The sequence below is a fragment of the Aegilops tauschii genome, chromosome 7, assembly GCF_002575655.3.
Source record: "Aegilops tauschii subsp. strangulata cultivar AL8/78 chromosome 7, Aet v6.0, whole genome shotgun sequence".
NCBI lineage: Eukaryota > Viridiplantae > Streptophyta > Magnoliopsida > Poales > Poaceae > Aegilops > Aegilops tauschii.
Genome location: NC_053041.3, coordinates 118,328,100 through 118,400,188, shown reverse-complemented (window position 1 = coordinate 118,400,188; position 72,089 = coordinate 118,328,100). Strand labels below are relative to the sequence as shown.

General features: G+C 51.4%; 1 protein-coding gene and 1 long non-coding RNA gene across 2 annotated transcripts; both read right to left on the bottom strand.

Annotated features, from left to right (window-relative positions):
* Window positions 1-24,706: 24,706 nt before the first annotated feature.
* Window positions 24,707-31,418, bottom strand: LOC141026579 (uncharacterized). The gene is made up of 4 exons (XR_012188905.1): window positions 31,117-31,418; window positions 30,036-30,067; window positions 29,702-29,774; window positions 24,707-25,044 (listed from the first exon to the last, which is right to left on the bottom strand). It is a non-coding gene; the product is annotated as an uncharacterized lncRNA (long non-coding RNA).
* On the bottom strand, window positions 26,515-29,695 carry LOC141026578 (uncharacterized). The gene is made up of 2 exons (XM_073503344.1): window positions 27,956-29,695; window positions 26,515-27,864 (listed from the first exon to the last, which is right to left on the bottom strand). Exons 1-2 carry the CDS (start codon window positions 28,871-28,873, stop codon window positions 27,292-27,294), a joined length of 1,491 nt encoding a protein of 496 aa, XP_073359445.1. The 5' UTR covers window positions 28,874-29,695; the 3' UTR covers window positions 26,515-27,291.
* Window positions 31,419-72,089: the final 40,671 nt, after the last annotated feature.

The following is a 72,089-nucleotide window of genomic DNA, read 5'->3' as shown; positions in this document are numbered from 1 at the left end:
GATGTCAACCAAATGACATCTCTTTTCCAATCCCTACTCATAGGAACTAAGATACTCCATGTCATCTCTTTCCCTACAACTTCCATGTATACATCTTCTATTCTTAAATAGCTAGTACAACCCACTAGTAGCTTTTTTCCAAGACATGCAACTATGGCACAAGAACTATATAGTGTGCGAATAACTTGAAAGATGGTTGCTGGATGAAGCTAATCCGACAGTGCAGAGATGGCAAATCCGAGCACTACTGGCCGTTGGATATCATCAACATTCCACCAGATCTGCCACATGTACAATTTAGAAGACTCCATGGTTGAACTTAAGCATAATGCACAAACCTCAAAACACATGCACTTCTCCTTTGTTCTAGAATCTTCCGTATCATAATTGATTTTTTTTCTAAATGAATTGCCATTATTTATTTTTTACTTTATGCTTTACAATGCATAACCCCGTGAATCTTAACATTTTTATAAAACTAATTGATTTCGAATGAGATGAACTATAAGAACTAAACAAACATATACATCATGCATATATGACTCAAAGCTTTACATGCTATAGTGTGTATTTATTCATAATTTGGTTTCGAAATCTCATGCGTTCAATGCATGTGTACCTTACTAGTTTTGAGTAGCGTAGCAAATTTCACGCGGCCCCGGGTATATCAAAATGCAGGGCCCATGCATCATTGCCTTTCGGTCGAACCTACGTCCACAATGTTTTGTACGTACTATATCTCCACTGGTCCCCGAACCCAAAATGCTGCCTCGTTCCCCTAAAACCAAGCGACCCACACATATTTAAGGCATCGACTCGAACTCAATCCCTCTCCTGTTTACTACGACGTGGCCCCACACGCCCTAGTAGTACTCCTACAAACCCTACCGTCGCAGGCATCATCGGTTTTCTTCAAGAGGACGAGGGAGAAGCCGATTTGTAGTGGAGGCGCTTTCAAAAAAAATGATCTGTAGTGGAGACCCCTACCCTAGGGTGCCTTAGGTAGCTGCCGCACGCATCATTGGTTTTCTCTTTACTTTATGCTCTTGCGCCCTAGAGTGAAATGATGGTTGCTTCGTCCGTCCAGCTTAATGCAGGAAAGGTGGGGCTTTGTGATTTGACCCCTCATCGCTCATTTTCTACTACTGCGGCGCTACGACCGGGGTGCCTCCAATTCCAACCACTGCTCCGAACTGTAATTTGATGCATCGCACGTGGAACAAGACGGTGGATGAGCCACATGTCGGCCAAAGGGGTCCTGTTAAGTGTGTCGCCATTTCGTGTGCAGACTCACCCAGCTTGAGTCGCTACGCCAACATGACAGGTGCAGCCTACCACTTGGTTTTGCTCCTTGGTGAATCCCGACTATATTGATCTAAAAAGATACGTACTGAACTACCCTCTCCGTCTCGTTTTTTTAGACGTCACGGTTTATAGGGCGTGCACGTAGTTCTAGGTCATCCATTTGACTAACTAAATCTTAGTTACTATGTCACAAAAAGTATATCACTGGATTATTAAGCGGATGTAGTTTCTAAACATATACTGTTCATCACATATATAGCCAGTTAAATTCTCAACCTAGAACGACGTGCATGCCATGTAAACCGATACGGAGGAAGTATAGTAGTAAAAATGAGGTGATTTTACCGAGTGATCGGCGGGGGAGCATGGCCTGTCATGCGGTCCCACGTGTCATGATGTACCAAGGCGATGCGCGTGTCCCTCTTGAGGCAGAACCGAAGTGTGAAATAATGGTTACTTCGTCCGTCTGGGAAGGTGCGGCATTGTGATTTGATGTCTCATTGCTCATTACTACTACTGGGGTGGTACGACTAGGGTGCGTCCCCCCTGCTGTTCTGCACTGTTATGTGGTGCTTGACACGTCGACCCGGTTGCTATATGTCCCACATGTCGGCGACAGGAAGTACATAATTCATGAAAGCTAGCGTCGATGGAGGAGTACAAGACACGACTTGGGTTTTTGCTGCTTCGCGTGATCCATCGATACAAACCCGGACTAAAAAAGGCGAGGGCGGGTCTTTTCCCGCGCGGCAGGCAGGGGAGTTTGGCATAGTCTGTTCGAGGCAAGGAGGCAGGAAGGGAAACAAGCAAATAAAGGTTGAACGACTTAGTTTTGGGAAAATCTTATTTTACGGAGTACGTACGCACTAGGGTTTATAGGGCTCATCTAAAAAACATTTGTTTTTCCATTTTATAAGTCTCAATTCTACTACTAGTAGTAGTACCATCACATGTTGGATTTCGAGGTGCGTTAGATCACCCGATGCAAGCAGTGTTAGGAGAAAACTCACCAATGCATGTAGAAGTTCATGGAAATTTAGTGGTCATTCATGCATTAGTTATAATTAATGCCTCGGTAAACATAACTTGTTGAGAAAAACGAGCGTACTAATTACTGGTGCAAACTAGGAGTACGAAATTAATTCGACCACTCACCGTCTACCTTGGTTGGAGAGATTTTGAAATTGAGCCATAAACTAGAAATGAGGGAGTAGTAACTTTTGTCTCGATTACTATTTGTGGCCTTGTATAGATGCAAAATGTATTTTTTATAGTAGCCTTGTATAAGTAAATGGAGGGAGTACTAAAGGACATATATATTCCAAACAATATGATAATCTCTCTAACCAAGGTAGTAGGGACGAGGAGTAAACGGAGGGAGTAGTAAAAATTTCTCCTCATCCTGCGAGCCACCGCGCGCGTGGGCGATGGAGCGGGCGTAAGCGTACAGTACTACTACTAGTAAGCAAGCTTCACCTCATCCTGCGAGCCACCACGCCCGTGGGCGAGGGAGACGGTGTACTAAGCAAGCTTCTCCTCGTTCTGTGATTTGACGGGACACATCAAAAGTACTCCAGAGTATAGAGCCTTGCCTCTAAGGTAGGCCCCACATGGTTTGCCTCATTTTAACATAACGCGTCAGGTCGCAATTTGTTTGTTCACCCGTGGTAGACGATCCTCCCTCCACCAAGTGGACAACGAATACATGGTCAAATTACCACGTGGGCTGCCTTTTCGTACAGAAATGAGCTCCACCGTGTACCCGCGCGGGTGTGGTTGGGAAAGAGACGGGAGTACGTGCGCCGTGCGTGCACCTCTTCTCTTCGTGCACGTCCCCCACCTACGTGGGTGTGTGTAAGAGATACAAACCTAGACAAATGGCTTGTGCGGAATAACTACTCTTCGTAAGCCACTGTAAGAGTGGACAAAATGGTGAAGGAGGAGATAGGGGAGCGGCGGAGGTGTGCGATTCTTGGCCGGCGTTTGGCCTCATTTAAATAGGAGATTAAATAGACGGCGGACGGGAGGAGCTCAGCCGGCGTTGCGCTTAATGCCGATCCGGTCATGAACGGACGTGTGTCCAGAGTGGATTTCTCGGCTTCCACACGGGCGGGTTTCATGGAGGCGTTTGAATGCGGCAAGGAGGCATGTTCAGTCGGGCGTGCAGCGAGTTGCGCCCTCGACTCTGACGTAGGACACCGTGCCGTTCTTCCAGTGACGTGTGGGCTCTTTGGGTACGTGGCCTGCATGTCAGTGACCCAACGCAGGCAGCGCACAGCAGAGGAACCTTTGGTGGGCCAGGGCGGTCAGAAGCGGGCATTTCATAAACCCATGATTGTTCATTGAGTGTGACGTCATCCTTTTCATGTAGATAAGCCTACTATGTTTATAGCCCGTTCGATACGTTGTGATTCATAAAGACCGCTGCAAACATCAATGTTCTGCTTATCACAGATAAGATTGATTAATATCCGTAACAATCCAAGTCCTTAACAAAGGGTGCATGCACGTATAGGTTGAGCGTGTGTCTTGCGTCGTGTGTTGTGTGCATGCAGGCGTGCGAGTGTTGCGTGCGTGCAAGGGTACATTTCAGTGTTGCATGCATGTGTGCGTACGTGCGTGTGTTCGTGAGTGCATGTGTACGTGTCGGTGTTGCACGCCTGCATGCATGTGTGTGTTCGTTATGTGTACGTGTCAGTGTTGCACGCCTGCATGCATGCGTGTCTTGCATGCGTGCATGTGTACGTGCGGGGTGAGGCTACACGTCAGTCGACTGACTTTTTCATCTCTGGTCATTGGATTTTCCAGCTTGGATATGAAATAAAGGGCCTGTAGTTTATCATCAAACTCCACCCCCCTGAGCCGCCAGCCACCACCGGCCGAACCGCCGGCCCCCGCCGCCCGCGGCCGGCCCGCGCTGCGACGCCGCCCCGCCCGCCCCAAAACCACTCCCCACCGCCGGTCTGCCGCCGCACCGGCCATCCCTCTTGGCCCCCCCGCGCCGAGATTTTTCTCCGGCGATCCCCACCCCACCGCCCAATCAACGCGCCCTCCACCGCCGGTGACTGCCAACCAGAGGTCTCACAACTTCGAGTACCCACCGACCACTAATTTATTACCATTTCTGTCCTTCATATACGCGCTGACGGTGGGCCCTATGGTAATGTGCGCTGCTGAATGTGGACCGTTTGACGGGCCAATTGATGGTGTCATCAACAAATTACGGAGCTGTATGGTGAGCCAGTGACCGTATGATCACCCTAAAATGTATTTTATTAACATAGTACAGACTCAAACTACCATTTTTTTCTTTCATATACGGGCTGACAGGTGGGCCCCACGGTTACGCGCCCCGATGGTGCAACACTAGTTGCGCCACGTGGAACGTTTGACTGGTCAATTAATTGTGTCATCAACAAAGTACAGAGTTGTACGGGTGAGCCAGTGACCGTATAATCATGACATGTATTTTTTTTAACACGGTACAGACGCAAGGGCTCATATATATGCGCAAGCACTCACCGCTATAAGCGCAGACACGCAGACCCTAACCCTATGAGCACCTTCGAGAGAGTGAGCCATCATATGATCTTGACATTTTACGATGTCACCGTAGGTGCCTCGTAGTCGAGTGGAACGTCTCCTCCCACTGAACACACATCGCCGGAAATTACTGAAATTAACCCAGCATAAATGTGAGCACCGGGACTTTAACCCTGGTGGGCTCGAGAAACCACTGTCCTCCTAACCATCCAACCACATGTTGGTTAGCACGACAAAATGTATGTGGTGACAATGATGAGCTTATTCTGAAGTCTAGTGACCATATCGTGCTTTCTCTTCAAATACAATGACCGTAAGTGTCGTCAACAAAATACGGAGCACGCAACAAATGCAAAGTCCGTCAGTGTCATCAAGAAAATACGAAGATGTATCGTGAGCTAGATACCGTATGATCACCACGAGAATGTATACAGTGACCGTAATGAGCATATTCTGAACTCCAGTGACCGTATAGTGCTTTAGCTTGAAATACAGTGACCGTCATGCGTGAATGTGTCGTGGGCATGCATACTTTTAGAGGGCCGAGAGATAGTTTGTGTGCATATGTCAAAGTGGTGTATAAAGAGGGGATGTCTGGTGGAGACAAGGAGAGATATGCCCTTCGTTTCTCTTTCACGTGACTAATATTTTAGGAGAATATATAAACACTCACAATGCAGAACAAATATTTTTGGATGCACCATGCAATTAACTTTCATGTATAACATTGTACTATTGTATATGCTTACTTTCTTAGTGGCCGATTGCGTGTGTGGTGTGGTGGGCACATCATTTCTAGTTGTGCTGGGTCAACTTGAGGACTCATGGGTCGGTTCCATCCTACGCCACATAGGTTGGATCGAGACGCGTTATACGAAGACCCATGTGGAGGACTCGGTGTACAACACGAAGCTAGCTACCAGAGTCGCGGAGGAATCTATCCCCACTGGTGATAAGCCGACTATATATGATTTGTAACCGTAGGCCCCCAGTATGTTATAGAAGCTTGGGGGCTAGTTCGTCGATAGTATATACACACGCACAATGCCTTGTATTCACGTGTACTTTGTACACACCCCTATCACTAATATACAGTACTAGGAGTAGGCTTTTTCCTCAACTGCAAGGGTCCGAACTAGGGTAAAACTTTGCCTCGTATTACCATCCAGCCTAACAGTCAGGGATATCCTACCGAATGATATGATGGAATCATATCTGCCAACTATTAAGAGAGAGGTGTGTCTGGGCGGGCAATGTGTGCGAGAGAGGCCTAAAGATAATGTGCGTGCGGGAGACACGTAGGCACATATATGTGCGTATAGAGGGCTAGTAGAGACCGTGCGTGTGTATATATGCATGTGAGAGAAATAGTGTTTTCCAACTGAGATTAGTGAAAAGAGTGGTACATAGTAGTCAGAAAGAGAGAGAGAGATACAGAGAGAGCATGTGCGTGAGACTCCCCGACACCCCGAAAGAGATTGTGAGCATGTGTGAAAGAGAAATGCCGATGCATATAAAGTGTGTGCACTTATGCGGTAGATAGAGAGAGATATAGCGCGTTTGTGAGAACGGGCCGAGGCATAGTGCATCTACGTGTAAAAGGCGGTTCTACGCATTAAATTAAAATATAAATGGCATTATTATTTTTGGATGAGATCATGAATTTTGCAAATTGCGTATGGACGAAAATCGGTCTATCAGACACCCATACTCTATTGAATTCTAGCATGTGCATGTGTTTATTTCATATTATCGATCAATAGAGTGAGAGCGGTTTGAAATACAGGCAATGGATGCTTTTGCAATTCATATATAAACATTAATTAGTGCACTCCATATTGTTAGTGTGAAGCACTTTATACATTTGTCACTTGCATGGATACATTCCAAACTGCTAGCTATGAAATAGAATACATGTCGAATTCAACATAAAGGGGGTTTCGAAGATTCGAATTCATAGGAAGTGCATTCATCTCTTTGAACCCGAGATAATGGCATTTGTAAATCAGATGTAAAAGGGGGCATCAATCTTTGTTGTGCGTTTGAACATGCTATATATATTCATACGCATGTCTAACTTCTTTTTTGCAACCAAGGAGATTATATCTGGAAGCATGCATGAACTGAGGTAAGTTGCATATTTTTTAATATATACTCGTGTACAATGTATATTCAAATGTACCACCTCCATTCAAAAATAATCGTAGCTTTAGGATTTTCAAGAGTAAAGATTTGTGAAGTTTGACAAATCCTGAATGTTCAATTCAAGATAACCGAAAACGTTAATGCTTCTGCTCCCAAATATTGAACGAAGCGCCAAATAGGCCTCTGGTCACCCGAAACCGCGCGAGACTAATGTTTGGTGGTAGGAAATTACTGTCCTGACTCTGGCCCCTGTAGCCTATTGGCCCGATGTCCAAAGGTCTAAACCTTGGTAGGTTTGTAACTTCACCAAGACGCCAGTCTCAACCGCCTCCGAGAGGCATTCATACGCCGTGGGCGCCTAAACACCCATGCGCTCGGCCGAAATCTATCCCGCCCACATTTGGGACACCTGAGATTACTGTCCTACCCCCAACCCGCAATATGTCTGAAATTTTAGATGGGGGCAAAGTTTGTAACTTTCCCCAAATTTCAAACAAGCGCGTCCCAAACCGAAACATTGTTCCCCCTTAGTTCCCTGCCTCCCTCCGTTTCCCCATTCATACTCCATGGGCGCCAAAACGCCCTCTCCACCAGCCGCGACACCCCAGCCTCCTCCGTGGTCCACCCCAGAGCGCCCAATACACCGCCGCCCTCCTCCATCACGCCGGAGCCGGTACCCCGACGTCGTCGTCCAATGCAACCGCAACCGCAACGCCCTCAAGGACTTAGCAGTTGAAGCCGAGGTAGAGTTGCCTCCATGACGCCGACGCCGATGTGCGCCGTACCAGAACTACTCCGACCACGCCGTCCTGCGCCTCACTGATGCCGCTCCACTGTCGCAACCGTCCACCGAATCGGAGCTGTTCCCGCTACGCCGTCATTCGCCGCCTCGGATCTGCTTCCCTGCCGCCGACAGATGGCCACCGCACCACACTCAACAACTTGGCCATGGGTTCGTCCAAGGCTGCACCGTCCTCCACAACTTCTTGTTTCCAGCGAACCACAAGAAGATCGTTGGAAAAACAGAAGGAGGACACGACACTGCCAGCAGAAAGAGGTACTCCTCTTCCCTTATTCGTGCAAACCTTACGTCTCTGCTCACACCGTATTCATCCCACGAAAGAAACTAGTTGAGCGCTTCTTACTGCATCTTCTCCGTGATACCAAATGCACAAGGTTTCCTCCCTTTACTATTTCACCTTTGCTAGAGATCAGTAGCCCGCCTGGATTTCAATTCAGGGTCAGTCGAACCGCAATTAAAAGAAGCAGCACCCGCTTAGGCGTGCGTAGCACCTAGTCTGCCTGTTCGTTGGGGAAGCGGCGCATCGGTGTCTATCATAGAGGTGTGGGGCGCAGGAGCTACTTACGCCCGATCTGGACGTCGGCGGGGCTTGAATGGATGGCCGGGGGGCAGTGCCAAGCACGGCGGTGTGGTGAGGTCGAGGGGAGGGCTCGGGCAGGGGACTGGGCCGGTGGTCGTTGCCGTTTCGAGGAAGATCGTCAACACTGACTGGCTGGAGGTAGATGAAGGCGATCCGCCCGTTCTTTGTACATCGAACGGTGTAGAAAAAATGGACTGGCCTATTTGTTTTCATTCGAATTTTATTTTCATAGAATCCTGTAGTAATTTAGTGTGCCATGCATGTTGTAGAGCTATCATATGTCTCCCGTCATTTATTTCTCACCGACCTGCTATCTGCTACCTTTACACTGTACTAATTGTGCACACACTTCACCCATACTCACACTATTATTTTTTTATGCATGGGTATTTCACCCTCTGATGCAGTGTTGATGAATGCTGAAAAGAAAAGACAGAAGTCGCTCCAGTGTAATTTGAAGATAAGCACTAAGCTTTTCAGCGCTCTAAAGGATGCAGTGTCAGCAGTTGGGGACAGTAAACATAGCTCTGCAGTTGATGATCTCAATTGCCACACACAACCATCCTAGGTTCTTGCTTTAACTTCGCGCTGTCAAATGTGGTTGCATATTGCGTATGGTGTCTAGCTTGTATTGCTTCCAATTTGGTTAAATTGCATCTGCTTACTTTACGCATTATACCTTTGATAATGACATGCCTTCCTGTTTTTTATACATACTACATATGTCTATTAACCATGTCCGTACATCAAACTAATGCTCTTTTGTATCCCTTGTCAATCACTTATGATGAGACAGTCACCCGAGTGGGTTACGGTGAGACGCCATACTCATTTAAAGACTGCAGCGTCATCCTCCCCACATGATTCTCAAGAAACAGCAAGACTAAATGAAGATAGTCAACTTAGCTCTCTAGTTGATGACCGCAATTCCCCCAAATCACCATCACAGGTGCTTGCTTTAACTTCGCAGTGTGATATGTAGTTGCATGTTGCATACGGTGTCTAGCTTGTAATGCTTCTAATTAGGATAAATTGCATCTGCTTAGTTTACACATTATACATGTGAATATGACATGCCTTCCTATTTCTGGTACACACTACATCTATGTGTTAACCTTGTTCTTACATGAAACTACCTCTCTTCTGTATCCTGCATCAATCACTTACGATGAGTCACCTTTATTCGTTGCATATTGCATATTATTTCTAGCCTGTTGCCATGTATTGCTTCTAATTTGGTCAAATACAGTTGTCAGGGCACCCTTTTTGCAGAGTAATATTGGTTTCATCTTTCATACGGTTTCTAGCTTGCATTGATTCTAACAAGTTCAAGCACCTTGTGCTTAGTTTACACTTTATACATCATACATGTCAATATGTTACGCCGTCCTGTTTTTCATACATATTCCATCCTCCTATCATGCGGCTGCCTTACATGAAAGTACTGTTCGTCGGTATCATGCATCAATGAGTTCTGAAGAGCAAATTTTATTCCTTTTTCTTGTGGGTTTGACTTGACAAGGCAAAGTCAAGAAAGAGGAAGGAAGAGAGTAAGGAAGGCGATGATGGTGGTCCTCTGCAGCAACGTAAACGGAGCATCTGTACCGATTCTCCTTGTACTGATAGTGCATTACAAGGTCCAAGTCTTCGCTCCCCTACTCCATCATCCAAGGTGCTTCCTCTAACTTGGCAGTGTGATATTTTGTTGCATGTTGCATGTGGTGTCTAGCTTGTATTGCTCCTAATTAGTGTAAACTGCATCTGCTTAGCTTACACATGATACGTGCGAATATGACACGCTTTCCTGTTTTTGGTACATACTATATCTGTCTATCACACCATGTTCTTACATGAAACTACTCTTCTTGTGTATCTTGCATCAGTCACTTATGATGGAACACCTTTAAGTTGATAGTGTGATATTGGTTTGCGTCTTGAATATGATTTCTGGCATGTATTGCTTCTAGTTTGATGAACGCCACCTATGACGAGACAGTTTTAACTTGGCAGAGTGATATTGATTGCACCTTTCATATGGTGTCTAGTTTGCAGTGCTTCTAATTTGTTGAAGTACCTTCTGCTTAGTTACCACATCATAGATGAGAATATGTCAAGCAGTCCATGTTTTCGTACATATTCCATCCTCGTATCATGACTTTGCCTTTCATCAGAGTAGTGTTCGTCATTATCATGCATGAATGAGTTCTGAAGAGCAAATTATATTCCTTTTTCTTGTCGGTTCGACCTCACAATGCAAAATCAATAAAGCTGAAGGAAATTGGCAAGGCATTGGATGATGGTGGTCCTTCCGAGCAACTGAAACGGAGGTTCTCTACAGATTCTACTCCGCCATCCTCCCAACAAGATTCGCAAGACAAAGCAAGGCTAGACAGTCAACGTAGCTGTGTAGATGATGAGCACATCTCCCCTACTCCACCATCACAGGTGCTTACTTTAATTTGGCACTATTATATGTGGTTGCATGTTGCGTATGATGTCTAGCTTGTATTGTTTCTAACTTTGTTGAATTGCATCTGCTTACTTTACACATAATGCCTGTGCATATGACACGTCACTACTAGAAAAAAGGCTATTAGTGGCCCACTATAGGTGCGCCACTATTAACACGCCACTAGTAAAACAAATAGTAATGGCGCACCTTTGGTGCGCCATTAGTATCCCAGATAATATTGACGCACCACATAGTGCGCCATTACTATGTCCAACAGTGCGCCATTACTATGCCTCCTAGGGGGCCATATTTACCTCCACGTATGCCCCCAAGTGCGCCATTACTATGCCCCATAATGTGCCACTGCTATTTAGCCTTGATGCGCCACTAATGCTCAATATGGTGCGCCACTACTGGGGGCCATATTTGCCTTCACCTATGCCCCAAGTGTGCCATTACTATGCCCGATAATGCGCCACTGGTATTTATCTTGGTGCGGCCACTAATTCTCAATATTGTGCGCCACTACTATGAATATTAGTAATTATAATTTTTTGCTTTTCTGGTATTTGCACAGGTTACGAAATACGTTACAGCACAGAATATAAACATCACACAATAGAATTCATCATATTAGTCTCCAAATTCAAAATAGCAAACAAAGTTCAAACATTATCAAAGTGTTTGACGTACTTTTGTACGTGGTTTAGCAAGAAAATATATTCTTAGAAATGAATGAATTTTCTAAGTACGCAATCTCCTCGGGTGTGCGTTTAGATGATCACTTACGTGCATGACCTTAGTGCATGTGCAAATACTAGTAACCAGTGCAAGAACGTGCATGGCCCATGCATTGGATGGGCACGTACATCGGTACACACGTATGCATGAAAAAGACATGGGCGTACTAGTACGCATAAACTGCATGCAGCTATGAAGGAACGTGTACGTGCGTTCAATCCAGGTATGACCATTCGAGCGTACTGACCGGGTTGTACGCAGCAAAATGCACGTATTCGCTCGATTGCCCGCGTATGTGTACGTACCCAAATACATGTGTATCGGCCAGTAAGGAGGCGTATCGTACTCAAATACGCGCTGGCATCCGGTGCCCAGCGGGGAGGCGGGCCCACTGGCAGCCACATTGCGCCATGTACGTACCGGCCAACAAGAACGTCCCTTGTACCCAAAGATCGGAACGACGGGGCGGTGGTGCAGCGCCCTCGCTCTTTCCACCCCCTCTATAAATACCACCACATCCATCCATCCCAGGAGGGGGCAGGGCCAGGAGGGAAGGGACGGCCAGACGGAGACGAACACGCCCCTCCGGCATCAGGCAACACATCCATCCATCTACCCACCAGCAGATCCATCAGGGAGAGGAGCCCAAGGCTACTCCCGACGCACGCGCGCCATACGGGAGTGCTCGCACAGGCGGCCGAGACTCCCGTACACAGCCGGGCAAGGCTCATCGAGCCGCCGACGAAGATCGACATCATGCCGGTCGTCTTTTCCCAAGGTGAGTACATATACTAATCTCTTTTATCCCTTCTCTCTACATCCCGATGATGGCGGTTGGAGCTGCGGCCGCACGGTCGGAGATGGAGCCGGCAACCGACGTTGGCTCTCGATGCTCTTGAAGACGACACGCCGGGGTTGCCCTTCATGTGCAGCCCCCGGCGATCCCATCACGCCGGACTCACTACCAGCGACGACGCGCCGGGCTGCCCTTCATGTGCAACCCCCCGCGAACACTTCATGCCGGACTCATGACTGGCGATAACGCGTCGGGGTTGCCTTTCGCGTGCAGCCCCCGGTGACCCCCTCACGTCAGACTCATCACTGGCGACAACACGTTGGGGTTGTCTTTCATATGCAGCCCCCGGCGACCCCTTCATGCCGGACTCACCACCGGCGACGACGCACCGGCGTTGCCCTTCGTGTGCAGCCCCCGGCGGTCCTTCCATGCTGGACACACCATCAGCGACGACATGCCGGGGGTGGGCGCCCTCGACGCACTCTCCGCGTAAGACGACAACTACCGCGAAGATGGCGACAACGTGTCGGGGCTGCCGCCCACGCGCGCCCCCGGCGCACTCTCCGCACATGAGGACGACGTACCGGGGCCGTCGACCATGCGCGGTCTCCCGCACACCCTCCATCGCCGTGTCTGCCAGCAACACCATCGTGCCGGGACTCGGAGGCACACATCGTTCGACTCGGCGCACTCTAGTGCGCCCCCTTCTACTTACACCATCGGCGACGCCTGGGCGAGGCACCGCCGCATCGCGAGGCCTTACGCGCCCCGTCTCACCGGTCCATGGAGGCGCCATGGGCTGGTCGGGACTTGTCGACATGCATCTCGACTGGGCGCCATCTAGTGCGCCACCCCTTCTACCTACACCCATTCGCGGCGCCTGGGCGAGGCTTCGCCGCGTCGCGAGGTTTCCTTCGCCGCTGCCTCGCCGGTCCATGGAGGCGCCATGGGCTGGCCGGGACTCGGCGACATGGAATGTTCAACGCGCTGGCGGTGGCGTGACGCTTGCCGAGTCACGATGACTCATCGTAACCATGGAGGCGGCGCGGCGCTCGACGAGTCACGATGACTCGTCGTAACTATGGCGGTGGAGACATCGTCCGCTTGGGGTCAGGACACGCTTAGGCGTATCTCGCAGCCTCCCTCTTCGTCGGCACGAACACGTGTCACACGTGCCGGGTCCGCTCATGTCTAGTCTAGCGGCTCCCGGTTCAGACGCATCCATCATGGAGATGGGCTCGGCGTCACCGTCGGCACTCCGTGTCGGTGCCACGCTCATTGGCGTGCGGCCCATCTACCGCCGCCGGCCACGTCGAACGGCACCAGGTGGCGACTTCCTCCGCTATTTGGCGGCGGTGTAGGCGGTCATCGACGGGTGTGCGCACTCCATGTGTTGCACGTCCATCCATTCCTTCTTTTCCGTTCAAGATCTACTCCCGCGGGGCATACCCCTCGCACTCCCGCCGAATCTACAACGTCATGGACGACGTCCAAGCCAAGCCCAACCATGCATGCTACTTCAACAACCACATCGACGCCGCTCAAGGCCGACGAGGCAAGACGGCGTAGGCGGGCGTGGCCGGAGCAAAGGCCACGTTTTCGAGGGCGCGTGTACCACTCCGTACACGGACTCTGCCGCCGCCATACACACACCACCACCATGCATGTGGAACGCGAAGCGAAGACCGAAGAACGACGACTGCGCAGCTTAATCGGAGGTGTCCTGCGGTGCTATCTACGGGAGTAATTAACCGGGGGCTTTCCGAGGCCCTTGGGAACCAGGAGACCATGATCGCTTGATCCCTTGGCCGCGCCAGTAGACCTCACTTTTTCTTTTCCTCTTTTTATATTTGTGTACTTTGTACACTGGCACGCCCGCAACACTTTGTACCCTTAGGTCAAGGGAGACGCTTATACAAAACCCTCTATTCTTTTTGTATGAGCGCAGTCTATCCTTTTTCGTGTCAAACAAATTGGCACGCCCGGTGGGAGTGGTTCTCCTCCCATCTTTGCTGCGCCGTTGTCACGGCTTCATCTTCGCTCATTCCTCCAACCTCGCAGCATGCTGCATGAAGATCGTCAGCGTGGAACTCCGCTGATTGATACCCATCTTCCTGCAGGTGGTGTTTCCGGCGCCAACGATGACTTTGTGCCGGAAGTGATCCAGTTTGGGTCACTCCCGCCGATGGTCAGCTTCAAGCATGGCGCAAAGGTGTATGTGCATGAGGCGCATGAGCCGTCTCAATTCCAGGCTATGGAGTCGAAGAAGGCTCAAAAGAGAGCCGTCGCCAAGGCCAAGAAGGCGCGCCGTGAGCTCATGCTCGAGGCGCGCACCCTCTTGAAGGACTCCGTGATCGCGGAGATGAAGGGCGACATTGAGGTTGCCCAAAAGCTACGTGTCCAGGCCACCAGCAGGCGGGTTGGCGATGCTTCGGTCCGTGCACCGATGCCGAGTGCTGAGCCGAAGCTGCCTACAACGACCACTCGGCGCACGGAGGTCGAGCTACTGGAGGCTCTCGAGGCCGTCTACTTCGAGCTTCGGATTCTTATGGCAAACGATCGTTTGTCACATAGATCCCATCGGCTACGCCACAACAGGAGGAAGTACTAGAAGGTACAAAAGCTCCACCGATAAATCAGCTCACGCATAGCTCAGAACTCGGTCCCCGAAGAGGACTGGTCGATGGGCGCGTTGGAGCTTGCACACAAGGTGTTCACCTTCCCTAGCACCTTGACCCCTCCGTATGACTTGTTCCCCGACCAATGGGCGAATGAGCCATCGAAGGTCAAGGAGCAGGTAAGGCGGGCGATCATGCGGGAGTTCTGGAAGCGACGATCCCGCAAGCAGCCCATGCTACCAGGCCGCAAAACCGCCTTTGACCTCGACAACCACTCTGTCTGCTCGCCGAGCATGTGGGCGCCATGCCTACACATGTCGGCCGCTCACATGTCGGCAGGCGATGGGCGGTCCTTCCCCAACAACAAGTACTCTGTTCTTCGGAACGAGGCGCCTACACCTTGTGAAGAGGATTTGCGGCAAGAGCTCTGCCAACACCAAGACCAGATGGGCCACCTTCAAAGGCGGCTTGAAGGTCATGAAGATCGTGCGGAGTCATCCGCACAGGAGGCAAGCAGGACCGGCGACTACCCCAGAATCATCGCCTCCAACACGAGCGCCAAACTTTGGCGCCCCGTCGATGGACTTCTCTAACACCAGCCGTCTTGCGGGGGGCTAAAGTAGTTCCGCTGCGCGGAAATAGGTGGCCGTGGCACTGAGGCGATTCCTCGGGCCGCGACCAAGCAACACAAGGGCGAGCGCGGAGCCCTCCTAGGGCTTCGGCCCCTATACGGGTCCCATCTCCTCCCAGGCAGGCGAACCAAGTGCAGGTGCGACCACCAAGGAACAACGTGGCTCCCCCTGTCACGGGGCCAACATCTACGGCATCGGCGGCTCGGCGGGGTGCGCCGCCCCTTCTTCCTACACCTCCGATCTCACTAAGGGCACACGGTGCTCTCACAGAGCTCGAGGAGCTTGTGCTTCGACACACTAAAGTCCATGTTCGGGCTGATGGCGAGGTTGTTCAGGAGAACAATCAAATCTCATTTTGCATCTCGCCCGACTTGGAGCGGCATGAGAGGTATAACTGCCTTCTCAGCCGCTTAACCCCGAAGCCACGAAGGGCAGAATCTAGTGCGCGGAGCAAGGAGGCGGGGCCGTTCCACCGCTTCGCCCCCTAACCATCCTCAAGCGGGAAAGCCAGGCGAATGCTTCTCCAACTCCTACGCCCCAACATCATGGGGCACCCTCGAATCTGCCTCTCCTATGGAGGGAGTCAAGGATGCGTCTGAGTTGCAGGCCAGTGCCGCACTCAAGGAAACCTCAACCCTCCAGGTAGGGTCTCTTGAGTTGCATTCTAATGCTTCTCTCGATCTCGATGCAACGATCGCCCAGGTGCCTACCCTCGGTACCCCCGACCAAGGGGACCAAGGGGCTAGGCCTACCGCACCGCAGGGGGCGGGAGCCAAGAAGGGCGACGAGAAGAACATGGCCTCATGCGGCACTCTAGGAGTGCGTACTAGGCTTGAAGAAGATGGCGCGTGGCAACCGCCGCACATCACCCATGATTTCTCCTACCCATCCAACGAGGAGATTGTGCCAAATCCAAGGGCCAATTTCCGTGCGACATTACTTCCACGCCTAGGACATGTTCGATCATGGTTCAAAGGCGTCGAGACGAAGCCCGAATCGGGCTCATCCACCTCTGAAAAAGGTGCAAGTTCAACTGCCCCATGTCTTCCCATCACAGCGGAGGGAGGATCGACGTCCGATGGTGATGTCGCACATCACCTGGACATATCCCCGCGCCACTACACCGACATCACGACGCACCTTCCCGAAGATCCGGAGGAACTACACCAAGTTGCAAGTCGGCCCGGGGCCAACACGCGACTAAAGTCCATGGAACGCGAAAGCGTGACGCGTGGGAATGACGACGACGGCGAGCCGCTGGAGGACCACGACGGCGAGGAGAGCTCCTCCGACACATCCTCCTCGCCTTCATTGAAAATGCACTCAAGCGCGCCGCCCTACCATGAGCTCGCTCAGTCTATTCTATCCCACTATGAAGGCGGCTTTGAAGATCTTCACACGACGCCCGTACATGTGGCCACCGATGGTGACGCCGACCAGGAGGCGGCGAAAGCAGCAGAGACGGAGGCATTGAGAGCCTCCAACGCTAACCCATCCCGTCTTGCAGGAAATGGAGCACCGCTCGAAGCGAACCTTGCCGATCAGGTGCGCGAGCAAGGCCGTACAATCGATCAACTAACCGCAAAAGTTGATCGGTTTATCGAGCTCATCATGAACAACAACCTCGGGGCGCTGGGGACACCAAGGCGACTGGTGGACCCGCAAGAAGAGGAGCTTCAAGCCATGGCGCTAGCAAGTGCGCCGCCCAATGGTGAGCGTCAACAGCAAGACCCAGGCGTACGGGGGCGACCATTGGTGACGCCGACCGGTGTGGCCGATGGGGCATCACACCCGATCATGCTAAAGAACTACCACGACATCGTCAAAGACATGGTGACGAAGAAGCTCAAGCAGATGTCAATTGAGCAAGCACCCCGCACCTTGGAAAGCGAGCTCGAGAAGCCCTACGAAGCATGTCACGACCTAGTGTCGTTCCCTGCTGGTTGGCATCCGCCGAAGTTCGGCCAGTTTGACAGGACTGGGGATGCACGGGAGCATCTAGCGTACTTCGAGGCGGCTGGCGGTGACACCGCTAATACCTCTTCGCTTCTACTTTGGCAATTCTCGGGGTCATTGACGGGCCCCGCCTTCCACTGGTATAGTCGCTTACCGGTGGGCTCCATCAGCAGCTAGGCAGGCATGAAGGAAGTCTTCAAGAGGCACTTCGTCGCCATGAAGAAAGATTTCTCTGTTGTCGAACTAGCACAAGTTCGGCAGCGGCGAGACGAGTCCATCGATGACTACATCATTCGCTTCCGCAACAGCTACGTGTGTCTCGCCAGGGAGATGCATCTCGAGGATGCCATTGAAATGTGCGTCCATGGCATGCAGCAGCACTGATCGCTTGAGGTTTCTCGGCGTGAGCCAAGAAACTTTAGCGCTCTCAGCTCAGCTGTTGCAGCCACCAAGCTGGAGTTCGACAAGTCTCCATAGATCATGGAGCTCTACAAGAACGCAAGCGCCTTCGACCCTGCCAAGCGCTTTGCCTCAACGTGTAAGCTCCCTAACAGTGGGGGCAAGACAAATGTGGCGGCAGAGGCGAACGCCACCAGGATGCTCACCTCAGCACCACGAAGTACCGTGCCCATCTTGGGTGCACGGACCGAGCAAGCTAGGGGAAGGCGATGTGCGGCCATGCAGGATCTTCTCAACAAGTCGTACATCTTTCGCCGCGAGTTGCTGAAAGATATGTTCAACAAACTGATGGAGCATCGGGCCCTGAATCTACCTGAACCTCAAAGACCTGACCAGGTAAATATGGATGACAATCCTTTGTATTGCCCATATCACAGGTACGTAGGCCACGCAATCGAGGATTGCATCGCCTTCAAGGAATGGCTCCAACGAGCCATTAATGAGAAAAGGGTCACCCAAGACCCAGAAGCCATCAATCCAGACTACCACACCGTGGACATGGTGAGCGTGGAATCATTGACCTCATCGGGACAAGGCCAAGCAGGCGAGCCATCACGGGTTCCGATCTCTTAGGTGGAGCATCGGCTATCCGACCTTGTTCCCTCCACCACCACGACACCTCTCATTTCTCGGGAGGTTGCCCTTGCCACTCGCAAGGAGCAACCTTCGAACACGATCCGTCATCGTCCACATGCGAGGGGCTTGCCTCCGCGAGCTCCTCGCAGAGCATCTTCGACGAAAGTACCGCCGCCAGCTCGACGGTGGGCTGATCCAAGCCATCCAAGCCAACACCACCCTCTGCCAAGGTTCGTCCCCAAGTCAGAGGGGGGTGAGTCATTCCCTCGACAGGGGAGGATAGTCCCCGCTTTGGTGCCATTCCGGCCCCTGCGGTGGGGGCAGGCGCCAGTGAAGGAGATGGGAGAAATCCAGGAACCTAGCTCCTCTCAATCATCAGACATTGAGAGTTGTGGTGTTGTTCCCAACTACATCGAGCCAACAATGAACGCCATCAACACCGCGTTCAAAACATCGAAAGGCAACTTCTACCACAACATGATGCCTTTCGGGTTGAAGAACGCCGGTGCCGCCTACCGGCATGCCATGACACATGTCCTCGGAGGTGCGTGTCAGCTGGTTGATTCGCAAGGAGCCCGGCCGATGCCACAGATCAACGGTAGGTTTTTGAAAAAAAATACTTTGCGTAAAAAAAACCCTTTCTTTTCTCTTGTTTTTTTCTCTCTTGGCTTGTTTCCATCTTCTTTCGCTTTTTAAGAAGGGGAGTTTTCGGTGGCTTATCAGAGTCCGCATTGCACTCACTATTGCATGAAGCGGACTTGCTCGTGTTTCTTCTGTTTTCCCCTTCTTATGGATTGCAAAATCCTAAAAAACATGGCTTTTTCCGAACCACACTCAGCTGTGACGGACGATTTGGCTGCCTTGGGACTTATCTAGTGGAGCGGCTCTCATACCCACAAAACACGACACACACACACCATATGCTCCCAGAGGCAGTGGAGAAGACTACTTGGGTTGCTTCTAAACAATGAAGCCCCATACCCCCATGCTCCTGGATGTGTCTCAGGTTCCTAGAGACTCCACACGCTCCAGGGAAGACTCTAGGCAAAAGATCAGGAAAGGGCTGCCCGATCCAACACAAGTTGGGTTAGGTGCGTAACCGCTTGACAACCCTGGGGCGTGCCAACAAAGCTCCAGATAAAATGCCTGAGGGTTTTAGTCCACATAGGTGGATGACTGTCTTCCAAGTTCTCAAGGTGGTCCCCGAAGAAATATGAAGCAAACCTTCAAGCGCGTGCAAACGCGCTTCGAAAGATGAAACAATCTTCTGAAGCCCACGGCCACCAAGGCCGTCAATGAAGCAATCCTTCCAAGGGGAGACGATCCCCAGAAGTTCGCGGCCACCAAGGTCGTCCATGACGCTATTCTCTCCAAGGAGAGATGATCCTCTAAAGTTCGCGGCCACCAAGGGCGCCCATGAAGCTATTCTCTCCAAGGGGAGACGATCCTCGAAAGCTCGCGGCCACCAAGGCCGTCCATGAAGCAAACCTCAAGATTCCTGAAGCAAGTCCCGACGTGCAAGCAGTAAGGGAACCACTGGAAAGAAGGCAGGAGGTAGTCATCCACCACCCCTCAACAAAAGGCATGAACATACGTTTTTCAGCCGCTGTCCCAAAACCACATACCCTAAATACACCTTACCCAAGTTTCTGAGTTCTTGAGGCCCGGAAGGGAGAATGGTGGAGCTGTGGGGTTACTCTTTGCCATGATGGGCTAGGGTACGATTCCCTGCTGCCTCTCGGAAGCATTCCAATCACGTCATCGTGATACACACATATTCACACACAAACAAACACAGAAGGCAATAAGCTATTGAGTTGCGATCGTCATGGCTTTTCGACGATTCCTGATGACTAAGTCCTTCGGCAGCCTTTTCCGACGTCACACTCATAGCTAGTGTCAAGTGGAAAATCCAACATTTTAAACCCAAAAAAACGCTATTTTTTTTTCTTTTTCTCACTTCCTCTTCGTGAGTTGGTTTTCATTTGGTCTTTCCAGTCGCTTGGTTCCTCTAACTTTGTGCAGAAGCGACTAAGTTTCTATGCGGATGAGAGACGATGCCCACATATATGTGTGCTAGCGATGCACCTTTGGCTCGACACCACTACGAGCGCCGAGGGGCATCACCGTCCTTCAAACGTTCGCTTCACCGACAACCTCTACAACGCCCATGGCGGGAGGGCCAGGGGCCGAGTTCCCCATTGCCAAACGGCCTCCTCACATGGCGCCAAGCCATGTCGCCCAGATGTTGGCAACCAAGCTACTTCAACCAACGTCGCTAACATCGAGGGTGGCGTCGTCCCTCAGTGTTAGCACTACGTTGCTTCTACAACAACAACAACACCAGGGGCGACGCTAGGGCCTCGATCATTGGCGTCAACGGGGTCGTCCCCGATGACGTCGTCTTCAACACCGCAAGCCGTAGTCATCGTCAACAACGGCAACACCAATCCACGAGTCAGGCTGCTGACATTGTAGGCGGCCACGCCCCTCAGTCGTCGGTATTACGGCGACTCTACAACAACACCACCGGGGGCAACGCTATGCCCTCAAACATCTTCGGCGACAACAGCTGGCGTGCACAATGTTGTCGTCGCTACACTCGGCGATAGGGCAAGACATCGATGACATCCCGATGTCCCGTCCGCATGTCCACGCTGAGCTTAAATGTGGGAACAGTGTAGCGCGCCAGTGCGGCTAGCGTGAAGCTGTGAAACCCTTCAGTCTTGTCGGGCTGGCACCGTGCAGCTAAACGGTCCCGACTTGTCTGATAAAACCTTCAGCATGTGGCATGGTGTTTCACCGCGAGCTGAGGATGATGCGAGAAAGCTTTGTTGACAGGCGTCGTGGCAGCAATACGACACAACAAGGTACCTCAACCACTCTTGGCTTCGGCATTGGCCAGAACGGCCAGTGCGTAGCTGTGAAACCCTTCCCTCTTGTCGGGTGGCACCGTGCAGCTAAACGGTTCTGATTTGTCTGATAAAACCTTCAGCACGCGGCATGGCGTTTCGCCGTGCACTGAAGAAGATCCGAGTTTACTTTGTTGTCAGGCGCCAGCAGCAATGTGGCCCAACAAGGTATCCCCTGTATATATTTGTCCATTCTTCTTTCTCTCGTGCTTCTCTTTTCTCTGCCAATCGAACGGTGATCCGCGGCCAAGTGTATTTGCCGAGCCGGTTCCCATTGCGTATATACACAAAAAAGACGGTGCAGAGGTGCCCATCCCATGTTCTATTTTCTCGGCCATTGGGGCTGCTGAAAATAACCCGCCTCCCACCAATGGCACCATGGCGCAAAGCTGGCGCTAACGTACGGCGTGGGCGGGCAAGTCCCGGTGTACAGCCGAGTCTTCGCACGGCGTGCCATCACTTGGGCATGCACACATACACATCCGTGGTCGCTGCCCTATGTTGCTCACGTGGGCTTTCTCCATGTATTGCCCACTAATGCTAGGTGAAGGGCAGAAATAAGAACCTCCATGTCTAGCTTTCATGCAAAGTGCCAACCCAAAAAAAATGATGACGGGCAGCAGCCGGATGAGTTGCGTCCAGTTTCCCGTCGAAGAAGACTTATGCGTCGAGTCAAGCCCGACTTGCTCCGCACTCAAGCTCGACTCGACGGGGGGCATTTGTTTGACGTACTTTTGTACGTGGTTTAGCAAGAAAATATATTCTTAGAAATGAATGAATTTTCTAAGTACACAATCTCTCCTCGGGTGTGCGTTTAGATGATCACTTACGTGCATGACCTTAGTGCATGTGCAAATACTAGTAACCAGTGCAAGAACGTGCATGGCCCATGCATTGTATGGGCACGTACATCGGTACACATGTATGCATGAAAAAGACATGGGCGTACTAGTACACGAAAACTGCATGCAGCTATGAAGGAACGTGTACGTGCGTTCAATCCAGGTATGACCATTCGAGCGTACTGACCGGGTTGTACGCAGCAAAATGCACGTATTCGCTCGATTGCCCGCGTATGTGTACGTACCCAAATACCTGTGTACCAGCCAGTAAGGAGGCGTATCGTACTCAAATACGCGCTGGCATCCGGTGCCCAGCGGGGAGGCGGGCCCACTGGCAGCCACATGGCGCCATGTACGTACCGGCCAAGAAGAACGTCCCTTGTACCCAAAGATCGGAACGACGGGGCGGTGGTGCAGCGCCCTCGCTCTTTCCACCCCCTCTATAAATACCACCACATCCATCCATCCCAGGAGGGGGCAGGGCCAGGAGGAAAGGGACGGCCAGAGGGAGACGAACACGCGCCTCCGGCATCAGGCAACACATCCATCCATCTACCCACCAGCAGATCCATCAGGGAGAGGAGCCCAAGGCTACTCCCGACGCACGCGCCATACGGGAGTGCTCGCACAGGCGGCCGAGACTCCCGTACACAGCCGGGCAAGGCTCATCGAGCCGCCGACGAAGATCGACATCATGCCGGTCGTCTTTTCCCAAGGTGAATACAGATACTAATCTCTTCTATCCCTTCTCTCTACATCCCGATGATGGCGGTTGGAGCTGCGGCCGCACGGTCGGAGATGGAGCCGGCAGCCGACGTTGGCTCTCGATGCTCTTGAAGACGACACGCCGGGGTTGCTCTCCGCGCAAGACGACAACTACCGCGAAGACGACGACAACGTGTCGGGGCTTCCGCCCACGCGCGCCCCCGGCGCACTCTCCGCACATGAGGACGGCGTACCGGGGCCGTCGACCATGCGCGGTCTCCCGCACACCCTCCATCGCCGAGTCTGCCAGCAACACCATCGTGCCGGGACTCTGAGGCACACATCGTTTGACTCGGCGCACTCTAGTGCGCCCCCTTCTACTTACACCATCGGCGACGCCTGGGCGAGGCACCGCCGCATCGTTAGGCCTTACGCGCCCCGTCTCACCGGTCCATGGAGGCGCCATGGGCTGGTCGGGACTCGTCGACATGCATCTCGACTCGGCGCCATCTAGTGCGCCACCCCTTCTACCTACACCCATTCGCGGCGCCTGGGCGAGGCTTCGCCGTGTCGCGAAGTTTCCTTCGCCGCTGCCTCGCCGGTCCATGGAGGCGCCATGGGTTGGCCGGGACTCAGCGACATGCAACGTTCAACGCCCTGGCGGTGGCGTGACGCTTGCCGAGTCACGATGACTCATCGTAACCATGGAGGCGGCGCGGCGCTCGACGAGTCACGATGACTCGTCGTAACTATGGCGGCAGAGACATCGTCCGGTTGGGGTCGGGACACGCTTAGGCGTATCTCGCAGCCTCCCTCTTCATCGTTACGAACATGTATCACACGTGCCGGGTCCGCTCATGTCTAGGGGCTCCCGGTTCGGACGCATCCATCATGGAGATGGGCTCGGGATCACCGTCGGCACTCCGTGTCGGTGCCACGCTCATTGGTGGGCGGCCCATCTACCGCCGCCGGCCACGTCGAACGACACCAGGTGGCGACTTCCTCCGCTATTTGGCGGTGGTGTAGGCGGTCATCGACAGGTGTGCGCACTCCGTGTGTCGCACGTCCATCCATTCCTTCTTTTCCTTTCAAGATCTACTCCCGCGGGGCATACCCCTCGCACTCCCGCCGAATCTACAACGTCATCGACGACGTCCAAGCCAAGCCCAACCATGCATGCTACTTCAACGACCACATCGACGCCGCTCAAGGCCGACGAGGCAAGACGGCATAGGCGGGCGTGGCTGGAGCAAAGGCCACGTTTTCGACGGCACGTGTACCACTCCGTACACGGACTCTGCCGCCGCCATACACACACCACCACCATGCATGAGGAACGCGAAGCGAAGACCGAAGAACGACAACTGCGCAGCTTAATCGGAGGTGTCCCGCGGTGCTATCCGCGGGAGTAATTAACCGGGGGACTTTCCGAGGCCCTCGGGAACCAGGAGACCATGATCGCTTGATCCCTTGGCCGCGCCAGCAGGCCTCACATTTTCTTTTCCTCTTCGTATATTTGTGTACTTTGTACACTCGCACGCCCGCAACACTTTGTACCCTTGGGTCAAGGGAGACGCTTATACGAAACCCTCTATTGTTTTTGTATGAGCGCAGTCTTTCCTTTTTCTTGTCAAACACAAAGTTTAGGTCTCGAGACATTAGCAAAGTTCATCATATTAGCCGAGTTTGTCGTCACATTACAAAGTCGATATCGATCATCTAAACTACCATCACATTGAAGAGGGTTGCGGTCACGATGAGCATCATCGCGATGAAACTGGTCTTCATCCGGTTCCTCCTCCGCTCCCTCCTCTCTCCCGCTAGATAGCTTGCGTATCTAGCTTCCGCCTCCGCCCTAGTGGTGTACCCTTTGTAACTGTTACCGCTGAAACGGTGAACCTGTCTCCAACACTCCTCCCATTCGTCGTAGACTCCGGGAACCTTACCCTTGTACACGACATACGACAGCATCTCTATGCACTAGACAAACAAGACGTTAGTAGCAATTCACAGATAATATATAAGCAATATATAAGTATGCAACAAAAGGATCGGAAGAGAAAAGCAACACATTAATAGCACGATTCATGGTCCTACTAATAAATAGCATCGATTACATATAAGTTGAACGAATGTCCAAACTAAAGAGACATACAAGTTCATTAAAGTTTAATTACAACATGAGCTAATCGATATTTCAGAACTACATAGCATCAATACTTTCAACTCGACTCAGGGACCTGAGCATGGATGAAGCTGCCATCTTTCGTGATGGTCATGAATGTGCGGTCGTTGTCAGCCTGCATTTGTAGCGTTGTTTCTATTTCACTATTGGACGGTTGATATTTGAGGTAGAACTGCCCCGAGGTACGAAGGACATCTTGATAGATGATTTCCGTAAAATCCGACTGGATGCGAAAGAATTCTTGTCTGATGTCCTCGTTCTGGATTGCCGACAAGCATGCGGCCCAATATTTGAGATTATTTGGTAGCATAAGGTGATTATGATCCCGTACGATCGCCCGCATGTGATGGAGGGCGTAGTAGGCATCCTTCTGACTGCCAGGCGGCTGCTTGACGCAGGGGAACATCGTTACGTGGGTGAACACGTGCTTGCCGTACCTACAAATTGGCCTCCTGAAGGTGCCTCCAGATTTGGCGTAGCCGGGGAGAGCATCATCAAGAACTTTCTTGATATTTGTGTAGTCTTTCTTCGACTGACGGTCCGAGTCGAAATACGTGGCCATGGAATATTTCGGGCTTAAGAGGATGAGTGTGCAATGTGTGTCACTGCACAAAACACAGAATGTTAGAAAAAAAAGAACGATCAAAATCTAAGAAATCATATGTTATGGGGCGGTGAGGGGATGACTTTCTCGGAAAAGTAAGGCACGAGGAAGTTATCCTTATCTGGGTTCGCCAGAATGACGCCTTCGAGGTATGAACTCGCGACTTGCCGGTCCCCAGCGCTGCCCAATGAAGGTGTAGTGCAGCGGATGAAGGTTAAACATTTAGAAGGGGTCGACTATCACGATGTCCGGGGTCTTGTCTCTAATGATCCGCATCTCCATACTGAGCGAAAATAGCCGAATGAAGGTGTAGTGCAGCGGATGCAGGTTAAACATAGCGAAGATGTCATGAAACCGCATGACGATCATACGCCCGATGGTGCTATCAACAAAGCCCTTGACCTCTGGCACCTTGGCCACAAAAACCGGGTATGCCACATCATTCTCGGAGAGACGCCGCTTCTCCATAGAAAGAACACTGTCATGCAGACTCCGCATAGCACCAGTTGCAGCATTGAGAAGACTAGTCGGTAGCATCGGCCTACCCGCCAAATGCACCCTCCTCGAGATATCCTTAGGTATTAGTGGCCCGTCCTGAGCAAGGATCGTACTCGGTGCCGGCTGGCTCGCACCCATGTTATTTTTTCTTTTCCGTCCCTTCTGCTTCTTCTGTTGTAATGGGATCAAGTTCTGCTCAGAGACCACCTTCTTTAGTGTGTTGGGGCTGATAATATTTCGCACCTCGGCTATTTGAGTCTCGGTGAAGGCGGCAGCTGGAGGCGTCTCCTGAGAACTGAACGCCAGACGACGCCTGTTGCAATTGGGTTTCTCCGTGGTACCAGCTAGATCACGATCGTCTTTTGCAGGGTTGGGTTCTTGAGAAAGAGGCCCCAAGAATTCGACACCGTACGCATGTTCGTTGAAGTACTTATCGATGTTGGAAAATGTACCATCGTCGTCGTCCGGGTCCTGTGCCATATGCATGTCCGGATCAGCTGACTGCGGTAGCGTTGCGGCGGTCTTGCCATGGCTTGGCACCGGCACGACTGGCGGAGTTGTCTGTGGGGTGGTGTCCCCCACCCCCAAACGAATCTGCCTCTTCGGCCAAAGCATGGACCAGCTTAGGCAGGCGCTGAGGGTCATCACATCATCTTCGTCGGCCCCAGGGGGTCGATACGGAGGTAACAAGTCGTCACAGCCCCGCAGCACCCGAACCCACGGTGGGTGGCATCGGATTACCGTGGAACACGCGGTTGCCCGGTTGAACGATTTTGGCCTTGGCAACAACGATCAACTCGCCGTCCATGAAGTGCGGGAGAGTGCATGGAACGTCGGCGGCGCCCTGCGAAAACATGTAGGGCGTCGGGGATGCCCAGTCAAAGGCAAGGAGATGAAGTCATCGGCCGAGGCTTAGTTACCGTGATGGCGTCGAGCTTGGCTAATGTAGAGGCACCGCCAACGGCAGGCGTGCAAGTGACGGAGGGGATGCTTGCTGCCAAGGTGCCGGCCGGCGTATTCTTCCCACACCCGGGTGCATTAAGCTCCAATGCCGGCGCCGACGCCGAAGACACCAATGCTGCCTCCGCTGGAGACACCAATGCCGGCGCGTTGTGCGAGTTGCTGCCCGTGAAGCTGGGAATCGGGGGCGGCCCCTGTGGGCGCCTGCAATCCACGCCTGCAGCCCCTCAAGCAAGGTAGGCATAATGGCGGTGATCGTCTCTCCCAGTTGGTCTCGCACTTGCTCTTGGACTATCTCCCGAATCCGCGCCACTTGTGCCTTGAATTCTTTAACCTCGCGCTCCTGGCTTTCCAAGCTGGTCTTTCTCTCCTTTCGCCTAGCCTTATAGTATTCCGACCATTTCGTGGACAAGCCTTTGCCGGCCACACGACTAGCTGACGACGGCTTACTGAACTTATCATTGTGTTTCATTACGTTCAACGCCCTATTTAAAGTGGTGTCCCTAGGGGCAGACGGGGAGCTCTGAGACCCCACGCTACTGCTTTCAGTTTCCTGCAGAAGGAACGAGAACCATTTAGAAATTTGGCTTCGTTAATTAGAATGCAACCATATGGAGCTAATTAAGCGGGGGTGTATTCCTTACGAGGACAAGCTCAAGCGCCGTCACCTTCGGATCCGTGGTAAGCTCCTTTGTTACCGGGTCCACCTTGTACCGGGCCCTGACATAGTTCCTGGTCTGCTTTTCATGGTATTTATCGAAGAGGGGCGGTAGGCCTTGCTCGGCACGCTCCACGTCCTCCTTGTTCCATATAGCTTCCGCCACTCTGTAACCGCCGGGACCGAGTTTGTGGACCCCTAAGTTCAAGTCCCGCATATCTTTCCCCCACTGACTTGATTCTGCGAATGCGTTGCTCTCGCACTTGATCTTGAACTCCAGGTAGTCAGCTTCGCTGATCGAAGGATTTGTCTCCCTGATCTTCTCATAACTATCACCACTTAGAATCCTTCTCTTCACCGCGGCTCTCCAAGTAGCCAGGGCCGTGCTCATCTTCTTGAGGGCGGCACTATTCACTTTATTCCCTGAGTGGCGTGTGTTCGCGAAGTCACCGGGGAACTTGTATCGTTCGTGCAGCTTCGTGAAGAGGAGGTTGCGCAAATTTCCTCGGTCACGATGCCTTAGGTTCTCGGTGTTGATCGAGACGGTGCTCCGAAGAATGCACCCGAGTTGTCCCGCGTACCCACTGACTAATTCTTTGGGCGTCGTTGGATGCCCACTGGAGGACACTTCAGTAAATTCCTCCTTGACGGTGCCGAGCACGTTCGGGCGCCGGTCCTTCCGTTGCCTCTTTGGTTGGCTGCCATCTGTGTGTGCGCTGCCACCATCAGTGGTGGCATCCCCGGCGGCACCATCAGTGGTGTCATCCCTGACGCCACTAGGGGTTGTGTAGTTGGGATCGGTGTTTTCCATGGCCTCCTCATAGCGGTGAGGTTCTTCCTCCATCTCTTGGGACAGCTCCCAGAATGACTTGTTCGAACCGCCAGCCTCATCGTTGTCGGCCATGTTCGCTCTAAATAGGAAAAAGGCTACTAGAGTTATTGGATGAGATCAGGGTAGTATCTATTCTTCTATCCTATATATTTTCACATTACAGGTTATAAACACCCCTTTACCCAAAAGGTTGTTCCAAGTGCACTATTGCTATCCTACTAAGTGCACTATTGCAGGTTATATATTTTCTATCCTACTAAGTGCACTATTGCTCTTGCTGCAGGAAGAAAAAATAGTTTGCATTTCAACTTAAGGGAAAACTATAAAAGCCACTTAGAAATATTTGCTTTGTAGAAATAACATTGTCTATAAATGTTGATTAATTTTTGGTTCAGTTGAGAATCGGGCATCTTCTAGGTCAAGAAAATTGGGCATGACCTTTGCTAATTTTCTTGACCTAGGAGTGCCCCATTCCCAACCGAAACAGAAATTAATCAACATTTCAGGAGAAAGGGGCAACTATTTGTCCCTGCAAACCACAGCATTGGAATAGTACCTAATATTTTCTTTCCCTGAAGAACATGCTTGGAATCAGCAAATACAAGTGACCATGACAAAGGGAGACATGTTTAAACCGAAGGTAACACTGAAATAGTACCAAACTGGTTCATGTGATCCACTTAATATCAAAACAGTAGCTTAAAGGTTCAAGCTTTCGCGAGATCTATCAATAGAACTACAATCCAGGCTTCTGCCAGCAGTTCTAACAAACTATAAACCAAGCAAGGGCTGACTACCACCAGGCAACTAGTAGGAATAACTGCAGCTGACACTACCACTCATAAGCACTAACAGGTCCAATGATTGCAGTAGGTGCAGGCATATCATACACTTTCTTACCTTGTCCTGAAGTTGCAACCACCAGACCAGAGAGAAGTCGCTCCTCCTCTTCTTCCCTGAGCCCCAAATTCGCCTGCAATAACAACCACGATTCCGGTCAGGGTAAATTCATCACAGCATGTATGGATATTAACCACTGCACATGACATTCGCATTAGTACTGATACTTGCCACTGAAGGAGCCTCAGTTCAGTTTGACACTCGGACAGTAGCAAAACTCAGGGGAAATGGTTCAGCATAATGCTCTCTAATCACACAACAGCGATGGCGTCAAGCCACGGGTGTTTACAAGACTAAGTGAGAGAAAACAAGCGCGGCGGAAACTGATGCTTACTGTCTCTTCAAGCTGGCGCTTCGAGATATCCCCTGCAAAGAAACCAAGCTAATTTGGTGTCAAATTTGCCTGCATAGCACCAACACAAACTGATGTAGAGTATGCCCTACTGTACACAAGTGAAAAATATTTCTCTGTAACTGAGATCTAGGCGGTTCTGTATCTAAGCTACTTTGTGTCTCCGCAGAGATTGCTTTCCATGGGACACAGCTAGCTGCTGTTACTTGATAAACAACTGCATCTGGCTAACTGAAATATGGCACGCTCTGAACCTAAGCTACTCCGCTTCTTGGCGAACATGTTAACCTTCGTCCGGAAAAGGAAATCCCCTTTTTATCTATTTGATTCAAAGCCCAGAACTTATGTTTGAGGAGTAAGCAGTAACTATAACATAACTGGATAAGAAATTGAGATTAAAAAAAAAAACATAATTGTAACAAAACAGAGTCAGAGCAGAAACATTTTGCACCACTTGACAGAATGCATTGGCAAGTGTATGCATCATACTGTAATTTCGCTATCACTATGAATGGCTAGTGCAAGAGTCAAGCAATGCTCGGTAGACGGATAATAATGCAATCCACAAATCAACAGTGGAATCCAAAAGATTAGACAAAATAATAATGCCAGAGACAATCCTAGCATAATAAAACAAATCTTAGCATAAGAATGTGATTTAGCTAAATACAATGCTAGATAGAAAAACAAATCCTCACATAGAAACAATTCATCCTCACATAGATAGAATTTCCAGGCCTAATAAGGTTAGATGCTCTCAGGCCAGGGGCGAGGCAGGGTCACGGGCGATGCGCGCGGGGTACAGGGCCGGTCGTGGCCAGGGGCGGCCAGAGTGTGAACGGCCGCGACCCGTACGGGAGCTCGACGGATCCGGCGTTTGCGGGCACGACGACGCGCATGGGCTAGCGCGTTGGGGTCCTACAGCTGCACTGAGCACGCCTATGAGCTCAGTTGACATCGACGGCGACGAGCACGTCTACAGCGGCGAGTTCGGCCCCGACGAGCACGATGGCTACGGACGTGGCAAGTCGAGAAGGAAGAGGGGAGAGGAGGCGGAGCTCACCGGGGAGGCGCAAGGAGGCCCTGCGAGAGCTTAGTAGCAGCAGAGGTGGCCGGAGTTGAGGAAGACGGTGGCGACCTGAGGAAGAAGACGAGGTGGATCCGGTGCTGTGCGGCTCCTCGGCTCTCGCGCGTCGACGTAGAGGTAGCAGCGGATGCCAGTGGAGTGGTTGGACAAGTCGGAGGAGCACGGGGGAAGGTGGTCGCCGCGGTGGTGGGCGACGAACGGCGACGGAGGCGATCGGGCGCGTGGATAAGGGAGAGAGGCCAGAGGGAGAGGGGAGCAAGTGGGAGTGGATGGGTTTATTTTTGTGGGGGAAGGGTTAGCGATGGCGCACCTTTTAGGGGTGCGCCATAAAAGTTGGTATATCAATGGCGCATGCGCCGTAAACACCGTGATAGCAATGGCGCCACCTTCTTCTGGTGCGCCATTACTAACTTTTATTTTTATTTTTAGTTGCATGTAATAATTTAAGATTTGAGATAAAAGATAAGGAAAATGCAAATGGAGTGATAAAACCATTGTGCAAAGATTTAGAATTAGATGACATGGTTGAAATCAAGTGATACACATGTAATTAATAATTTAGTTGCATGTAATAATTGAGCTTGTCACTGACACACGCGGCCGACACGTCGTGATTCGATCTTAGCTATCTTTTCACAATCTTCTTGCCCTTCTTTTTCGCAAATGGAGTTCTTCTCTTGAACGGACGTCCTTTAGGTAGGGTGGTCCTGCTTCTTCTTGTGGTGTATGGTACTTCATCGTCGTCGTCATCTTCCATCTTCGGGTCGCCGTACTTGTCGAAGTCTTGCTCATTGGCGACTCCATCCATTCCGATGATGTTCCTTTTGCCTCTCCTCATGACAACACGACTGGGCTTTGACGGGTTGGTAATGAAGAAGCATTGGTCCACTTGGGAAGCCAGTACCCATGGCTCATTTTTCGCGGTGACGTTTGCGCCCGCGGTCTTGGATTTGGCTTCGGGTATAACCATGGTGGTGAAATACCAGTCTTTTTTTAGGACGCTCTTGTTGGCCCATCTGACACGGAACATCGGGACCTTCTCTCCAGCGTAGCTCAGCTCCCAGATCTCCTCGATCCTTCCGTAGTATCTGTCCTTGTCGTTACCGGTGTAGGATTCCATCGTTACCCCGGAGTTCTGATAATCGCACTTCATGTCCTTTTCCTCGGTGCAGAATGTGTAGCCGTTGATATCGTACACCTCATAGGTCATCAGGTTGTGCTCGGCGCCCTGTGACAAGGCGAATATGAGTTTTTCTTCCGCGGAAGAATCCTCATGTAAAGGGTACGACAGAAGCTTGTCCTTGAACCAACGCGTGGAACATGAGTTGTGCTCTTTGATTATATCTCCGTCCGTCCTCTGTTGGCCTCAGTCATTGTACGTCTTCTCAATAAAAGTTTTGTGCTCTACAGCCCAAGGATCGACCACGTCTATGTGTTGTAGCGCGACTAGGTTTGCTCTTTCAAAGTCGGCGAGTCGACCCTTGAAGTAGACATGCATTTCGCGGCGACCCTCGCGGTGACCCCATCTAGCGAGCCTGCTGAGGTGCCTGTTGACAGGCAGACCAACGGGGTTCTCGATGCCTAGATAATTCGTGCAGTAGGAGATGCACTCTTCGGTCAGAAAGCCCTTGGCTATGCTTCCATCTGGACGTGCCCTGTTGCGAACGTATCCTTTGATGACGCCATTCATCCTTTCGAACGACATCATGCAGTGGAGGAACGTCGGCCCGAGTTGGATGATATCCTCCACGATATGGACCAGCAGATGCACCATAACGTCGAAGAATGCGGGCGGGAAGTAGATCTCAAGCTCGCATAGTATCACCACGATCTCTTCTTATAGCCTTCTGAGATGCCTCACGCCAACCGACTTCCGAGAGATGATGTCGAAAAAGTTGCATAGGCCAAATAGCGTTTCACGGACGTGCGCGTCCATGATCCCACGGATTGAAAACTGGAAGTATCTGCGTCATCAGCACGTGACAGTCGTGAGACTTCATCCCGCTGAACTTCTGCTTCGTGGAGTCTAGGTATCTGCTTATCTTCCCCGCGTAACCGTAAGGAAGTTTTACTCCTACGAGGCAGGTGAAAAACTGCTCGATCTCCTCCTGACTTAGTGTGAAGCACGCGGGAGGGCAGTCATATTCGATCTTCTTGGCCTTTTTGCCTTTGCGTCGACTTCTCGTGTTCTTCGCCTCATCGTCATCATCATCATCATTAGGGCATTTTGCGTGAAGCACCTCCCTGATGCCCATTGATTGCAAGTCTGCCCTTGCTTTCGGCGCATCTTTGGTCCTCTCTGGCATGTTGAGTAGGGTACCAAGCAGACTCTCGCACACGTTCTTCGTGATATGCATGACATCAAGGCTATGAGGCACACGGAGGATCATCCAGTACGGCAAATCCCAGAAAACAGACCTCGTTTTCCATACCTTCAGCAGCGGCTCTGGCGCCTTTCGCTTCATTCCCGGCGGTGGACACTCTTTCCAATTTTTCAACAGCTCTTCTATTTCCTCGCGGCTCCTCGTACGCGGGCGTCTTCGGGTTTCAGTTTCACCATCGAACAGATCCTTGCGTTTTCTCCATGAGTCATCGTCGCGAAGCCACCTTCGATGTCCCATGAACACGGTTTTCGAAGACCCGGGATCTCTATCCAGCTAGCGATACGTTGTGTCATCCATGCACCTGACGCATGCACAAAATCCGTGGACCACCTGCCCCGTGACATATCCGTAACCGAGATAGTCGTGCACCGTCGTGAGAAGTGCGGCTCTCATAGGGAAATATTCTTTCTCTGCGGCATCCCACGTATTGGCTGGCGTTTTCCACAGCGTGTCTTGCTCCTCTTTCAGCAGCCCCAGATATAGATTGATGTCGTTCCCTGGTTGTTTTGGCCCTTCAATTAGCATACTCATGTGAATGTACTTCCTCTTCATGCACATCCAGGGGGAAGGTTGTACATACACACAAACACAGGCCAGGTGCTATGTGTCGGAGTAATGGGCCACGGGTAGCCTAACCCGAGCCCCAGAACCTTTCAAGACATCGGGGTCAGCTGCGACCCTCAAGACGTCAAGGTAGAGCGCTGCCTTATGGCGGTCGGCTGGCCGAACGGCCGACTGCCAGAAGACGGCCATGCTAAGGAAGGCGGCTCCAAGACGGGCCAACCCTGGTAGGCGGCCTCCAGAGAGGCCGACTCCGAGCAGTCGGCCCATGGCGCCCTCAAAGTCTGCGCCCCCATTAAGGAGACAAGACATTGTGAGACCACAGTGTAGCCCATCACCCCCGTATGCAGGGCGGGGCGTGGCCACAGTGCTCCGTACAGGCGGAGATCTCCGCCCGGCGCGACACTGTTGCCTCTCCGCCCCTGACATCACTCCTGTCAGGCGAAGCCCTGTTCCCACGAAGTCTGTCGGTATGGCCCGAAGACGGCGGGCCCTACCGGTCAGCGAGAGCCCGGAAGACGGCGAGAGCCTCACCAGTGGGACCCGAGGGAGGCCGGCCCCCAGCAGTCGGCCCGCTCCTTCCTCGGGGCCCACACGCCATTAACCAGATAAGACGCGGAGTGGCTACAGTGATCTCCCACCAGGCGGCGGGACTGTAGCCACGCTCCCCTGACCAAGCAAGTATCATTAGCGTTATGGCTACAGTAATCAGCAGCCGGGAAGACCCGCGAGCAGCGGGGGCGGCCTGTCGGCTCCGTACCAGACTAGTCGGCGGGGCCCACCAGGCGGCGGGCCCCAGCAGTCGGTGGAGAAGCCGGCGACCAGAGAGACTAACAGCCAGGTCCTACACCCGGCCAGATTACCATTGTACCCCTCGGGGGTAGGCCTATATAAACCCCCCAGGGCACCCATGCAAAGGGTTTGAACCTGTTAGAATTAGACTCACACCTAGGGGGAGGGAAGAGCAAGCCTTGCCTTCTTCTACCTCTAGCATACAGCTCAAGGAGCACCATTGTACTCACTAGTGCCTTAGTGATCATGCGGAGACCCCGTAGAGCAGGACTAGGGGTGTTATCTCCTAGGAGAGCACCGAACCTGGGTAAAGTGCGTCGGCGTTTGTGTCTACGCCTCATCCCGCTTCCAGGCACCGGCGACGTTCTACTCGCTCCCATCATGATAAGCCACCCATTGGCATATGTCGCACCCAACCCCCGACATTTGGCGCCCACCGTGGGGCGAGGTGCACCGTCTCCCAGAGACCTGTTCTGGACGGGAACCCTATTCCTTCATGGCGAGCGCAGCCAGCCCGGCACGCCGGACGGCGTCTGCGCCGATGCACTGCACGGAGCGGAGGTCACCTGCGCGGCGAGCTGCCTCGCCGATCTTGTCGGCGAGATTCGCCTCTCCGACGAGCCCGCGTTCGATGCGGGCACGGAGGGCCCCGAGAGCCGCCTCATGAGCCTCCTCGATAAGCTCCACGTCGCCAGCGAGCCTGCTGTGGACTTGGAGTCGGTTCGCTCCACCGACCCGATGCTTGTCGACTCCGACACGGCGTCGCTTGACGCGTTCCCCACCAACGTGGTGTTCTACGACGAGCCGCTTCCTCGCGTGGACAGCGGCGGCAGCACCGTCACGGAAGTGCCCGTCATCAGCCACGGCGAGCACTCGGGCGGAGGTGGCCAGGATCCGTTGCAAGCAGCGATGCAAGACCTGACTACGCCCATCCCGGAAGACGCCGACGCCGAGACGCTGGAGGCACGCCGCGTCCAGCTCGTCGAGAGCGCCAACCGGCTGGCCAGCATGAGATGCCTCTCGGAGGCTTACTAGCGTGAGATGGACCGTGCTGTCGGTGGCACGCCGGCTCCTGGTGGGCCTAGCCGTATTGGCCAGATCTGGCAGCGTGGCGCGACGAGCATGTTCGGGACTGATCGTCCCGTCTACGCCACGCCTGCGGAGAACATACGAGCTGCCCAGGCGGCAGCAGACGAGCTAGACAAGCTCGAGGGCGACGAGCGTCGCCACATGACGGAGCGAGTCCAGCAGCTCCTGGACGCGGCTGCTGAGCAAGAAGAGGCCGGGTGCCGCACGGAAGCGCCCAACCGGCGAAACGACGACCCGCCTCCTCGCAGAGACCAAGGCGCGACATCCCGGACGCCGACTGGTGGCGTACGCGATAGAAGAGGCAAGGAGCCGGCTGCTAGCCGCAGCCGGATTCGCATAACCATAGAGCGTGACCAAGACGGCCGCCCAAGAGCAGTGCGGCGACGAGACGACTGTCCGCCTCCTCCTCCCCGCAGGGAGAGGCACATTTCCCCGCCGCCTGTTTATCACCCGTCACTCGGCGACCGCCTTGGCCGCCGAGAAGGAATCGGAGAAAACAATGCCCGCCACAGGATCGATCGCCTCAATCGATCCCTAGCGCTAGAGGATGAAGATGAGCTGGGTCGGCCTTGCTTCGGCCCCCGCATCCGAGACGAACCTTTCCCCAAAGGGTTCACGCTCCCGAGAGATACACCCAAGTACACCGGCTCCGTGAAGCCGGAGGACTGTCTGGTCAACTACTCCACAGCCGTCAGCATCGCGAATGGCAACAAGCACGTTGCCGTGAAGTACGTTCCGCTCATGCTCCAGGGCACGGCCCGGACATGGCTGAACAGCCTGAAGCCCCGCAGCATCAACAGCTGGGTTGATTTCACTGAAGCAATCATCCACAACTTCACCAGCACGTACAAGCGGCCGCCCAAGCCCTGCCAGCTCTCCTTGTTCGTCCAAGGCCCCAATGAGTCGACTCGCGACTACCTCACGTGCTGGGCCGAGCTGCGCAACTCTTGCGAGGGCGTGCACGAGGTGCAGGCCATTGAGTACTTCACTGCCGGGTGCCGAGAGGGCACCCTCCTCAAGCACAACCTCCTCTGCCTCGAGCCAGCAACCCTCGACGAACTGTTGATCATAGCAGACAAGTACGCCACGACCGACTCCTCCATGAAGGCGGAGATCCAAGTTAATGTGTCGGGCAAGGTGGCCCCTCAAGCTCCTCGGACCCCGGCTGGTGACACCAGTCGGCGACAGCAACCAAACGACAACAAGCGCAAGGCCATGCAACGGGCTTCCATGAGCCAGCAGGTGGCAACAGTCGAAGATCAGCAGCCGGAAGGGCAGCCTCCCCCCAAGCGCTAGAAGGGCGGCAAGCCCAACTGGTTGCCCGCCTTCTCATACGAGCAAACCCGTGATGCACGCTGCAAGTTCCACAGCGGCGCGAAGCCGTCCAACCACACCACTCGGAAGTGCCACTGGCTCACCAGGATCGCCAAGGGTGACGGACTCCAGCCCCCTCCGCCTGCCGGCCCGCCGCCTCCTCCACCTCACCAGCCGGCGGTTCGGCCAGTCGGTGCGATACAAGATAAGTACCCTGAAGAGCATGGGGCTTATGTCGTGTTCACCAGCGTGGCCGACGACAGCAGCAACAAGAAGTGAATGCAGTAGCCTCAGAGACCCCTGAATTCATGCATTGGTCTCAGAAGCCCATCAGCTGGAGTAGAGCCGACCACCCGGAGGTGATCCCAATCCCGGCTCTTATGCTCTGGTGTTGGATGCCACCTTTTCCACGGAGAGGCGAGCTGCTCGCTTCTCCCGAGTTCTGATAGATGGCGGCAGCAGCATCAACATCCTGTACAAAGATACCATGGAGAAGTTGGGAATCAAGGGGAGACATCTTCAGCCCAGCCAGACTGTTTTCCATGGCATTGTTCCAGGCCTTTCCTGCTCACCAATCGGCAAGACTCAGATAGATGTCCTCTTCGGGGACAAATATCACTTCCGCCGAGAGCCAGTCTGGTTTCAGGTGGTGGACCTTAAGAGCCCTTATCATGCACTGCTTGGCCGGCCTACCCTGGCCAAGTTTATGGCGGTCCCCCACTATGCTTACCTGAACATGAAGATGCCGAGCTCCAAGGGAATCCTGACCATAGCAGGAGACTACAAGAAGTCATCCGCCTGCGCAGCAGAGAGCAGCCGGTTAGCCGAGTCCCTCATGATCGCGGCTGAGAAGCGGCTCCTTGACCAGGTTGTGGCAATGGCCGGCAAGCAGCCGGAAATATCACCCAACCCCAAGGAGTCGGAAGCTGAGGGATCGTTCAAGTCGGCAAAGGAAACAAAGAAGATACCCTTGGTCCCGGAGCACCCGGAGAGGCATGCTGTCATAGGTGCAAACTTTGACAGCAAATAGGAAGGTGAGCTCATCGATTTCCTCCATGAGAATCGGGACATCTTTGCATGGTCTCCCAAGGACATGCCAGGTGTTCCGACGGAATTCGCCGAGCACCAGCTACACGTCCGGTCTGATGCCAAGCCAGTCAGGCAGCCCTTGCGCTGCCTATCGGAGGAGAAGAGAAGAGTTGTTGGAGAAGAGATAGCCCAGCTTCTAGCAGCTGGCTTCATCATGGAGGTGTTCTTTCCACAGTGGTTAGCTAACCCAGTCCTAGTGCTGAAGAAAAACAAGCAGTGGCGCATGTGTATTGATTATACCAGCCTCAACAAAGCATGCCCCAAAGATCCCTTTGCCTTACCAAGGATTGACCAAGTGATAGACTCCACAGCCGGATGCGAGCTGTTGAGCTTTTTGGATGCATACTCGGGGTATCATCAGATCAAGCTGAACCCAGCCCACAGGCTGAAGATCGCCTTCATCACGCCGTTCGGAGCCTTCTCCTACCTGACCATGACGTTCGGCTTGAGGAATGCCGGCGCCACGTTTCAGCATTGCATGCAGAAGTGCCTCCTCAAGCAACTCGGCAGAAACGCCCACGTCTATGTGGACGATGTTGTGGTGAAGACGGAGAAGCGTGGAACGCTGCTAGAAGACCTCAAGGAGACCTTTGAGAATTTGTGCCGATTTCAGATCAAGCTCAACCCGGAGAAATGCGTCTTTGGAGTACCAGCCGGCCAGCTTCTTGGCTTTCTAGTCTCAGAGCGCGGCATAGAGTGCAACCCTGTGAAGATCAAGGCCATCGAGAGGATGGATGTGCCCACCCGACTGCTGGACGAGCAAAAATTCACCGGTTGCTTGGCAGCCATCAGCCGTTTCATCAGTCGGCTGGGCAAGAAGGCTCTTCCCCTGTACTAGCTCATGAAGAAGACCACTTTTTTCGAGTGGAACGACAAGGCAGATGAAGCTTTTCTCCAGCTCAAGAAGATGCTGACCACTCCGCCTGTCCTAGCTGCTCCGAATCCTAAGGAGCCCATGCTCCTCTACATCGCCGCTACCAGCCGGGTGGTCAGCACAGTCATAGTGGTGGAACGCTAGGAAGAAGGCAAAGCACTACCAGTCCAGAGGCCGGTGTATTACCTTAGTGAAGTGTTGTCCGCCTCCAAACAAAACTACCCCCACTACCAGAAGATGTGCTATGGCGTGCACTTTGCCGCCAAGAAATTGAAACCATATTTTCAAGAGCACCCAATCACTATGGTTTGCACTGCTCCCCTTGCCAAGATCATTGGAAGACGAGATGCCTCAGGAGTGGCCAAATGGGCCATAGATTTGGCCCCCTACACCATCTACCACCAGCCTCGCACCGCAATCAAGTCACAAGCACTGGCCGACTTCCTCGTCGACTAGGCCGAAACCCAGTACTTGTCACCAGCGCCAGATTCCACCCATTGGCAAATGCACTTTGATGGTTCCAAGATGCGCACCGGTTTGGGAGTCGGCATCGTCCTCACCTCTCCCAAAGGCGACAAGCTTAGATATGTGCTGCAAATTCACTTTGCCACCTCCAACAACGTTGCTCAATACGAAGCACTCATTCACGGGCTCCGGCTTGCCAAGGAACTCGGCATTCGCCGGATCCTGTGTTATGGAGATTCCGACTTGGTGGTCCAGCAGTCGTCAGGTGATTGGGACGCCAAGGATGCAAACATGGCGAGTTACCGCTTCCTCGTACAGCAACTCAGTGGATACTTTGAAGGGTGCGAGTTTCTCCATGTGCCAAGAAATGACAATGAGCAAGCTGATGCCTTGGCACGGATCGGCTCCACCCGGCAAGCAATACCAGCGGGCGTCGCCCTACAACGCCTCCTTAAGCCGTCCGTCAAGCCATCGCCAAATTCGGATTCCATCTTTGTGCCGGCTCCTCCTGAAGCAGTCGGATCCGACTTGAGGACCCCAGCAGCCGGCACGGGGAATTCGACAAGCGACCCGGGGATTGCAGCAGCCGCACCCGGCCCGGGGACTGCAGCAGTTGGCCCGGGGACTTCATCGACTCAGCAAGAGGCAGCCGACTCCAACCCGCTACCTCCCGACCCAACCGCCCTCGTGCAAGTAGCAATCCTAGCAGTCAAAGAAATTGCAGCACCTTCATGGGCCCAGCCCATCGTCAACTTTCTGGTGAACAAAGGGCTGCCGACTGATGAGATCTCGGCCCGGCAAGTGCAACGCTGGGCAGCAGCATACACCATAGTCAACAGAGAACTTGTGAGGCGCAGTATCACTGGTGTTTAACAGCGCTGCGTAGAGCCGGAGCAAGGCCAAGCAATCCTCAAAGATATCCATCAAGGCGAGTGTGGTCACCACGCGGCTTCAAGAGCACTCGTGGCCAAAGCTTTCCGCCACGGTTTTTTCTGGCCGACTGCTTTTGAAGACGCCAAAGAATTGGTCCAGAAATGCAAAGGGTGCCAGAAGTTCCGCTCCAAACCACATCAGCCGGCTTCTGCACTCAAGACCATCCCCATTGCCTGGCCCTTTGCCGTCTGGGGCCTAGACATGGTGGGACCATTCAAGACGGTGCGTGGCGGCCTGACTCATCTGCTTGTCGCGGTGGACAAGTTCACCAAGTGCACAGAATCAAAGCCAATTGGGAAATTGAATGGTCCGACTGCTGTGACTTTCATCTCCGACGTCACCATCCGGTATGGCATACCACACAACATCATCACCGACAATGGCACAAACTTTGCCAAAGGCGCCTTGGCCCGTTTTTGCGCGACGCAGGGAATCCGACTGGACTTAGCGTCCGTTGCCCATCCGCAGTCAAACGGCCAAGTGGAGCGAGCAAACGGCCTCATTTTGTTCGACATCAAGCCCCGACAGGTCGAGCCTCTGGAGCGTTCGGCCGGCTGTTGGCTCGATGAGATGTCGGCCGTCCTCTGGAGCCTGCGCACAACTCCGAACAAGTCAACCGGCTTCACGCCTTTCTTCCTCGTCTACAGTGCCGAAGCCGTCATCCCGACGGACATACAATTTGACTCCCCTCGAGTCACCATGTACACTGAAGAGGAGGCAAAAGAAGCATGACAAGACGGTGTCGATCTGGTGGAAGAGGGCCGGCTGTTGGCACTCAGCCGGTCCACCATCTAGCAGCAGAGCCTACGCCGATACTACAACCAGAAGGTCAAGCCAAGATCCTTCCAAGAGGGAGACCTTGTGCTCCGACTGATGCAGCGAACAGCCGGCAGCACAAGCTCTCGGCACCTTGGGAAGGCCCCTTCATCATCAGCAAGGTGTTGGGCAACGACTCCTACTACCTCATCGACGCTCAAAAGCCTCGAGCATGCAAAAGAGATGACTCCGGCAAGGAGACGGAGCGACCATGGAATGCAAACCTCCTTCGAAGGTTTTACAGTTGATGCAGTATGTACCACGCCAACTTTTGTATTAAGTACGAAGACTCCGGGTCCCCCGAGAAGAGCTCGGGGACTGCCCTCTTTTATCTATATGATAAGTATTACGCCTGTCATTGTGATATTTCATTAGTCCGTCTGGCACCGGGTTCGACCAGTCGATCCGGGGACTTGACGCCTTGTGCTATGTAATGCTTCCTGCAGCTGGACAAGTAATGCGTTGGCACTTAAGCCCTCTCCTGTTAGAAGCTGCAGCTCGCAGAGCGGCTGTCCGGCGGGCAGGAGTAAAGGCAGAAAGAGTGTCCGCATGAAAAATGGCTAAGGATCCAAAGCGTGCACATAGTTCAAGCCGGTTTCCACGTCGCCGACCAGCTGCTGAGCAGCCGGCCGGCCGGCTTCTACTTAACTTGCTAGAAAACTCTAACCGGCTAAGTAAGTGCCTCCCCGAAAGTGGCTAAGTACTTGACCCAGCCACAGTCCGCAAAGTGGCTGTTCGGCTGGCAAGACGGCAACCAAGGGAAGGCGGCAAAGGAAAAAAGCCAAAAGAGCAGAAAGTAAGGAAAGATAGAATTCGGCAAATATATTTACATATCAAAAGGCCCGTGGCCAGCATTCAACAGAAGTTTGAAATACACCCCGCGGGTGGAATTGTGCGAAGTTAACAAAGTTTGTTGAGACTGATAAGCAGGAAAAAACAAAGATAAATTGGCAGCCTAGGGAGCAGCAGACGGGTTCGGTGGAACGGTGGAGTCGATGGTGCCGGTTGGTGGAGCGGCCGGCTGGTCAGTCTCTGCTTGGTCGCCTTCAGTAGCAGCCGGCCGCTCGGGCGTGGCTCATTGCTGGAGGCGCGGTCGAGCTGAGGCTGGCCGTCCGCTCCGACCTCTGGCGCCTCCTCTTCACCTTCCTCCTCCTCCTCGTCTTCTTCCTCGCCGCTGGAGTCGATCACCTCGGCTGAGTCCTCGCCGTCCTCCGGGTTCAGCCCGAACCATTCTGGTGGCGCCTCGGCGCCGTTCTCGGCCCGCTCCGGGATGAAGATGCTCGTGTTGGTGTACTCGGCGATTGCCGCCGACCGCTTGACAAGACCATCCTCCACCGCCACCAGCTCCTCCTGGGCCTCCTGTCGAAACGTGGTCAACTGGGCTAGATTCAGCCCAGGGTACCATGCCTTGACGAACTCCAAGGCCCGGCGTGCTCCAGCCCGGGCCGAGGAGCCCTTCCAGGCCTCAAGACGTCCGGCCGCCACCTCCAGCCAGTCGGCAGTCCGACTGGGAGTGCGCGGTGCCGGCATGTCCGGCCATAGGGCGGCGATCGCTTGGGCGCCGACACGCTGAAGACGGCGCAACACCCGATGAGCCGGCTGGAGACGGGCCTGGATGCTGAGAAGCTGCTCACTAAGGGTTCGGGATGCGTCGGCAGCAATCTCCGCACCTTTCGCCCTCCGCCCTTCGCGATCAGCCTCGATCGCCTAATTGGCAGCGACGGAGTGACCGGGGAAGAAGTCTGCTCAAACAGAAGAAAAAAGCCAAAGTTAGGAACAAGAAGCCGGCCTGATCAGAAGTTGGTGGCTCGAAGAAGAGTAAAGAGGGAAGCTCACTGTCAACCATGTCTTCAATCTCACCGAAGTCGGCAGTCAGCATCACCTCCTTGTCGGTCCAGGCGGAGCGTTCGGTATCGAACTTAGCTAGGAGACTGGCCTCCTGGTCCTCCGCCTCCTTCTGGGTCTTCTTGAGAAGCTCCGCCTGCTCCGCTAGTTGCGTGACCAGCCGGTCACGCTCTTCGGTCAGCTTGCTGCAGTCCGTCTCCTTGGCACGAAGCGCGGTGTTGGCTTCACCCAGCTGCTCCTGTAGGGCGGCGTTGGCCTCTGCAAAAGTAGGAAAAGAAAAGGACATCAACAATCAACAAAGAGAGATATAGTTGCCGGGAAGATCCGGCCCGACTGCTCAGCAGTCGGCCCAAATCCAGGGGACTACAGCCCACGGGTGCGCCAGCGCGCCCCTACAGAGAAAGTCATCAATATCAACGAAAAGAAGAACAGTCGTCGGGGAGATCCGGCCCGACTGCTCAGCAGTCGGCCCGAATCTCGGGGACTACAGCCCACGGGTGCGCCAGCGCGCGCCCGCAGAGAAAGAAACAAAGACTTACTCCGGCTTTCCGACAAGTCGGCGGTCCGTTGAGTTAGCTCCTGGACCTTGGAGTTGAAGACGATCGCATGGAGGTTGTGATAATCCTGCAATGAAGATATCAGATAATGTTAGTACTCGGAGCTTGCCAATTAAAGTTCCGAGCCGCCTGCTCAGCAGCCGGCCCAAAACTCATGGACTACACCCAGTGGGTGCGCTGGAGCGCCCCCACGGAGAAGTATAAAAATCAAAGAAGCAAGAAGTATACCCGGACGGCTGCTCGCGACTCCAAGAACGCATTGTTGCAGCGCTTAAGAGCGTCGGCCTCGGCATGAACCTTGGCTTGGACGTCTAGGATTGCCCGGTTCAAAGGGCCCGTCCCGCCTCCCCGCACCCAGCCAGTGGGCGCGGTGCTGGACGCCTCGGCATCTGGGATCGACGAGCTCGCGGCGCCGGCTTCCAACGGACGTGGCGCCAAGGCCACCTTCGCAATCCGGCGGTGCGTCGGGGTGCGGAGTTGGGCCCATCACCATCTCGTCTCCGGCTGGTGGTGCCGACGGATCAGCCGGCTGCTTGTCTCGCGCCTCCTCAGAAGGAGGTGGCGGGGGCACGATTACGTCCGGGAGGGCGACATCGCCGCCGTCCCTCTCCATGATCGGGTGCTCATCGCCGGCTCCCCCAGTCGGCGCCACAAACTCTTGTGGTGGCGGCGCGGAGTTCAGGGGGGTGACGAATATCGCCGACGGGCGGCGCGCGGCCTCTTCGGCCTACTTCTTTGCCGCGGCGGCAGCCTCGGTCTCTGCCAGCTTCTTCAAAGCGGCGGCCTCCGCCTTGTCCGCCTCCGCCTTCTCCAGGCGGGCGGCTTCCTGCTCCTCGCGCGCCTCCCGCGCGTTTCGCTCCGTCGCCTCCCGGAGGCCGGCGGCCGGACCTCAGGAGTTGGGCCCATCACCATCTCGTCTCCGGCTGGTGGTGCCGACGGATCAGCTGGCTGCTTGTCTCGCGCCTCCTCAGAAGGAGGTGGCGGGGGCACGATTATGTCCGGGATGGCGACATCGCCGCCGTCCCTCTCCATGATCGGGTGCTCGTCGCCGGCTCCCCCAGTCGGCGCCACAAACTCTTGTGGTGGCGGCGCGAAGTTCAGGGGGGTGACGAATATCGCTGAGTGGCGGCGCGCGGCCTCTTCGGCCTACTTCTTCGCCGCGGCGGCAGCCTCGGCCTCTGCCAGCTTCTTCAAAGCGGCGGCCTCCGCCTTCTCCAGGCGGGCGGCTTAATGCTCCTCGCGCGCCTCCCGCGCGTTTCGCTCTGTCGCCTCCCGGAGGCCGGCAGCCGGATCGATTCACCAGGTGGTGGTAGAGGTCTCCGCCGGCCCAAAGATGGAGGCGGCGGCCGACTTCTCGAGAGCCCTAAAATCAAGAAAACAGAGCAAAGGAAATTCAGAAAGAATCAACAAGGAAAGAAGAAAAAGCGCAAGAAAAGATACTTACGCCGACACCATGGGAGGCACCTTCGGGAGCTTCTGAAATTTGGCCGCCTTTGCGGCGGCCTCCTTCCGCTGGGTCGCGGCAGTCGGGTTCTTGGCCTTCTTCGCCGCGCTGCCGAACATGGCGGCACCCTGTTTTCGCTTCCGCGTGCCGCCTCGAGCAGTCGGCTTGGCGGAGGGGCCCGCGTTCGTCTTGCCCGCACCTCGTGCAGGGCGCGGCTCATCTTCCTCATCGTCGTCGTTGGGCCAGGTCTCGCTGCCGCCTTCCTCGGAGCCACCGGCTCCATAGACGCCGCCTGTTGCGGTGTCCCCCAAGGCGGCCACCCCCAAGTCGGGGTCGTCCACGTCGCTCACGCCCCGGTCCGGCGTGTAGTCACCACCCGGGCCCACGACAGCAGCCGCCGCCGGAGACATGTATATCTGCATCCCAAAGTCCGACTGCTCAAGACCACAAGACGGAATCAAGATGAAGTATTAAAGAAAGGAGAGACTGAAAGACTTACGGCGGGTGGCGGGTCCGCGCGTGAGTACGGCGGCTTGCCGAACTGCCAGGACCCCTCCAGCTTGAAGCCGGAGATTTCGTTCACCAAGTTGGCCACCTCGGCAGCCGACATCTCCTTGGTGCTCAGCCGGCATGGGTCGCGATGCCCGCTCATCCGGCTGATCAGGTGAGGCTGGCCTTGGAGCGGGAGAACCTGGTGCACGACGAAGGCAACCAACAAGTTGGTCGCCTTGAGGCCCTCATTGTTGGTCAGTTCCCGGAGTCGTTGGATGGCGGCGGCGCCGTCTGCCGACACCGGCTTCAGCTTGTAGCCCCAGCTGGCCCGAGGCTTAGCCGGCGGGCCGGCTACATAAGCCGGCAGGTTGATGAAGTCGACGGCCGGGTCCACGTTCTCCACATACAAGTAAGATTGCTGCCACATCTTGACCGACTGCGGCAGCTTGATGGTGGGGAAGGCGTTCTTCGAACACGGCCGGCGCACCGCGATGAAGGTACCACACTGGGCAGCCACCTCCCGGACAGAGGTGCCCAGCTTGGTGTAGAAGAATGCTCCCCACAACTCGATGGTGGGGAGGATGCCGAGATAGCCTTCGGACATCGTGACGAAGGCAGCTAGGAGCATCACGGTGTTGGGCGTGATGTGGTGAGGTTGGAGATGGTAAAATTCGAGGAACGAGCGGAGGAAGCCACTCACCGGCAAGCCGAAGCCACGGATGAAGTGCGAGCGGAAGACGACCCGCTCGTTCGCCCCCGGCGCCGGCGAGATCTCCCCCGCTGGAGGCACGCGTGCCTTCACGTAGTTTACGCCGGGAAGGCGCCGCGTGTCGTGAAGGAAAGCAATGTGGTCTTCGTGGACATTCGACCCGTCCCAGTCTCCTCCATGCTCGCGCGCCATGGACGGCTCGACGAAGAGAACGGCGCGGTAGGAGAGCTGAGATTGGGGCGGGGCCAAGAGGGCTCGGAGACGAGCAGCGGCGGCGCACCGGCGGAGCTCGGGGGCGCTGCGATGGGAGGAAGAAGAAGGAGGGAAAATGGGGTGGAGGGGCGCGCGTGCTTCGCCGCTCCCTCTCCTCTCCCTACTTATAGCCTACGGGCTATGAAGCCGAGGGGGCGGGCGTGGGATCGTGGGATTAACAGTGCCCATGACCCCACGCACCCGCCTTTACCGCGCGAGTTACTGCGCGGAGTAACTCCGCGGGGGAACCGAAACGCCCGCCTCGGCTGCAGCGGATCCGCTCACGTGCGGAGGCCCGGTGGTGGCGGGCCCAGCCTACAGTCGCGTCCCATCACGCGCGTGGGCTGGCAGGCTGGCTCGGCTAGCTGGCGCCATGTGGCACGCCCACGATGGGCGGCGGGCCTAGAAGCTTAGCTAACGCGCCACCTAGTCCCCGCCGTTGCATTCGAAATTCCAGATAAATCCGACTGGACGTGGCCGACTCCCTCAGGCGGCTTGCCAGGAGTCGGATGAAGCTTCCACCCATAGCACCCGGAGGAGGAAACTGTTGAGGCTTCTCGGCCCCTCAGCCGCGGAGCCTCACCAGCTTCGGGGACAACTGTCGGAGTAATGGGCCACGGGTAGCCTAACCCGAGCCCCAGAACCTTTCAAGACATCGGGGTCGGCTGCACCCCTCAAGACGTCAAGGTAGAGCACCGCCTTCTGGCGGTCGGCTGGCCAAACGGCCGACTGCCAGAAGACGGCCATGCTCAGGAAGGCGGCTCCAAGACGGGCCGACTCCTGGTAGGCGGCCTCCAGAGAGGCCGACTCCGAGCAGTCGGCCCATGGCGCCCTCAAAGTCTGCGCCCCCATTAAGGAGACAAGACAGGCTGAGGCCACAGTGTAGCCCATGACCCCCGTATCCAGGGCCGGGCGTGGCCACATTGCTCCGTACAGGTGGAGATCTCCGCCTAGCGCGACACTGCTGCCACTACGCCCCTGACATCACTCCTGTCAGGCGCAGCCCTGTTCCCATTACCGTCAGTCGGTACGGCCCGAAGACGGCGGGCCCTACCGGTCAGCGAGAGCCCGGAAGACGGTGAGAGCCTCACCAGTCGGACCCGAGGGAGGCCGGCCCCCAGCAGTCGGCCCGCTCCTTCCTTAGGGCCCACACACCATTAACTAGATAAGACACGGAGTGGCTATAGTGATCTCCCGCCAGGCGGCGGGACTGTAGCCACACTCCCCTGACCAAGCAAGCGTCATTAGCGTTACGGCTACAGTAATCAGCAGCCGGCAAGACCTGCGAGCGGAGGGGGCGGCCAGTCGGCTCCGTACCAGACCAGTCGGCGGGGCCCACCAGGCGCGGGCCCCGGGCAGTCGGCGGAGAAGCCGGCGACCAGAGAGACTGACAACCAGGTCCTACACCCGGCCAGATTACCATTGTACCCCTGGGGGTAGGCCTATATAAACCCCCCAGGACACCCATGCAAAGGGTTCGAACCTGTTAGAATTAGACTCACACCTAGGGGAGAGAAGAGCAAGCCTTGCCTTCTTCTACCTCTAGCATACAGCTCAAGGAGCACCATTGTACTCACTAGTACCTTAGTGATCATGCGGAGACCCCGCAGAGCAGGACTAGGGGTGTTATCTCCTAGGAGAGCCCCGAACCTGGGTAAAGTGCGCCGGCGTTCGTGTCTACGCATCATCCCGCTTCCAGGCACCGGCGACGTTCTACTCGCTCCCACCATGATAAGCCACCCATTGGCATATGTCGCACCCAACCCCCACACTATGTGTGCTTCTCTAGCTGCCAAACGGATTGACTCCATCGGTGCTCGCGCCCAGCACGATGTTCCTTGGACCGTCCCCAAATTCTGGGTGTTCGAAGTTCAACGCTTGCCACTGGCTCGCATAGGGTGACTCAGCATCTTGTCTTTTTTATTTATCTCCGGATCATTTCCGTCATCTTCTCGCTTCTTCTCCTCCCTATCCGCGTGCCAACGCGGGAGCTTTGCTAGCTTAGGGTCCGCAAAATACCGCTGCAGATGAGGAGTGATCGGAAAGTACCACACCACTTTTCGAGGAGCTTTCTTCCTGTTCTTGTATCGAGTGACGCCGCACACCGGACATATGGTAGACTCCGCGTGCTCGTCCCGATAAATTATGCAATCGTTCATGCACACATGGTATTTCACGTGCGGTCAATCCAGAGGACACACGATTTTCTTCGCCTCCTCCAAATTGGTCGGGCACTTGTTCCCCTTGGGAAGACGTTCGTGCCAGAATGACATGTTCTCGTCGAAGCATGCGTCGGTCATTTTGTGTTTTACCTTCATCTCCAGAGCCATGAGCGTTACTTTCAGGCGGGTATCCTCGGGCCTGCATCCTTCATACAATGGAGTAACCGCATCTATCTCCAGTTGATCCAGCTTGGCTTTCTCTCGGGCGGCAGCTCTTGCGTTACCCGTCTGCTTGAGAAGCAGCTCTTGAATATGAGGGTCCTGCACCTAGCCCATCGATGGTCCATCGTCATCAGCTCCAGCATCTTCATCTTCATGATCATGCCCTTCATCTTGATCTTCCTCATCATCATGTCCGGCATCTTCTACATGATGACTGTGTCCTGCATCTACTTCGTGATCATGTCCTGGAGATTCTTCGTCTTCTCGCCCGCCCTCGCCGCTATTGTCTTGCTGCCTTTCCTTATTTCTTGCCCGGTCCCCATGGACGACTTCATAATCATATTCATCACCTTGCCACCGATAGCCATCCATGAAACCACACACGAGCAGGTGGTCCCGCACCTGTCTGGAATTCGGGTCCATAAGGCTCTTCAGCTTGCATCTTCGACACGGACATCTTATCTCCGTCTCGTTCTTTTGAAGCATCTCGGCCTTCGCAGAGCTCAAAAACCTATTCACGATGCCTTCGTTCATCGTGCGGACCATGGTTGCCTGCGGGGTAGAGCAAAACGATATTTTAGAACCAAAATTTTTTTTGGCATGACTTTGCCTAAAAATAGGACCAAAAAGAATGCATGGTGCCAAAATCTCGCTGAAACGGAAATGAATCAACATTCCGGCAAAATATTGGCAACTACCGCATTTCAAATACCGGTACCTGCAAACACAAGCATATGCAACACCACAAACAAACGTAGATCTAGGCCATAAAAAGTGTGTACGTTATTGGAGGGAGAAAAAAGTAGATCTAGAACATAACGAAAGCTTTCCCTTTACTTACCTATCAAAAAAAAGGAAATTTAACCACTTAATTTCGGTGAATCTATGGTGCAAATGAGGTGAGGAGGAGGAGGCAGCCGAGACCAAGCTTGGTAGATGTGGAGAGAATGAAGTGGGGAAAGTGAGTGTGGTAGGTGGTTGTCAAAAATAACTAGGTGCTCTCGGGTTACCAATGGCGCACCTCCTAAGAATGCGCCATTGGTAACCAGGGTTACTAATGGCGCACCTGGTGTGTGGTGCGCCATTACTAGTTTTGAAAAAAAAATAAAAAAAATTGTTAGTAGTGGCGCACGGTGGGTGTGGTGCGCCATTACTAGTTTAAACTAGTAATGGCGCACTATCCCCTAGTGCACCACTGCTAAGTCTGGGGAGGGGTGTGGGGCCAGGACAAAACTAGTAATGGCGCACCACATACCAGGTGCGCCATTAGTAATATGGCCATTAATGGTGCACCTATATCTGGTGTGGGGCCAGGACAAAACTAGCAGTGGCGCACCACATACATGGTGCGCCATTAATGTCCACATTAGCTATAGTTGTTTTTCTAGTAGTGCGTGTTCCTGTTTCTAGAACATACGTGTACATGATGAGCACATCTCCCCTACTCCACCATCACAGGTGCTTGCTCTAACTTGGCACTATTATATGTGGTTGCATGTTGCGTATGATGTCTAGCTTCTATTTGCTTCTAACTTTGTTGAATTGCATCTGCTTACTTTACACATAATGCCTGTGAATATGACACGTGTTCTTGTTTCTAGAACATACGTGTACATGATGAGGACATCTCCCATACTCCACTGTCACAGGTGCTTTCTCTAACTTGGAACTATTATATGTGGTTGCGTTTTCCGTATGATGTCTAGTTTGTATTGCTTCTGATTATGTTGAATTGCATCTGCGTAGCTTACAACTTATACCTGCAACGATCACTTACCCATAAGACACTTTTAACTTGGGACTGTGATGTAGGTTGCATCTTGCATTGTCTTCTAGCTTGTACTGCTTCTAATTTCGTGAAATGGCACTTACGACGAGACACTTTTTACCTGATAGAGTGATATTGTTTGCATGTTCATATGGTGCCTAGCATTCATTTCTTCTAATTTTGTTGAAATGCCTTCCGCTTACTATTTTTTCATACATATTCCATCCTCCTATCGTACGTGTGAATATGAAACGCTGTCTTTTTTGTGTATATTCCATCCTCCTATCCTGCGCTTGCCTTACATCAAAGTAGTGTTCGTCTGTATCATGCATCAACTAGTTATGCAGAGCTAATTTTATTCATCTTCTTGTGGTTTTGACTTCATAAGGCTATATCAGAAAATAGGAAGGAAAATAGTAAGTTAGGGTATGTTGGTGGCCCTCCGCACCAACGCAAACAGAGACTCTCTAGATTTGCCACTACTACTGCTAATGAAGTTGAAGTCCCAAGTCTACATGATGAGTTCATCTCCCGTACTCCACCATCGCAGGTGCTCGCTCTAAGTTGATAGTGTGATAATTGGTTTCATGTTGCATATGTTGTCTAGCCTGTATTTCTTCTATTTTGATTAAATTGCACCTGCTGAGTTCATACGTTATACTTGTGCATATGACATGGCGTTCTGTGTCTAGAATACACTGCATCTATCTATCATACCATGTTCTTAAATCAAAGTACTGTTGTTGTGTATCCCGCATCAGTCACTCATGATTTGACAATTTTAACATGGCAGTTTGATAGTGGTTGCATCTTGCATTGATTTCTACGTTGTACTGCTTCTAATTTTTCGAATTGCCACTTATGACAAGACACTTTTAACTTGGCAGAGTAATATTGGTTGCATCTTTCATATGGTGTCTAGCTTGCATTACTTCTATTTTCTTGAAAATCCTTCTGCTTAGTTTACACATCGTAGCTGTGAATATGTCATGCCGTCCTGTTTTTCTTACATATTCCATCCTCATACGGTTGTCCTACATAAAAGTATTGCTTGTCTGTATCATGCATCAATGAGTTCTGAAGAGTGATTTTATTCTTCTGTGTTGTGGGTACGGCTTGACATGGCAAAGTCAAAAAAGAGCAAGGAAAATAATATAGTAGGGAGTGGTGTTACTCGTCGGGTGAAACGGAAAAGGATCTGCCGTCCAGATTCTGCTGGTACTTATAGTGCAGTAGAAGGTTCAAGTCCACCGGCTAAATCTACAAACACAGTATCACCTGCTCCACCAGCTGCAGCATCCGCTTCAACTGTACCAGCATCTCAACGAGTTACTCGTTAGTTTGCTCCAGAACTGGCCAGTTCCCAAGCTGCCTTCACACCTAACACTACTTCCGAAGCACTGCTGACACAACAGGACTTGGCAAGATCAGATGAACCTCATGAGCATCAACACCAAGACGGTACCTAACCGAGTCAAGTTGCAGTTGCATGCTCCTTTATATGTACTCTCACAGTTTGATGTACACTAACACTTTCCATATTCGTTGTAGAACTAGCACCACGACGCAAGCGGAAACAGACATCAGGGATAATGCTTGACGGATTAACAAAATCTAAAGGAGGAAGAATGGAGATCCATTTTGAGGCGGGTTTAAAAAGGCCACGTGATGCTACAGAGTCAGCCAAGTTAGTATCAGAGGCAGCCGTTGCCGTTAGGTGTCATGCACGTATCCTCCCAACGTGGATCCAGTACAGGAATGAGAAAGACAATACCCAGTTTAACACCTTCCTTGACCGTTTATCAGTAAGTAATGTTATTCATCGCAATTAGTAATATTGTCTTGCTCTGTCCCATACTTTCTAGCTTCCTCCTAATAAGACTCACATTCTTTTTTCAACAGATGAGGTTCAAGTTGGATCCGAAAGATGATGCAACTAAACAAGCACGCACTCATGTTTTTCAGTCCGCTCTGCGACAGTATTGGTACCACCTTAGAAAATATCACTTTGAAGGCAAGGCTAACAATGAAATCGCCCAAACATCTCCAGTGGAATATATTACAGATGAAGATTGGACAGCCCTCGTTAAACACTGGTCTCATCCAAATTATCAGGTAGGCTATATGTATTTGATCAGACCACATATCGAACTTGTATTTATGTATGTGCCTTACAAGTGTATCTTCTTCTAGGCTAACTGTTTGAAGAAGAAGACCAACCGTTCTAAAGTGAAATTCCAACAGACAACACAATCTCGTAGCTATATTGCACACTGCGAGGCTCTTGTAAATAGCTGCTACTTCCTTCTTTTTTCTGTGCCATATTATCGTATCTATATTGACTTGTTCCAAATACAGAGGAAAGCTTGTGCTGACCAAAAAGAACCTGAACCGAATGCAGTGCAAATCTTCAAGGATTGCCACACCAGCAAGATGAAGGGCATGAGCACACCAGTTCTAGCCGATGTTGTAAGTCCTTACTCCTCCTGCCTTTGAACTGATTGGTACTGTGATTTGTTCATTTAACTACTTGGTTTGCAGCCAATGGCAGTTACACTGTTCACTTTTATACATAGTTGTCTTAACGTATCATTTCACCTCACATGGCTTAAAAGAGATGAAGGATATTCTTTTGGTCTTGACCTGTATTCTAGTTGTTATGTTCACGTGCGCACACAATGATAAAATAGCTTGTTTGTTTTATATCTGTTTGCCCATGATATGAATGATGTCATACTATGTTCATAATACTTTAAACCATGTCTCTTTATCCTTGGATGTCAACGAAAGTGAGGAAATAGACAATACAGTAGGCATGCTACATGGACATATGTTCCGAAAGTGATTTTATAATGTAGTTGGCACTACAATACATGCTAATGTATTACAGTAGTTCACCAAAATAAGTTATGTATAAACGTGTAACCTACTTTGTTTTTTTTGTCTCATTAGTAACTTATCTGGTACACTAATCTACAAGTTCAAACTTTCAGGAAGCTATGGAACAAATGATTGAACAACCACAACCACCTGAAGGTGACGAGGCTACCACAGGCACAATGTCACCTCTTGCTGCAGTGCGTCAGTATCTCTCCACTAACAGTGCAAAAAGCACCTTCCTGTGTAATTCTGGGTTGGTTGTCAAGGTAACCTCGTCCAAATCGCCTACTGAACAAAATCTTCCTGCTAGACAGAGTGATATATCTGTGCTCCAAACACAAGTCCAATCCCTAATGGACGTCGTTTTGGAAACAAGAATAGTGGTTGTCAAATGTCGTCAAGATATGAATGGTTTTGACACTAGACTATCAGACATTCGCTTCGTTGTTCAAGACCAATGGCGGAAAAAGGTGAAGATCGTGCTGCTCCATCAGATTCTACAGCCTGAAACATTAGCACTCAGGTCAAATGATCTGTGCTTCTATACATCTGATGGTGCTTTTATCTGCAAGGACTATAAACTTTTTGCCAACTGGCCTTTTGTTGTATGGTTGGAATTTATTTTGTTGTGATACAACATTTATGATGCTGCCAAAGGCTGCAATAATTATGACACTATTTTTGTACAGTGTAGGTTTATGTTAGTAATGTATTCGGCCGAAAGCTTCGTAGAAGCCCAACATGCCAACATTCGTCGGGCCCATTCCAATTGGGCTAAAAACGATTATGGGCCGAAATTTGCATGTAGCCCACTAAAAATATCTGGGCCTAAATCAGCATAAGATTTCATATTTTTCTGGTAGGCCTGTGCCCATAGTGGGCCTTTAACAGGCCTAAACATAATTTGGGCCCTCGGTAACAATGGGCCCTTTACAGGTGCAAATATCTTGAGCCAATAAAAAAGATGGGCCTTCAAAAGACCGAAAGTGAGATTGGGCCCTAATTGTGCCAAATAACCCACTAGTCTTAGCAGGCCGAAATGGTGGCCCATTTACTACGCGGATCTTTCACAAGCCGAAATTCGGACGTGCCATAAATGCGCCGATCTAATACACGAGCCTTTAACAGGCCGGAAGTTCGGTTGGGCTAGATTATCGTCATTTTTATATGGGCCGTTAATGGGCCCAATGTGACGTTGGGCCACATATGGCCCATGGATTTCGTCTGATGTTAAGAGGCCGAAAATCACAACAGGCCGAAAGTGGCCCAAATCTATAGTTGGCCTCTAACAGGCCGAATGTCAGACATGGCCAAATATGACCCAAATCCTTCACGGTCGTTTATGGGCCGAAAGTTTCAATGGCCTGTAAATGAGCATAAATGAAGCAGGACCTTTAACAGGCCGGAAATACACCGCGCCGTAATTCGGCCCATATACTTAGCGGACTGTTAACGGGCCAGAAGTGACCATGGGCCGCGATGATGACAAGTTTAGGATAGGCCGTTGACGGGCCGATTTGACACTAGCCGTACGGGCCTTAACTGAGAATGTTGGGCCTTTAGCCGGGCCGGCCCATTGTGGTCTGCAAAATCTTGCGGGACTGTAGCTGGGCTGGCCCATTATGGTCCGCTAAATCTTATGGGCCTTTAGCTGGGCCAGCCCATTATGGTCTGCAAAATCTTGTGGGCCTTTAGCTAGGCCGGCCCATTATGGTCCGCTAAATCTGTGGGCCTTTAGTTGGGCCAGCCCATTTAAACTTTATGGGCCACTTTTGGGCCCGTCCACATGTCAACATATCATAGGCCCATCTTGTGCCAACGCGGAGCTGACGCGTGGTTCCATCGGCCAATGAGAATATTACACATGGAAAATCGGCATTGGTCGTGGCTGTTAGCGGGTTATCGGATCCAAAACCGGACCCGATAGCTTAGCGGCGTCACGTTACGGTGGATGCCACGTGTCGGCCACCCTTGACGAAAGCACTTCTATGACGCGCGATTTATCGTCATGGAAGTGGACACTTCCGTGATGATAATTTTGGTAATGTCGTGGAACACTTCTACGACAGCACAGGTATGACTATCTTCATTCTGTCATAAATTTGTCATGGATGTACATGCATGACAGAAAACGTGACCTACTGTGACAAACACGTATCATCACGGAAGTGTATTTTTTTGTAGTGTTCACCATCGCACGGGGTCAGGTGGCTACCTCAAAGCCCGACCATTGTGGGACAAGGCTGAGAATGACCTGCTTGATAAAGGGGTCGAACCAGAGACATTGCACTAGCCAGACCGTTCAAGGACTTGGTTCTTCGGGGTTGGGGGAATGTTGGACCCTGAAACAGGGAAGTGCGTTTGGACAAACGACCAACTTGACATACCCGTCAAGAAGCTTCAGCAGTATATCAACGCAGCGCAGCAAGGGACGTTCATTCCCGACAAAGAGAACGACAAGCTCACACATGCGCTCAGCAATCCTGAGCACCCAGGATGAACACGAGGCACGACCGACTCTGTTGCGTGGAAGGTTGGGTTTCCCAGCGCAGGCGGTTACAAAACCCGGGAGAGGAAGAGGAAAGTGGAGCTGACCCAACTGCAGAACCTGAATGCAAGGTACGAGCGCTAGAGGAACAACAAGCACTAGTTCAGAGCCAGCGACCTGCCGGAGCTAGCCCAGAAGCTACCCCGCCATCTCAGCGGAGAAGCAGCGTGGCTTCCACCGAGCTCCTTCAGCAGCCTGACTTCACGGCTCCCAGCTACCCCGTGGATGCTATCATGGGGGCTCAAGATTGCCACCTTATGGCGCAATGGGGGCACCTCAAAGTCAAGGCGGCGGTCGGCTGTGTTGCACCTCCTAAACCCGGCGCAACTTTTCACTGCCTTCCGATTCCACAAGGCTATGCTGTTGTGATGGTCGATGAAATAACGGAGGGATTTGAGGAGCTCGAGCTTGACCACCCTACCGGTGAAGGGGGGACTCAGCTGGGTCATGCTCTGAAGACTCCATGTCTATGGCGGAAGGAGCTCATCAAGCTTCCGAACTTGATGCCTCCGACTCCTCCTCCTCCTCCTCCGGCAAGTCAGGCCACTCCTCATCCTCCTCCACCTCCTCCTCCGGCGAGTGATCAGGGCACTCCGCCTCCTTTTACAGCTGCTCAGGCGTGTGTTGGCCCTCCGCCTCCTTCTCTGCCTGCGCCGGCGCGTCCGAGCAGCCCGCCTCCTCCTCCTCCTCATCAGCAAGGGCGAAAGAGAGCCGCCGCCGCTCTGGCTGCTCCGGCGCGTCGTAGCACTCCGCCTCCTTCTTCTCCACCTCGTAAGCAACGAAAGAAGACAGCCGCAGCTGCTCCGGCTGCTCTGGCGTCTAGCAATACAGCCAGAGGCGGGAGGCAATACATATTCGGTCCATCTCTCAAGCCTCTAGAGAAGTTACCATATGAGATGACCGAACAGGAAAACGCAGAGATCTGTCAAGCCCAAGTGAAGGATTTTTTTGCAAAGAAACCTCCACCTCCGGAGGAGAAGATAGATAAGGTGAAAGTTCAGCGCACTTTGGATGCCCTGAAGCGACCACCACCGCCTTCGCCGGATGACAACTATGTCCGCGCTCTTGAAAAGGTTACAAGAACGAAGAAGTGGGAAAAAATTCCCCAGCTCGGCGAACAGGCGAACCAATCGTGCCCCCTGCTGAAGGTGTCTAGCGATATCGTCATAAATCTGCCAGGGATGCTGCCCGGTACCAATCCTGGTGATTACCTGCCCGACGATGCACATTTTGAATCAATGGAGGTGGACAAACACAAATACCGGTACGGGCAGCCTCTCGTCAAACCTGGTCATCCTCCTCTAACAACGATGATGCGAAGATTCCATAAGTGGTACATGGACACCTACAAGTCTGGGAAGGATATTTTGACGCTGAGAGTTAAAGAGGAGCACGACCTCGTTGGAATTGATCTTTTGTCTGTTCCATTTGAGGAGTTCTTCCAATTTTTCAATCAAAAGGCCCTCGAGAAAATAATCGTCACTTGCTACTGTCTATAAGTACACTACTGTAGGATGCTACTAACGCGACACTACAATCAGAGACCCTTCGATAAACTGTGTGTGATGCCATAATCACAAACGGTGGTGTATGAAAACCGTCAGAAATGTGTAAAACGTTTGCGATGGAGGACGCATCAAACACGGTTCAGGTTTTAGTTGCGTGTGCGATGAAGGACATACGGTTCAGTTCAATTAACTGTTTGCGATGAGGAGGAACAAAAGAAACAGGCAGCCAGATGAAGGCGTGTGCGATACATAGCATACGGTTCACTCAGATGAACTGTTTGTGATTAGGCAACACAAAATAAACGGGCAGCCAGATAAAGGTGTGTCCGATATACAGCATACGGTTCACTCGGATGAACTGTTTGTGATTAGACAAGAGAACAGAAACGGTTCAATATAACAAGATGTGTGTGATACGCTGCAAACAGGTCTGTAATCAGAAATGTGTGCGAAGACCGATAATAACCCAGATGATTGCTTCAAATAAGACTTATGTGATATGCTCTGTCTACACAAATATATTGGCCATTGTGGGACGGGCGGTCATCACCGACGGGTTCCCTAGTGTGCTCCATGTTCATCTGATCATCATCTACGACTTGTGCTAGCTCGATGCTAAGTTTCCATTAATTCATGGCGTTTGATGAACACACAACCGTTTCCCACCATTTCCTCACCTGTTTCCCGCCACGCTGCTATATTGCGCATAGGGGGCGCACGACGCACGGAGGCGACAAGCGCAGCCTGTAGCACATCCACCTTTTCCAAGCATGTCAACCCACCAAAGCGCCGCCTCTGCCATCAACCTCGTCGACGAGGAAAACGAGTAGGTGCCACGGCCCGTCGAGGCCGAGGCGCTCCCCGGCAACGCGATGGACGACGCCATGATGTGCGTCATCGCCAGGGTTGAGCAGACCTTTGGCGCATGGCGCTTGAGAGCCGCGGATCAAGATAGGCATGTCAGCGCCGACAGGCTCCAGCTCACCGCACAACATGATCGATGGCGCGCCGCAGAGCAAGCTAGGCGCGTCCGCGCCGATAGGATGCGGCTCGCCGCGCGGCGAGACCGTTGGAGCGCCGCAGAGCGAGAGGCACGGCGCGCCGCACAGCAACAGCGGATCCATCGGCGCTTGCCTGCTGTCGACACGGTGTCGCAGCTGGATAAACGTCCCTTCAGTACCCCCATTCCTCGCCAGGAGTGGGTAGAGGCCCTCAGCGCCGTACTTGCACCAGAGGCCGGCCGGGCCGTACTTGCACCGGACGCCCGCCGCGCCGTTCGCTTGGGTGTCGCCGTTCGCCTTGTCTGCGGCCCGCTGGATGCCAACGCGCTGGTCCGTAGGCTCGACCGCCTCCTTGGCCTAGGTGTCCACCTGGGCGCAGTAGAGGAACATGGCCGTCGCATCCTCGAGCTGGTGATCTCCGATGAAATAGTCAACTTGGACCTCGAGATCGCGCGTCAGATGTACCGCCAGCGTGTCGACCGCTTGGACGAACGCCTGCACGAGTTCTGGCAGAGCCAAGAGCTACCCTAGGCAAGGGCTGCTGGTCATGGTCCCATGGATGTATTCACAGCAATCATAATATTACTCTGTTTATTGCTCTGTTTCAATGTGTGTACTCTGTTTTCCATTCTTATATGTTATGTTTCAATGTGTGTATATATGTTTTCCATTCTGTATATGTGGATGATAACAGCTAGATTCAAATTAGTATACAAAAACACATAGAAAATAGAATTCATAATATACATATATTAATTGTTCATTAGATCATCACAGAATATATATATATATATATATATATATATTATTATCACATATACGTGATGATACTTAACTACTAGGTACAATGCATAAAATTGGAAACGAACAATACTAAAACTAATAATCCCTCCTGGGGCCAGTATTCCGGCAGCCCCTCGCCAGCAGCTCCCTGGTGCGCGGCGTCTTCCCAGTGCGGAGGCAGTACTCCGACTCCTCCGCCTCGCAGCGCTTGACGTACCGATCTGCCTCTTGCTAGCGGACGCGCGCGGCCGATCTTGCCATTTTGTTGGGCGCCCACCGGAGCTCCTCGTCGGTGGCACGCTGGAGCTTACCGGCCCACCTCCACGCAGCGACGAGGCGCCCAGCGCCTATGACCTTCCTCGCGAAGTACCCGTCTTCGTACACCTCCTCGGCACGACGACGGGCCCGCCCCCAAAGCTCCACCTCCTCATTTTTCCAGGCGTCATCACGGGCTTCACAGGCCACCTGGTACCTGGCTTCCTCCTCCGCCATCTCCTTCTTGAACGCCACTTGCCTGGCTTTCTCAGCCGGCGGCAGCGACTTCCACAGACAAAGATTGTACTGGCCCCAAAACCAATCCAAAGTTGGGGGGTCCGGCGCAACCTCGTCAGGCGGCGCGTAGGGGTCCTCGTCGCTGCTAATCGAGTGAGCGTCCTCGGGGGGCGACGACTCCTCGTCGGCGCGTGGGCAGACCGACAACACCATGGCAGAGATTTGAGAGAGAGAGAGAGAGAGAAAGGGCGAGCGAGGGGAGGATGTAGATGAGAATGCAGGCGAGACGACGTGAGCAAGGTAGTATTTGTTGGCGGCCGTAATCTAGGGCGAGCGAGGGGAGTGATGTAGTTTCAATTACACATAATTCCCGCAGCAAATCCGTGTGTGAACATAATAGCTGACAGTTTCCAATACAGAACCGTGTCTGATTAATGATCTCCGCCAAGCACCTACCAAACCTCGAGCCGCGAGATAGAGTGCCAATCGTGTGGGGGCCGGTTGTCTTGCCAGATCTTTACATTTTCTTTTTTGAACACCAGATATTTACATCGTCTGATGATTTTTTTAACTCGCACACAAGTAAAAAAAATAAGATTTTTCAAACCGTTTTGGTTAGGCGTTGCATGTAGATGTAGTTAAAATTTGAATTATGGTCATTAAATGGTTAGAAAATCACTTAAATGTCTTTAAAAGGTCAAAATATCCCTGAAAATTTCCACATTTTCACATGACAGTTGTATTAGTGCACGTTAAACGTAGGAAAAAAATATGAAGGCCGTAAGAGGAAGCTATCTCCCGTCCGTCAGCAAACATGCATTGTTTCCTCTCGGAGCCACGAACATTCTAGTGAGTTGCTCCGGTTTGTGAGGGGTGTGTGTCCAAACTTTCGTCAAACAGGCCAATTTTTGTACCACATCATCTTGGTGGCATGACATTAAATCAAGCAAGGTTTCATGTTTTTCTGATCATTTTTTAATTTTTTGGAATTAAAGTGCCATGTCATGCACTCCATGCATGTGCCCATGCCTTGACACCAATATGTTTGAAATTTCCTTTCGAATTTACTGCACATGGAATTAACTCACACACAAGTACATAAAAATATGATTTTTCAAACCTTTTTGGTTAGGCGTTGCAGGTAGATGTAGTTCAAATTTGAATTACGGTCAGTAAATGGTTAGAAAATCACTTAAATGTCTTGAGAAGGTCAAGTGACCCCTGAAATTTACCAAATTTTCACATGACAATTGCATGTTAAACATAGGAAAAATTTTGAAGGCCGTAAGAGGAAGCTATGTCCCGTTCGTTATCAAACATGCATTGTTCCCTCTCAGAACCACGAACCTTCTAGCGTGTTGCTCTAGTTTGTGAAGGGCGTGTGTCCAAACGTTCGTTAAACATGTCAATTTCTTTACCACATCATCTTGGTGGCATGACATTACTTCAACCAAGGTTTCATGAGTTTCTGATCATTTTTCTATGTTTTTGAATTAAAATGCCATGTCACTCCATGCATACGTATGCATGTGTCCATGTTGTGAGACCAATATGTTTGAAAATTCCTTCTAATTTACTGCACATGGAATTAACTCGCACACAAGTACACATATATGATTTTTCAAACCGTTTTGGTTAAGCGTTGCATGTAGATGTAGTTCAAATTTGAATTACGGTCATTAAATGATTAGAAAATCACTTAAATGTCTTTGAAAGGTAAAATGACCCCTAGAGTTTTCCAAAATTTCTCATTACGGTTGTAGTAGTGCACGTTAGACGTAGAAAAAATATCAAGCCGTAAGAGGAAGCTATCTCCCGTTCGTAACCACGAACCTTCTAGCGAGTTGTTCCGGTTTGTGAGGGGTGTGTGTCCAAACTTTTGTCAAACATGCCAATTTCTTTACCACATCATCTTGGTGGCATGACATTAAATCAAGCAAGGTTTCATGTTTTTCTGATCATTTTTTAATTTTTTGGAATTAAAATGCCATGCCACGCACTCCATGCATGTGACCATGCCTTGACACCAATATGTTTGAAAATTGCTTCTAATTTACTGCACATGGAATTAACTCGCACACAAGTACACAAAAATATTATTTTTCAAACCGTTATGGTTAGGCGTTGCATGTAGATGTAGTTCAAATTTGAATTACGGTCATTAAATGGTTAGAAAATGACTTAAATGTCTATAAAAGGTCAGATGACCCCTGAAATTTACCAAATTTTCACATGACAGTTGTATTAGTGCACGTTAAACGTAGGAAAAAAATTTGAAGATCGTAAGAGGAAGCTATCTCTTGTTCGTCATCAAACATACATTGTTCCCTTTCGGAACCATGAACCTTCTAGCGAGTTGATCCGGTTTGTGCGGGGTGTGTGTCCAAACGTTCGTCAAACATGCCAATTTCTTTACCACATCATCTTGGTGACATGACATTACATCAACCGAGGTTTCATGTGTTTCTGATCATTTTTCTATTTTTTTGAATTAATATGTCATGTCACTCCATGCATACGTATGCATGTGTCCATGTCGTGAGACCAATATGTTTGAAAATTCCTTCTAATTTACTGCACATGGAATTAACTTGCACACAAGTACACATATATGATTTTTCAAACCGCTTTGATTAGGCGTTGCATGTAGATGTAGTTAAAATTTGAATTACGGTCATTAAATAGTTAGAAAATCACTTACATGTCTTTAAAAGGTCAAATGACCCCTAGAATTTTCCAAAATTTCACATTACAGTTGTAGTAGTGCACGTTAGACGTAGAAAACATTTGAAAGCTGTAAGAGGAAGCTATCTCCCGTTCGTCATCAAACATGCATTGTTCCCTCTCGGAACCACGAACCTTCTAGCGAGTTGCTCCGGTTTGTGAGGGGTGTGTGTCCAAACTTTCGTCAAACAATACCAATTTCTTTACCATATCATCTTGGTGGTATGATATTACATCAACCAAGGTTACATGTGTTTCTGATTATTATTTTTGGAATTAAAATGCCATGCCACTCCATGGATACGTATTCATGCATATGTGTCCATGTCGTGATAGAAATATGTTCGAAAATTCCTTCTAGTTTACTGCAAATGTAATTAACTCGCACACAAGTACACAAATATGATTTTTTTTCAAACCGTTTTGGTTACGCGTTCCATGTAGATGTAGTTCAAATTTGAATTACGGTCATTAAATGGCTAGAAAATCACTTAAATGTCTTTAAAAGGTCAAATGACCCCTAGAATTTTCAAAAATTTCACATTACAGTTTGTAGTAGTGCACGTTAGACGTAGAAAAAAAATTGAAGGCCGTAAGAGGAAGCTATCTCCCGTTCGTCATCAAACATGCATTGTTCACTCTCGGAACCACGTGCCTTCTAGTGAGTTGCTCCGGTTTGTGAGGGGTGTGTGTCCAAACTTTTGTCAAACATGCCAATTTTTTTACCACATCATCTTGGTGGCATGACATTACATCAACCAAGGTTTCATGTGTTTATGATTTTTCTTAATTTTTTGGAATTAAAATGCCATGTCACTCCATGCTTAATTGTGTCATAGCCGTTAGACCAATATGTTTAAAAATTCCTTCCAATTTACTGCACATAGAATTAAATCGCACACAAATACACGAAATATGAGTTTTTCAAACCGTTATGGTTAGCTATTGCATGTACATGTAGTTCAAATTTCAATTACGGCCATTAAACGGCTAGAAAATCGATTAAATGTCTTAGAAGGTCAAATGACCCCTGAAATTTTCCAAAATTTGACATGACAGTTGTATTAGTACTACAAAATTTCTCGTTCATTTAAAACACCATCCGTTGGTACTTTATTCCAAATTCGTCTTTCACAGCTAATAGAAAATATCTACAACATCACACATAGTTGTTTTCTTGGAACTGTTTGCGATGAAAATATCTGGATCTATTTAAGTCTTCCTCCTTAAGCTTCGCCAGCTCGTCTGCTCTAGTGCCGGCAACGCCCGAATCCACGAATCCCGATCCCTATTCCCGCACCCCCTTCTTGCAAAGATGACGCCGTGGAAACGCTTCGTGAAGGCACGTACGATGGCCGCGTCCCCCCGAGCGCGGCCGCCTACGCCGAGTGTGCCGCCGCATCCGCATTGAGCGCGGCCGCTTCCGCCGAGAGGGCGTCTGCGACAGCCGACAGGGCAGCTACAGTAGCCGAGACTGCTGCAACAGCTGCTGCGACGGCGGCTGCAAACGCCGAGAGCGCTCGAGCTGCCGTCCGTGCCGCTGATGTCTCCCTGGCCCGCGTCGAGGCCATCCACGCCAAGATCGAGGATGCACACGCCAAGATATTCCAGGCCACCTCAGACTCCAGCATGCAACCCACGTCCGAAAAGGCGGATGTGGCCATGGAGCACCTGCTTCCTCATGAGGTCGCCGAGCGGGAGCTGGAGATGCAGGAGGCGGCGGAGATCGAGGAGAGCCGGGAGGAGGAGTTGCGCGTGGACGAGGTCGAGGTAGAGAAGAGTCTGTCCGTCGAGGAATCGGCTGTGGAGTACCAACGCGAGCTCTGGTGCAGCCACTACTACGAGTACTACAATCTTGAGGGCGGCGCCAAGGTCGAGGACGAGGACGCGGTCGACTTCAGTAGGGGGGACGCGGAGTCCACCAATGGCAACATGTCGCCAGGACAAGTCATCGACTTCTCATCTCACACTAGCGATGCATAGGCCGGCGCGGCGGCGGATTTTTAATTATGCGTACTCAGGCTTTGTTTTTAATGCTGGTCTTTTGTTAGAGCAATGTTTAGGTTAACTGGCTCTGTGTAATTACTAAAATTGCTCGATTCAGTAAGTGTGATCTGTCTACTGTACGCTCTTTTGTGTGCCCAAATTAGCAGGCGATGTTAAATTATGCAATGACGTACCCGGGGAAATTTCCACCAAAATCTGAATTATCAAACTCATCCCATGCGCGTAAAGCAAAAGAATCGTTTGCGATGCACACAATCGTTCAAAGTGAATGGTCCGGCGGCACCGCGCGCGTTCAAAGTGAATGTGCCCATGCCTTGAGACCAAAATTTGAATTATCAAAGTCATCCCATGCGCGTAAAGCAGAAGAATCGTTTGCGATGCACACAATCGTTCAAAGTGAATGGTCCGGCGGCACCGCGCGCAAAGTTTCCCTCCACATTTCCAAAATTTTGGGTACCGCCAAAATATCTACCCCCGCCCCTTCCCCCCTTCCGCACCCCCTTTTCTCCCCGACCACAAGTCACATTTCCCCTGTTTCCTCCTTCCTTCCTTCCTTGCTAAGCTATAGCCGCTTCCTCGCTCTCCCCGTCTCGCATCCTACCGCCGGGGTCGCCATGGTCTTCTTCAAAGATATCTCCAGCGGTTCCTCCTCCGGCGACTACTTCTTCACCACCCGGGTATGCCTCTCTTCTCTCTCTCGGGCTATGAGTTGGAATGAAGGATGTTTACCCGGATGTCGATTTGAGTCGTTTCTTCCTCTTGTAGCTCCCTAAGACCATCGGTGGCAACGAATGGAGCGGGGTGGCTGAAGATCTATTTGCTCGTTGTCTCCATCAATATCCATGCGTGAAGCTACTTGCGTTTGATTCTGTGGACACTGGGAGGAAGTTTCTAGCATGTGCAGAGAAGGTTAGACCCTCTTCCGTTGTTACAAATCATTTGTTAGATGTGATTCAAACACTGTCACGGTCCCAACCCATTCATACCACACCTTCAACCAAACGCATCCTAAGACAGTGTCACAGTTTGTACCTAGTGTCTTAAATTGTTGCCATCTCATCAGCGGTGCCATTAGAAAATTATTTGGCACCGCTTTAGCAGTTTGTGTAGCCAACTTTGGTCCACACATCCGAGCAGCCAAGCAGTAAAATACTAAATATTTATGGCACGAAGGAACTGGGCATCGGAGCAACTACGTGCTCCGGAGTCCGGGTCCCTGATTTTATTCCGCTGCATCGGCTCGCCAGTTCAGGGCACCAGTGCGAGATGTAGCAACAGTTGTCTTTACACTAGTTTTGGCATAAATAGTGGACGGCCTTAGTACTATTAGTTCTATGTTACTTAATTTGTGCATGTACACACGTGTTAGTACCAATTTGTTGTCATCCAAACACTGTCGCTATGCTGTTGCAGTTATATTTACCTTCTTCATAAAATGTTCAATTTGTTATTTATTGTACATGAGTAAGAACTTGTAGCGTCGTTGTAGTTAGTTATAGCTTCTAATGTTCCAAAATTTGGTTGTTGTCTCAGTACCAATTATTTCATTTGCACATTGATCTTTTTGAGAAGATATGTCACTAACATGTTTCTTCAGTTTTTCAAAATAAGCATTGGTGATTTTCTATGTTGCTATAAACCCATTCCCCCTACAATTGTTACTGATCTACTTTTAAATATTATAGGATGGACGGAAGTGTTCTTAGTTGGAGTGGGTTGATCAAGAGTGGCCAGAGTCTTTGAAGATGTGCCTAACGAAGCTCTGGAGCATGTATGAGGAAGTAAACACACGTAGGCTTAGAGAAAGTATTGTCAACTCTGAAGCATATTTTGAGATGCCGGATCAAAAGGTGAAGGTGGAGAAAGAGCTCAGATTTTTTAAATCAGACTTTGCTAAGATGGTGTTGGCGAAGGAGGAGGCACTTTCCCAGTTGGCCCGTGCAAAACGGGTTCTTACTGAACTGAAAGCAGAGGTGGATAAGACGAGCCTGGATGATATTGATTAGGGAAAAAATATATTGTTCTTGTGAAGTTGAACTAGCTATATGTTGTACTGTGTTATTTTCATGTACCTACTGAACTGTGATGTTATAATATATTTATGTGCCTGATATGAAATTGGCAAATAGGTGTTCGATATGAAATGTGAATTTGCGTAATACTGGAATTATTAATTGTAAACTAATAAACCTGCTAAATGTGTCATGGACCTTTGCAAACGGTTCTAGCAGTAAAAGCGCTTTCGATGGATAGCCCAATGCCACACAGTTTTCTTCATCAAATCGTGTGTGATAAAGTTGATAAAAGCAAACAGTTAACCAAGGAAGACCGTGTGTGATAGTTACACCTTTCACACATGAGTCTACACATAAAACTGTGTGGGATTTACGTCCGAACGGAAACGTTTTCCCTGGATTGACTGTGTGGGATGTGCATAAGAACGGAAACGTATTCCTTGGATTGACTGCGTGTGATATACATACGAACGGAAATGTTTTTCTGGGATTCACCGTGTGGGATGTACATACCTACGGAAATGATTTTCTCGGATTACCGTGCGGGATGTACATACCTACGGAAATGATTTCTGGGATTCACCGTGTGGGATGTACATACCTACGGAAATGATTTCTGGGATTCACCGTGTGGGATATACATACCTATGGAAATGATTTCTGAGATTCACCGTGTGGGATGTACATACCTACGGAAATGATTGGGTTTCGATGCCTCGCCCGATCGCACACGGCCCCAGCCTAGGTCCCAGGAGGGTCTATCCCCGACGATTTCTGGGTCGTGTGGGAAGGACACCCTATCGCACACACTCACTTGGCGACGGTTCCAAATGCTGTCGCGGAAAGGGATAAAAAAACAGTTTGTTTAGGACCGACGCGCACCAATGGTAATACTTCTGTAATTAAGTCTCTATATATAGCTTAGCTCTTTCATTACATGTATATAATTATCCTCACTATATTATGCAGATTGAAGATCGTCGAATGCAAGAAAAGACAAATCTATGATATTGGGTTCATTAACACAAATCTCATAGATGAATGAACGGTTAAATATGATGCCAAAGAAGCCGAGGCCAACTTGCTAAAATCGTTGCTTCAAAATCAAAACAAAGATAAAATACACTTTTCTTACAACTTCAAGTGAGAGTTATTGTCTTGTGCATATTCGGTTTCCCTTATTACTTGAGGTTATAATAATGTAATTGATGAGTTATGCATGCGTGCGCAGCTTCCACTTTATTCTCCTAAAGATTAAGCTTGACCAGGGACTAGTTACCGTCTTAGACTCAAGACGAAAAGATCCCAAGGAGTATGCGACCATGACTGAAATGCTCGAGAAGTAAGTTCAATTGATCATTACCGCACCATATCAGCCACTTTGTTCATTTCCTGATATCAAGTAATAATTATTTTCTTTGTCTCGCAGGGTTTGGAAAGTGTTCATCGCAGAAGCTCCGGGACTGCCGGGGGAAGCTACGATTTACACACCCGAAAGTAAGTACTACTAGCTAGTTCCGCGCGTCTCCCATTGATTCTAGCTAGTTTCATCAATACCATTTATAATGCGTGATTATCAGTTTGATTGACCTCTATTTTTCGTAAATTGGTTGTGGCAGGAAGGCGAGAATAATTTTTTGTGGATACTATGTTTGCGAGTACATCTACAACGCGGCGACCTCTAAGCAGGGCTCCTCTAAAGAAGATTATGAAGTGCGTAAGCAATAATATTCACAATTTTATTTTATTACCATCATTTGTGTTGAGTTTCATTCATATATATGTATTGACCCCCTTCTTCAAATTAGCTTTGGCAGCTGCGGGATGAACTCCTACCACAAGATCGCATAAAAGCAATTCAAGAGGAATTGGCGGGATTGTTTCTTGATCACGTCATAGATAAAGACGGAGAATACCATGTGGAACTTGACATCAGATGCTAGGGACTGTAAGAGATCTTATATTGTATATATGTAGCTAGTAGCGTCGGATAGATGTACGAAAACTTGTTGTTCAACCAATCTCTCGGAGAAAGAGAGGTCGATCACTTCTCTTTGTATATGTTCATGACGATCTTGTGTATTTAATGGTTTCCTTCATTTGCTTACTAGCTAGCGTGTCGAGTCCTCTCTATACGTATAGTACGTAGCGTCGACCAAGCACGGAGATAAGAGAGGACACTTCTCTCTATTAGCTAGCTAACCCAATATATGAAACCCCTAAATTAACCCTAAAAAACCTCCAAAAACCCCAACCCCCCCCCCCCCCCTTAAAAAAAACCCAGCCCCTGAACTGCTGACGCGTGGATGCCTTTTAGTCCCAGTTGGTGCTATCAACCGGGACAAAAGGCCCTCCTGCCTGGGCAAGCCCCAGCGGCCACGTGAAGCCCCATCTGTCCTGGTTCGTATAAGAACCGGGACTAAAGGTACTGGGCTTTAGTACCGACCATTTAGTCCCGGTTCAGGAACAGGGACAATTGGGCCTTATGAACCGGGACAAATGGGCCTTTTTCTACTAGTGTATGCCTTATGTATGAAATTCAGAATGCACATGATCACGTGTCACTGTGTGAAAGATGTCGCACGATGCATCCGCCACATTCGGTGGCCCCGATCGACATCGCGTTGCCCCATTACCCAGGATTGTCACTGTGTGAAAGATCTCGCATGATGCATCCGCCACATTCGGCGACCCCGATCGACATCGCGTTCCCCATTACCCAGGATCATTCGTTCACGCGAATAATTGAGCTGCCTTGATGCTCGGCCTTTGACCCAAATATGGTTGTAGTCGGTCCCAATCATCTCTATTCATCTCAAAGGGTCACTAGTTCTTATGCGACTCAAGCATCCTTAATCGGAGTACATGAATAGATGAAAACTGGTGCTTTTTTGTTGAGAGATATACGAATAATAGAATGAAAACTGGTGCTTTTTTTGTTGAGAGATATATGAATAATAGAATGAAAACTGGTCCTTTTTTTGTTGAGAGATATACGAATAGTGAGAATCACCTACTTAGGTATATAGCATATTATAATATTGCTGTCATAATGATATATGCACCACACCATCTCCCTTTAATTATACTTTTACATTGTATATATTACGAGAGAGAGAGAGACGGCGGGGGGGGGGGGGGGGGGGGGGTAGTTGAATGAGTCGGCTCGTCTGCGAGACGGGTAAAGACGACACATGGTCTTGTTGTGTAACATTGCAGATGGTCATAAGTGAAGACTTTCCGCACAAAAAATATCTCATGGAATAAAGTCCTAGCAACCACCCGCAAAAAAATAAGTCCTACCAGCCACAAGAGACATTATTAACAATTCATGTATATATATACGAGGATGACCAATCTCGAGTGTGTATGTTGTCTCTATCGAGCAGTTCACCAGCTTTCTCTTGAGCTTCTACTGTTAGAAAATACAAGGCAAGAAGAGAGCAATGCACCCCGAAAAAAAAAGATCAGTGCTACCTTGAGAATATGGGAAGGGGAGACATCCAGGAATGAACTATTAGTGCTATGCTTCTTCAGTGTACATACCATGCCTCTTGTTCAGCTTCACAACGCTCTTTACCTGCATCCTGAAGAATCTCGTCGTGCACAGTGGGGGTAGCATGTACTGAACCACGCTATCACCTGGCGTTTTGGTCAACTTCCTCTAGTAAAAACGTTGAGATGTGCGCTTTCAGTCGGTCAGCAACCAGGCGGAGTGAATTGACGAGTAGCTACACGCACATCAACGGTCGTTAACAGAAACACCAGCCTAACGCTTTTGGTTTCATCATGCCAAGCGCAGCATGGTTGCCCATGGTGCATGCCACTGTGCCACCGACGTGAGAAGCAGTACTAGGAAAGTTTGGCACAAACATTGTACATGTACGTCCTTGTGTCTGAAATTCGGCATGCCCATGATCACGCATGTCACTGTGCGGAAGATCTCGCACGACGGACCCATCTGCCACGTCCGGCCGGCGACCCCGATCAACATCGCGCTGCCCCATTACCCAGGATCACCAGTCCGTTCGCGCCAATAATTGAGCTAGCAGCCAACCGATCCCCACATTTTCATCGCGACGTGCGGCGTGCTGCGGCTTTGCCATCTGCCTCCTGCTCTCAGGCCCCCGTCATCGCAATTCACATGTCCTCCCGCGGCGGGGTTCCTTCCAGCCGCGCGCGGAAGGACGAAGCACGGCCAGCAACCCCTTCGTTTTCGTGAATCGGTGGAAACCGGCGACGGTCCGGCATGGTTCCGGCTCCCGCCCCAGGTCCCGTGGAAACCACGGATAGCCAGGGAAGGTGTCGAATCCGGCTTGTTGCCTGGCTGGTGGGTTAGTGGTCCCTGTTGACTGGCAGCGGCGGTCAGTCTGTTGGAACACATGGCATGCAACTCCCGTATGGTACCGCCGCATCAAGGCACATCCGCACATGCGATCCGTACTCATGTTTTGACTTTGTTTCACACAGATATAAGACGCAGAAGAAAGAGATATTGAAAGGAAGTAAGGAACTAAGGCCGATCCAGATGGTGATCCCCTTGAAATGTTCAGCCACGGGCTGCGGATTATCTTCCGGTTATCTGGCCGGGCCGACCAAGTTATCAATAGTATTTTGATAAATTCTCTACGGTGAAGGATGATCCAACATACTGGGGATAAGTTTGTCGATGATGATGAATGAAGATTTCCTCATGAAAAAACAATATTTTCAGAAATTTGTCTATCACTGGAAAGATAATATATCTTTAGAGTCGTCTGTCACATAATTAGTAGAAAACAGGGCTTTGGTCCTGGCCAGATCAAAGCATTAGTCCCGGTCGTGTTACGAAGCAGAACTAATTTAAGCAACAGTCCAGGTTCAAGCTTCTAGGATGCCGGCCGGGCCTCGGGAGGCATCAGGCCCGGTTCAGCTGGGACCTTTAGTCCCGGTTCCAGACACCAACCGGGACTAGAACCGAGACTAAAGGGTATGTCTTTAGTCCGGATTTTAGACACAAACCGGGACTAATGTTTTGCCTATATATATCCACGTCCCCATCTTCTCTGTTTTTTGGGCGTGTAAGGACGTGGGAGGTGTGGGCTAATCTCTTCTCTCCTCCAATGCACATGAGGTGTTTGATGAAATGCCCGAGCCACACTTAAGCTTTCTCCTCTCCAATCTCCACCTCGAAACTACATTTTCCTCAAGATTTGTCTAGGTTTGGCGGTGCACCAACTACAC

What these genes read in the sequence shown, in the direction of transcription:
- LOC141026578 (XM_073503344.1), bottom strand. Translation starts at nt 28,873, where the DNA reads ATGGCCGACAACGATGAGGCTGGCGGTTCGAACAAGTCATTCTGGGAG. An exon ending in CGGCGCTTGAGCTTGTCCTC is followed by an intron (nt 27,865 to 27,955) that starts GTAAGGAATACA and finishes TTCCTTCTGCAG; the next exon opens with GAAACTGAAAGCAGTAGCGT.